The following is a 50904-nucleotide window of genomic DNA, read 5'->3' on the forward strand; positions in this document are numbered from 1 at the left end:
CCAGGAGGAGCTCCATCAAGCTTATGTGTTAAGATCAACTATTCAAGTCTTTTTTTTTTTTATTTCTTATAATCGCGACCTTGGTGGAATATGAGTGAGCCATCCATCAACTCGACCAGCTCAAGGACAATCAGCTGGCAGGTTATTGATCCGCAGGTATTACTTCCTCGTGCAGAGCTGCTCAAGTCCTGAGCCAGGGTGAGACCATTCAGCTGATGAGGAATGGATCGGCAGCTGGAGTGCACTCCTACAATCCCTCTGTGAGCAGCACGCCCTCTCCTGCTCCACCACTCCTCTCAGCTGTTTCCCTCCCCCCGGTGCCCCCTCTGCTCGGATAGATGCGTGCGCTCCAGGTGTCAGGTAGACCCTTCAGTCACTCAGGACGGTCAAGTCAGCCGCGTCATAGCGTTTGAAGCTCGGGGAGCGGGAGAGGAGCCGAGGGCGCGGAGAGGCGAGCTTTTGCGCGGACTTTTCCGTCCCCGTCCTTCATCTGTCTGCAGCAGACTGACGCTTGACTGACGCTTGCACTGAAGTGACATGCGAGCATTGATCGGGGCGCAGAAGTCGTAGATGAACTGCGCGCACACATCCTGCAGGTTCAGCCTAAAGCCGCGGCGCTCCGGTAAAGAAGTCTTTACCAAGGACCGAACATGAAATCCACGAGTCAGGATCAGAGTTTGTCAGACTCCAGAGAGCTGGACAGATCTTACGATCCGCTCACAGGTAAGTTTTTTTCTTCTTCATACCTCTCCATCATACCGGTTTAAAAACGCTCGGTTCAATTTGTGTTTGCTGGCTGCTTTAAATCTCAGGTCACAAGTGCGCGTTGACTGACAGCACGGATAAAGTTTGACCTCAGGGATGAGATACTGAATTTAATGCACACGCCTTAGTGACGCTTTCACTTCATATCATTTTGGCTGATTTAAGGTGAACGACATGAAATGCGTGCGTAAGGACGGTTCCTAAGCTAAAACAGTGGTGATGTTCGTCGATGTGAATGTTTCTTGGAGTCTCCTTGTCACTGCAGTGCTTCAGGGTGAGCACATCGTGTTGTGGATGTAAATGCATCATCACTCTAAAGGAGTCAGTGTTGGATACACAAGAAGAGCAAAGCCTTATGGGTCGTTAATTAACTGTCTGAGCAACAGGAGCAATTAAGGTTAATTATTTAAAGAAACGGGCAAGAACAACACAGACATTTGTGGTTTCTGCTTTTGAGTTGTGACTATTTTGGTCAGTTGGAAATAATTTCTGACGTTTTATCTGTAGCTTATAATCCTCCAGAACAGCTGAGGCATTTAAATGTCTCAGGGAGAACCAAAAAAGAGAGAGAACAGAAACATATTGAAAAAGCTGTCACCTTAAATTGTGCCTGTCGGTGTGTGTTTATAACCTAATTAGATCAGAGGCTCCTGTCTTTGGCAGATTTCTTTTTCATTCCTTCTTGAGTGCTTGCAAACTCCTCTTTAGAGATCAGACACGACTCTCCGTGCAGGTCTGTCGTTCCTTTGACAACTTCCCAAAAATAGTTTTCTCCTTTAAAAATAGCTCCATAAATGTGTAAAAATAACCTCGTTGATGTCACACACAACCAGCGCAGTTTGTTTTCAGGATGTTTCTATAGGAAGGTGGAAGAATGGCCGTCATGTGGCTGGTTTAAAGGCTGCCACACCACATCAGTGATTCAGCAGCAGGGTAACTAAACAGTGAACAGGTGCATGGACTGAGGATTTAGGGGCGTTCAAGAGACACAAACGCACCATTCAAAGCTCAGGCCCTGGTGTTCCTATAACTATTGTGTCTGGTACAGGTGACTGCATAGGAGCTTTTGGAAGTGGATTTAAAAAGATTTTCTCTGCTATATTAAAAAGAACAATCTTTCAGACTGAATGCAAAATTCTCTGGAAGTCCAGCTGCCCTGCTCAACAGCTGCCGGGAACATCGTGTTGTTTACCTCTGTGTGCATGCATTATAGATACACAGGATTTTTGTTAAGTCAACACTTTCTGCGGGGCAGTTGACATGTTGACTGGCTGACTGCTGCAACCAGGATGTCATGGAAAGATGCTTTTTATAGTTTTTTAAGGTAAAGCTGAAGCGGCATCCATGTAGTTTGGGATAAATAAAACAGAAAAACACACTGCTGACCGGCATCACTACAGATGACCACGCTTTGATTCATGAAACTGATTTGAAGGTGAACACAGTCACATCTCCTGCTGTCAGTCTCTATTTTGCTCATAATTAAAGATTCAGTGCAGACTATGGGGTCACATGTGCACGTTGTAGATTCACGTTCACATTATTTCCAGGCTGCTTTTACTTGTATTTGTGTTGTGTGTTTGAATTTTATTCCACCAAATGCAACAAAATGACAAGATTCAAGATAACTTTATTGATCCCTGCAGGGAAATTGTTTTGTCTCAAGATAACAGAGAACATGAATGTGACCAGACACAGACATAAGAATACGAGTCACGGAGAAAAAATAGAATGAGATAAAAATAAAAAAAATCTTAAAAATAGTGTAAGAATAAAGGAGTAAAGTTACAAGAAAATATTCTGAAAATATCCAGTCCAATCTACAATCACAGACATGAGATATATGTACATTTTAGTTGTGTCTCAGTGTTAGTTGAATAAATAAATAACAGAAACTCGCGTGCCTCTATTTTCACTGTGGATTTGTGAATATTTGATAGAAAAGAGTGTACCAGAAAAACACGAATAAAAAACATTTTTGCATAAAATACACTCACTTGCTAGTTTTAAATGTATTCTAATACAACAGTCGTGCATTTAATCTAAGCCTCGTGCAGGTTATGGTATTGAGCATTAGTCCTGAGAGATTCACTGACAGTGCTGTTGATTCAACTGTGTTTTAATTTTGTAGTCCTATTGTGTTGCACTGTGTCGTACCCATGCGTGTTTCTGTTAACCTCATCTCTGTCAGTGCGCTAGACTAACAGAAAACAACAGAAACAATGCAGTTTAACAGTGCCACAAACTACAGGTTCAGAGGAGAAGGGAGGAACAAAAGGACGCAGATGAATTACACGTCGGGTAAAACACACATGCAGCTTATGAACATGATACAAAGACGAACACATGATACTAGGTGATGCATATATAAATATCAGAGTCGGTGGCTGTAGTGTGGATTGATGGAGAGTGTGTTGTGTAACCAATAAGACTGTGTCGAGGTGACGTCTGTCTGCGTGTGAGGACACACGAGCTTTAAACCCCTGTAATAATGACTGGTGAAGGTCGTGGTGTCAGCAGCAGAGGGAGAGTGTGTAAATTTTAATATGTTTCTGAGAATGCGTCCATGTTTTTTTTTTTTTTTTTTTTTTTTTAAAATGAGATAGACGTATAATCTGAATCATGTCCTTCTTAGGGATTATTATAAGCACAGAGGCTGTTGCCCCGGCAACATTAGTTCATTTAGAGCTGCTTCTTTAAACTGACGTGACCTGAAGTAAACACGAAATCCAACTACAGAACCATGTTTGGCTTTACGTTTCTCGTTTAGATTTGTTTTTACATTAAAATTCAACTATGTTTGCACCTATGGGCAGTTTTCTTCTTTATTTATTCCCTGATTTGTTTTAGCTCAGAGTCAGGAAGAAATATTAACATTTAGGAGGCTGGTTTTGTCTTTTAGATCAGAGAACACTGACGTCTGAACTTTCTGTTTGGATTTGTGAGTTCTTCAGGAGAAAAAAAAAAACAAATAAGGTAAATGAATGAACCCACTGTATCCAAGAAAAACAAGAATAAAAACAATTTTTTTCCATGAAATAGGGTGAAGCCTACGCGATTAAATTGATTTCCAAAGAAAACATTTTCAATTGAACAGAAACTTTCTGGTTTCTCGAGCGAACTCATCAAAAGCAGAGCAACCACAGCAAAAATACGCTGGGGGGGGGCGTTCTAAGTAATGTTTGTCCTCTGAACCTTCTCTCGTGTTTCTCCCTCGTTCAGCTTGAGACGTTTGCAGCAGTGAATAAAAGACATTTTAACTGTGTTTGTAAAGGCGGGGTAGAGGGTATCGATCTCCCTCAGAGGGCTGCACTTCCTCAAATTGATTCACACGACCAAAGTCACCCAGAGGGTCTGTAGGACTGAGAGAGGGTCGCTGTGTAATCAGCTGAAGAAACTAAGTGTTGCTCATGAACTACTCGCTTGCAGATACAGTGTGCTCATTTATGTGCTATAAGACACTAAACAAGTGTATTATACGTAACAGAGCACTGTGACATTGCCCAGTTGTTGTTTTTTTAATAACTCATATGTATAAGGAAGGATTTCTGCTCTTTGGTTTGGTGGCTTTTGATAGTTTTAGTGTACTGCGTCACAGAGCTGAGGTGTTGTTGTGTCGCCTGTGCCTGTGTGGCATCATATGAAGCTCTGTTTGTTTTTCCATGGTCACACAGCTGCAGCATCCTATTGATTGATATATCCTCAGCATCCACTTCCACTGATGCTCCTGATAAGTTCACTTAAAGGTAACTGCCACCGTGGGAGCCATATACTGTGCATACTGATTTACTGTGGCATAAACTGTGATCGATAAATAAACACTGATGGGATGCTAAATATAACGCAGGAGTGAAGGAAGAATAATAGCTGGATTTCTCTAACAAATAAGACAGGATATGCCCTTATCCATCCCACAAATGGAGAAATGGTAATATTGACGATTTTACACTGATTTGCTGCTTTCTCATGACAGTGAGTGAATGTTTTAATGCACAGGTCTCCAGCAGGGGGTCCGTGGAGGTACTGCAGGGGCGCTGCAATTGGTTGATTAGACATTTTCTATATTTTTTAATATATTTTCACCTGTAATTTCCCCCCAAAAATGTATATGTCTTAAAAAACACATCAAGGTGAATCCTGTCAGTCTGTACCCAGTAGGCCCCGCCCCTATCGCTGCTGAGCCAATCAGAAGTTATAACTTGAATCTGTCAATGAGTTTCTTTATTTGCCACCCTACTGTTGCACATGTTTGAAATAAAAAAAAATGAACATTTGAACCTGTGTATTATTGAATAGCCTAATATTGAATGAAAAATAACAATAACAATGTAAATTTTGAATTAGCACTAGGCCGAGTTTAAAATAGAACACAGTTTGGGGACCTTGGCCTTAAAAACGTTAAAGACCCCTGGTGTAAAGCTTAACAATCCTTTCTATGCTCTCCCAACGTCATTCAAATATCTGACTGATTTTTCCTATTGCCGTCAGGTGTCTGTATGGATTAATACATCCAACAGGTTTCTGTTCGAGTCTTGTCCAAAGCTATGTGTTGCTGCCTGACTGTCTCTGCATTTACAGCCTTTTAGTCTAATGCTGCCCTCTGAAGGCAGGATTGAGAGGCTCCTATATGGTGGAAGTGATTACATGATTTTTGCAGCTACTATCAGATTCAACAATCGTGTTGTTCAGCAGGAGCTTTTGTAGACATGTACTCGAGTGTATGACTTTGAGGAAAATACAAAGTAAATCTGACAAAAAAAACAGAAGAGACAAGTTGAAAGGAAATATATGACACAAATTGACTGTGAGCAAAGAGTTGTAGTGAAGCAGAGAGAGCAATCTGTGAGAGAAGTAAATGTCAGAATCACTTCTTCCATTCAGTGCCTCCCATCTGCTGCTTGTTCATGCCGCTGTTTCTGATCAATATAAAGTTTGGATTAAAGAGGCTTCAAAACAAGATGTCTTCGCAGCCTGAGAGAAATCAAGCTTTAGATCCATTAACAAAGTGAAGTGAGGAGCTGGAGAAGCTTCACACATAAAGGAAAAGAGAAAGAGGAGGTCTGAGGTTTAGTCTAGCGGGGGGTGTTTCTCCTCAGCTGGAAGAGGACAGGAGGGAGGATGGCATGTGTCTCTTTACTTCAGCCATCGGTTCGATGAAGGCGCAGGTCGTTCTGTCAGGTCAGGATTACTGATTGATTCACATGTACTTTAGAGCGGGTTATCAGACAATGAGCCTTGGGTTGAAGGTCGCTCCTCTTTGAAGGGACACATAAAAAGCGTCAGCTCCATCAGGGGTGACAAACATACAGCACCTGAGACCCAGAACTAAACAGCAGAGCAATATCACTGTTCTTTTCATACATTTCAAACATTATCATAATGCACTTGTTCTTCTTTTCACTAAAACAAAGGGAAACATTTGGAGTTGTTGTTATATCTTCAAGTTCTTTTTATTTCTGAGATGTATTTCAAGAGCTTTTCTGATTAAATGAATGATTTAACATTTAGGCCACACTCCGCTGTACTTGACTGCTGTAGTGGATCTCAGAGCTCAGACCTCCTAAGTCCAATGCTGTGCAAGCAGCTTTGATCTGTTCGGTCACACTGGTCCAAAGCCAGGCCGGGAAACCAGCTTACTTGCGCCAAGTTGCCTGAACAAGCAATTCCAAGTACTTAGTTCCAGTTTCGCCAGTGTTTTAACCACTTCTTCGTCTGCCTCTAATCTCTGCTCTGTTTCCAGGCAATCCTCCATCCAGGCCCAGTAAGAAGACCATAAAGCAGCGCTTCCTCAAACTGCTGCCCTGCTGTCGCTCTGGCTCCAGCTCTTCAGTCAATCAAAGCAAGTGACAGGACTCACACTCACATGTGAATTCAGTATGCAACTGAGTAGATGAAACATATTTACGCTTTGAGTTTCCCCTTTAAGGATACAGCACTCCACGGACACTCAGGTGCGTCTCAAGGAGTAACACCTTCCCTTCTCCCTCTGTTCCTCTGTCCAGGAAGTATAATTGATGAGTCTGAGCTGGCCACGGTGTGGTATAGGCCGGAGGGACTCGACCGTCTTGTGCAGCAGACAAATTTCAGCAAGAAAGAGCTGCAAGTTCTCTACCGGGGATTTAAAAATGTCAGTGAAACACTCCCGAGTGCGTGATTATGTGCAGCGTCTGAAACCCTCATGGACAGCATCATTGACGCAAAGCAAGTGTTTATTACAGCCTTTTATTGACACAATGTATTTTTTCCGGTTTCTGCAGGAGTGTCCAAGCGGCTTGGTGAATGAGGAGACGTTTAAAAGCATCTACTCCCAGTTCTTCCCTCAGGGAGGTCAGTCACTCTCAGGTCACACTAACGTCTTCCTGTAATTTAGCTCCATCTCTGCCAAATGCTTTCCGGGTATTTTTCCAGACATATTAAAGGGTCTTATCTTCATTAGAGAAGCTTTAGCTTGGCATGAAAGTCTGTGAGTTTAAATAAAAACCCAGTAAGATTTCTTGAGACTTTCAGAGACTAAATTTCAAACTCCAGTGTGTGAGTTTGTAGAAAAGATTTGTGACTGAAACAGCACACGCACATTTTCAGATACTTACATGTGTACTGTACATCCAGTAAGGGATGAAAAATCCGGTCTTTGTGTAGCATGAATTTATTATGAACATATTCACAGGTTTACTCAGTGTGACGACAACCAGTTTAGAAAAGAATCATATGACGCTGTCTCGAATGCACAATTACAGTGAGATTTTGTTTGTTGGTTTGTGTTATCTTTGTTCCAGATTCAGGCATGTACGCACACTTCCTGTTTGAAGCCTTTGACACTCATAACAACGGGTCGATCAGCTTCGAGGTAGATACACGCACATTTTCTTTACACTCAATGCTGCGTGACAAACCTGCTTCCTTTTTCCTGTCCATCTCCTCAGCTGCTCCGTTTTCTTCATCTGTGTCGTACTGCCTTCTAGCATGAATGTCTTCTCTGTCTTAGCTTGTGACTGCTGCTCTCTGAAAACAGGAACATACATTGTGGATTAAGACTTAAGATGCCCTGAAGAAAACATGATTTTTGATATTGAGAGATTGTTAAATGCTGTCAACAAAGTAAAATATGGTTAAAATATGAAACCAATTCTGGTTTAACACCTATTTGTTTACTACATAATAATGTGCTCCTTCATAGTTTTGATGCCTTCAGAATAAATCTACTATGTGGAAAATAATGTAACATTGAATGAGGAGATGCGTCCGACATTTGACCGTTACTGTGTACCAGTAAAGCTGTATACTGAATATTCTCACGTTGTGACTCAGTGTGTATATCACACCCTGAGTACATCACCTTGTATGGATGTGTAGTACAGTGGTTAGTGATGCTGGCTACCTTTTTCTTCCTCCTGCTGCAGGACTTTGTCACAAGTCTGTCGATCATCTTGAGAGGCTCCATCACCGACAAACTCAACTGGGCCTTTAACATGTACGACCTCAACAAAGACGGCTGCATCAGCAGAGAGGTACGTGAGCCACTCGCTCTCAGAGTGCGCTGTTTCGTGTTATGTCAACTCATGGCTCGTGTTTATGTCCTCCTTTCTTTTTGTCCAGGAGATGACAGATATAATGCACTCCATCTATGACATGATGGGGAAGTACACCTACCCCTGCATGAAGGAGAGCGCTCCGAAGGAGCACGTCGACAGCTTCTTCCAGGTAAACCTCAAATCTCCAACAGCAAAGTCAAGAAACTGATGTTAAAAATTTATGCTTTTCTGCCTTGATGGAAGAATCACTGTTTTGTGTGGAGCTGCCATAAAAAGGCCTTGATGAGCCTATGGATGCCAGTGGAGGTTTAAAGTGGAGCTGTTAATTATGTTTATAACGAGGCCTCCGTTTGTGTTACTTCACTTGAAGTTCAATCCACACCAAGCTGTTACCCTGACACCTTTTATACCCGTCTCATATAATGTGATGCTTCACTTCAACCTTTTTCTTCTGTATGGGGGACCAAATGTGTCAAAAATTGTACAAATAAACGTAGGCATTTATGTCTCTTTATTTATTTGAATAGAGAGACATAAGTGGGAGAGCAGAATGGAAATTTATAGTTTAATCATAAGGAGGATGTAGGAAGATGGAGGGACAGGGCCCCCTGGAGTCGAGGCGCTGTAAATGACTGGTTGACGTAGCTGGTTTTTGAAGTATGAGGATAGGGATCAGGGTCCGGGGTCGAGTCCAGCCTCTCTGGGTGGAGTTTGCATGTTCTCCCTGTGTCTGCGTGGGTTTTCTCCGGGTACTCTGGTTTTCTCCCACCCTCCAAAGACATGTTCGTCAGGTTGAGCGGTGACTCTAAATTAGGTGTGAGTGTGAATGGTTGTCTGTGTTGGCCCTGTGATAGACTGGCGGCCTGTCCAGGGTGTTCCCCGCCTCTCGCTCAGATAGGCTCCAGCAACCCCCCGACCCTAGTGAGGCAGTATTAGATGAGGACAGGGATGGATTGGCTCAAAGAAGTCAGGCAAATAGATCATTACACAAGGATCATGTTGGTATTGAGAAAGCAGGGATTTTAACAACGTGGGAAAGAAATAGAGCTTATGTTACTGAAATGTTGCCTAAGCTCCTTAAATTCATATTTCACAGGTTATTACAGTTATTTTCCTTTGTTGTTATTGTCCTTTGTTTTCCTCTTTATTTCTTCATTCTTCTTCAACATTTCATTATCTATTTATGATTTGCTCTGCAAATAAGTGTGTCATGAGTTGGAGTTCAACATCTGAACCAGGATAACAAGAGAATGGCTTCCTCCTGTCAGGAGCATGCTTCAGTTCAAATATAATTTCCTAAATACTGATTACAACAATTTCAGGCTTTTGTGCCTTTGTTGATGTATTGCTGAGCTGAAACATGTGACAGTTAGGAGGACTTCTGTGTATGTATGTCTTTGTCAGAAACTCACATGTTTTCTGATGGACTGATGTTTGGGCTACTTAAAGAGACATATTAGTGTGTTTATCCCTGTAGAGCAGAACACTGATTTGTTTATATCTTCTGGTACAATGAGACACATGCATTGTGAGGTTCTTGATGCTCTCACTGTAAGAGTTAGGCTGTTTCCACTGTGGCTGAATTAATATCAAACAAAAGCTAGGGAAGAAGGACTTTCCAGCTAACAAGCATGACTTCAAACAATGTAGGTTGTGATGCACTTGTTTCATATTTTGCATATGCTTCAGCAAATGCCTTGACGACAATTCTAAGAAAACTTCTGTTATATGTTGGATTTTTACAGAAAATGGACAAGAACAAGGATGGAGTGGTCACCATTGAGGAGTTCCTGGAGATGTGCCAAAAGGTACGTTGGACTTATCTCAGCTCTCAACTACGCTGCAGCTCCAGAATAGTCAAAAATGTAAATATTTCCCTTTTTTTTTTCCATCGTGCAGGATGAGAACATCATGCAGTCCATGCAGCTGTTTGACAACGTCATCTAGACATTGATAGACACACATGGAAGAGATATTTCCCACCTGCCAGAGCTCTACTGCAGTCATACGGCTCCGAGCCACGTTGGGTGGTGTTTCTGGGCCTAAACCCAGCGGTGGAGGGTTCAAATGGCAAAGACCTGATGATATCTACCCTAAAAACACCCCCTCTAAACTTCTGTCAGTGGAGAGACTGGGCAGAGCGACTCAAGTCTGCAAAATGTGAAACTGAATTTTTAAATAGTTGTAGAAAATAATGTTTTAAAATGATGGTTAAATGGTTGTTTTATATACTGAAGAGAGACTGTACAGACACCTGGAACAAATGAGATACATGTTGTACAGTATCAAGCACTTTCTTTACTCAAACTTATCCTATAATGAGGGACAGGTCTAAGTTCGAAGCAATAATCCTAAAGTAACATGTTATAAGTTCTTCACTGAGCTCGTCTCTTCCTTTCATTCTTCTACATGGTGTGTATTGTGTCTGTATGGTGTATCTGTTTTGACTCAGAAATGTTGAATTAAAGTGTTAATATGTGGACATATTTACAATGGTGATGAGGAAACTCAATAAAACCGCTATGCACATGCTTTCATTTGTTTTTCTCACTGTGGATACTCACTTCAGTCGGATGAAGGAGAACATGAAGAGGCTGCCACCCTCAAGTTGGTATGAACATACATCCTGAGTAATCCCATCGCAACTGGCTGTTTATGAGCACGAAACTACCATTAAAAAACATCTGTGCATGCGGCTCAAGGTCCAATCACAGTTTTTATCTGTGTAAACAAACACAAACCGTAATTGTGGATCACTAGAACACTGTGTGATCTCGAAACACTTTGTGTGTTGCGTGCGCATCCTGACATGGAGACACATTGTGGAGCTTAACTGTTGAGTTTCTCACTGAGAGCACACCCACTGTTTATTATTTATTTATTTACCTCTGCCCTGATAGTTACTGAGCTGCACAAATGTCTCTGGGTGTCCCTGCGACAGTCATTATAGACGACATATGGAACTTAACTCCACTTTACATATGGCAACATGAACATACTGCAGTTCTGTTGTTATTTCAGTTGTCCAGACGATTGGACTAATTATCAAAAAACTCATACTTTCTGTTCAGATATATTCATTATTTAAGGTTAAGAGATAATATATGACAAGACCTGCTAATGAACGTCCCAGTGATCATTCCAAATAACGGTTTTCTGAATGAATGAGGCAAAACTTACACTGGTGACGTCAGCTGAGGAGGTGGTTCATCAGTGTGGCCAATGGTGCATTGTGCGTTCACACCACCAAGAATGTGTTGTGATGTGTTGTTTGTCATATCATTTCTGTATTTCTTTGTCTTTGCGGTGTGGTGTCCTTTCTGGTGAGCACAGTGAATGGTTGAGGTTTACAGCTAAAATGCCGCGGGTGGAGCTGGGTTTAGTATTTGCTCTTTGTCCAGGTTTGTTTCTCTTCACCTTTCTTTCAGGCTGATGAACGAAGTCCCCTTGTGTATCGTTGTGTTAGGTGAGTCTGCGCCTCATTTTGTTGATGTAATCAAGAACACATTTTCGTCTCTGGTTTAAATTGCATTTACATTTGATTCCCTTTGAGCCGCTGCAAAGATTTTAGCCTTTATTCAGCCATAATCATTACATCCAGATGTTTTTATCCTCCAGCTGTGAGCGCTCACTGCTATTTCAGTACAGTCACATGTCAGCCCTGAAACTGAACATATTACAGTAAATTTATAAATTTGCATGAGCGTTTCTTTAAATGTACCCATTTTAATGATCTGATCCACTGAAGACGAGCGTGCAGCCTGTGTTCTGTGTAATAACCTTGTTTGGTATTCTCATTCTGAGAAAAGTTGACATATGCTGGATGAGCAACATTAGCTTTGCTTGGCATCTGTCTGGGGAACATGGGACATGGGTAACAGCCTCCAGAGTCGTTATGACGGATGCGATGCAGCATAAGAGGGGGAACATTTCTCACCTCTGACGCAAAAAACACAAACGACAAAACACGTTTAATATATCCTTTATTTTTATTAAACAAAATTTCAGTAAAAACTCTTATTAAGTAGAAAGACAAATTTCCCTGTCAGTAGTTTGCTCCAGCTGTAGGGCCATCCCCGACGGTATTATCTCATGTGTCGACTTGTGAAATCAGATAAATGAAACCATATTAATTTGCTTTGCGCTGTTTTCTTGCTACAGACATAATATTCTCTTCAAAATCAAAGACATCTCTGTTGGTATTCTGGTAATGACATTTTACTTTTCCCAGTTAATAACTTATAAAAGATGAGAAACAAGTGATAAAAAAAAAACAAAAAAAAAAAACAAACCTCTGTCTTGATCATCCACACCACCTGTAATCAGCTGAGTACATTAGGAGCGGGGAACGGCCCTACACTGCCCTCTCTAAGACCTCCACACGTCCCTCTTACTCAATTAGTGCCACAAGACTGAAGTGTTACCTTCACTGACTCCTGTGTCACAGTGGGAGAAAGCCGACAGTATATAAAGTCAAAACTACAGCAAAGACAGTAGTGTCTGTTACAAAGGCATTAAGCGGAGCGGTGAGTAGGTGCACTGTGCACATTGAGACACCTGTGGCAGTGTTTTCAACCATTATTCTCTTTTTCTTTGTTTCTTTTTCTTAAAAAAAAAAAAAAAAGGAGGCTACACGATTATCATCACAAAATAAAATCTCTTTGGCATAGAACACCCACCCGAAAGCATTAACACACATACTCACATGCACACACTCGTAAAAGATACTCCAACAGAAACCTACAAGCAAAGTCACTGTCAGAGTTATAATCAGCAAAATTACGCTATAAAACAAAGCCCTGTTAAGATTAGGAGTCCCTTACTCTAAGATAATTGCATATATTATTTCAGGTGAAGAGCTGCTGATGACCGTGTCCTCTTGTTATCCTTTGTCTCATCATCGCATCCCACTTCAGCTCCTCTGCCTCCGCTTGTTTATTTCTCCTCTGGGATGATGGGAAGAAAAAAAGAGATTTTTTTTTTCAACAATCGTAAAAAAAAACAAAAAAAACAAACAAATGTCAATGGCACGTAGTCAAGCAAGAAAAACAGTGAGTTTAGGTTGAAAAGCAAGTGATTAATAAAATAAAAATGAAAATAATCCAATATCTACAACACTGATCCTACACATTTAATCATTAATCTCTAATCTGTGTATGTAGTTAAAAATAAATAAGTAAAAAACATTATTTTGTATTCACAGTATTTAGGACTTTGCCTCACTTCAGTTGAGCTTATGTTATGTTTTTCACGCGTTAAACTGTTACCGAACAGTAAATCATTTAAAAGGCGACTGGTTGACCCAGCGTCACCGAGCACTGACCTTTAATATTGGTCACCATATTGTTGCCTCTCGTAGGCCATGCTGCTGGGGTACTCGTCATGCATCATTTCCATGGGCTCTAGGGGCATGCCACTTGGATAGCCTCCGTAGTCCTCCAGCTCTGCAAGAGAAAACAACATTGGTTTAGTTTAGTAGCTGCACATCGCTGCATGAGTCGTCACTTTTTACTGCTCTGGTTACCACTGTGGCAGCACACAGCGCACGCAGTCAAAGATGCTGGAAATCCACATTTATTCTACAGTTCTAGCCACGCTGTGATAATAGAGAGAAGAGCAGCTGAACCTTTGAGCCGCTGGAGCCTCTCTGCTCGTGGTGGAAGAATGCCAAACCATAAAAGGAAAAGATGTCAAGTGGAGGAAAGGGTCAAAATTTAAAGAAAGACGCGAACACAGACAAAGGACAAAAACCGAAACACGACGGAATAACGGAAGATGCATTGATTCATTTATAGAGATATGAGAGCAAGAAATATAACAGAAGGACTGAGCTGCTTTGCGATATAAATGTATTTATGTGTCAACAACAGGTACTATGTATTAGCTTTGTTAATTAAAGATAATGTAAGCGCCACTGCAGGGAGGCAGCCTGCTAACTCAGTATCCACGCTTGTTGGAGTGACCCGCTTTGGAATGTGCTGCATGTGCACATTTCTGCCATCGCTACTCACCATCTGGATAGGCTCCTTCCATTTGCGTAGCGTTGTGAGCCTGAGGGGAGGTCACAAGAGGGCAAGGGTCAAAAAACATGTAACACAGACAGCTTATCAATACCCCTTTAAGTGTAAATTACATTCTTATAATCAATTGGCGTATTTTTTTTCAGCGGCGCAGAATGAGACAGACCTTCTGGGATTTAACTGATATAAAACCACAAGAGCTGATATAATAGTCATATACTAAAATGAGATGTTCAGTTGCAGGTGTTCTGGCAGCAGAGGGTGCCACACACACACACACACACACACTCACCATCTCCCAGGCGGCCGGGTCGTGTTTGAACAGAGAGTGTGTGAGCTCCACTGACACTCGCTTCTTGTAGTCTGAGGTCTTATCCTCGGAGATGCGGAAGAGCACAGCTGCAGCGTAAGTAGCTGAAGGAGAAAGAATCAGTAATTTAGTGGTGAATGAAAAAGTAAAAGTCACAGAAGCTGTTATAATGTGTCACATTTTAGGTGTTTTAAGTTAAATAAGTGATCGCATATAAACTTCAAAAGCATAATATTTGGAGTGGCATACAGACCACATTAAGAAAACGGACGATGTTGTAATTTAGACCCAATAAACTGGCAGATGCTACATTCATTTGAGTAGGTTCGCACAGATTTGCAGGCCTGGCCTTTCTGTTTTTAAGGCTGGTGATGAATCCTCCGAGGTTCTGGTCATTAAGTCCTTCTTTTTACTGCCGACAAGGAAGCGTGTGCACGGGTAACCTTTCCTTGACTTACTGTGCAGTGATAATCTAATTTTCTACATCTCACAGTTGCGTTTCCTCTCGTCCTCTCAGGGCTGTGCTCCTCTGTCTACCAGGTTGATGTTTTTTTATTTCTCCTCTGTGGAACTCTGTGGTTGTTTTTAATGGTGTACCCACTAACAGACAAGTCAATTAAATGTCCTAAAAGGCAGCTCTTAATGAACTTTGAGACACGTCTGGGCTGTTTTGTGCATGCATGACAAATTTTAAAAATATAAACTGAAGTATTTAAGCTAAAAGTAGCAAAAAAACGTAAGAAAAGACAGGGACCTCTCTCATTTCTAAACTAAAAATGAAGCAACAGTTAAGAGCTGGTAAGCGGAGCTCAACTTGAAAAACTAGTCTGATTCCAAAAGATAAGAAAGCGTGGCTTCAGCAACTCTAAAGCTCACATAATAACATGTTACATAATGTTTGTTTAATTGCTACATTGAACTAAAGACTAATCTGCGTCCCTGGAAGCTGCCTTCTCTCATGCACAACGATTTGTTTGTGTTTGTTTTGTGTTCGCTGGGCCTGGAGCCGCCCTGTTTGGAACTAATTGAGCCTTAGAGAAGATCAGACAGGCAATTGAATTATTTGGGCGTGTCTTGTGCGGTGTTTCAGAGTAACAGTGGCGTAGTGATGCAACTTTTGTTTGTTTATAACATAATGGGTAGAACTATTCAATTGTGCGCGGAGGTATTTTATTCTCCGCATCTCAGTGGAAACACTCACACACCCACAAAATGAAATCCAAGTTGCTCATTACCTATGCCAAGTTAGGCGTTGGCCTCATATCCTGGAAAGACGTTGCTTACAAGTAAGCAGTAACGCAAGTACTAGTTCTCTTTATTGAGATTAAAAAAAAAATACTGTAATGTAAATCATCAAGCTAAATTAGGTAATGTCTGCAATAGTGAGACACTAAACGTTGCTTTATGATCCCACCGTTGTTAGGTGTCGATATAAAAAGTATACTGTCTCAGAAAGAAGGCACAGTCATCGTGTTCAACGTGAGCACCTGGAAGCTGCACTTACAGTAAGTACAGCACTCGAGTAAATTGACTGTGCTGCTTCCCAGCTACAACTAAATGCTGCATTACGGTAAGCTTATCACACTGCATTATCCGGGTGTCCTACCGATGCCCTCATTGCTGGAGTGGAGAAGCTCCATCAGTGGAGCAGATGCTCCCTCGCCGTCGATGATCTCAGCGGATGATTTGTCCAGAGACAGCTCACACAGGGCGCCTGCTGCCACGCGCTTCACATTGTCCACTGGAGAGTAGAGCAGCTGCAAAGGTTGAGAAGGGAGTGGTTAAAAAAACGAAATGAACGTAAACGCAGCTGGTTATGAACAGAAGGAAATGCGACGGCTTGTGTTTCCTCCGTTTGGTACCTGGACAAGTAGAGGAATGAGCTGAAGGTTGGCGATCTCTTCTCTGTTGATAGGATCTCTGGCCAGGATGTGCAGAGCGCCTGTGCAGCCCTCCACGATCTCCTCCATCCTCACTCCATCCTGTGAACCACATTGAAGGGGTATATGTTGATCTACAGAAAAGCTACCAGTTTCCTGGATAAATGTTAGTTGACGCTCGCGGCTGACTGACCTGGTATGTCTGCTGGCTGGATGAGCCGTGCTTCTGGGCATCCTGGTAGGCTTTGATCAGCAGGTTGTTCAGGCGGGGAATCGCTCCTGCGTCCCTCAGAGGGGCTTGGTTCTCCCTGCACAAGGCCAGGTTACGGATCAGGCCAACTGCAGCCTTCAGGCAGGAAAAAGAGCGAAATAGATACAATCACGACACAGTTTTCTTAAATAGCTCAGCAAGAAAAACATCTGTTAAGAAAAAAAATCCAGTTTTTGTCTCCATTACAAATACAACCAACTGCTGTTGTTTATTCCTCTAAAAGCTGTTCTTGTGAAACATGCTGCTCTGGCTGTTGAAGGCATATCATGCTCTTTCAGGCTGATTGAAACTCTGGGTCCCTGCCCTAGCTGCCATCTCCTCCGTCCATCTGTCTCTGTCCATCTGTCCATCTATCTATCTAGGCTCTAGGACCCTTTCCGCCATTTTTCCTAAACAGCCACATTTCATTGAGATAACACGTTCCCAATAACTAGACTCTACCTTGATGACAGGCCAGTAGTAGGGCTGGTTGAGCATCTGGATTATGGCAGGGATGCCATAGCAGGTCCTCACTGCATTCTGGGCCACCTCAGCCTGGTGGTGGCGTGAAGTCAGGTGGCGCAGAGCGCAAACGGCCGGTTCAGTCACATCCTGCTTCTCGCGAGCACGCAGTATGGCTTGGATCAGTGCCTCGATGCCGTTGCTTTGGGTGACCAGCGATTTGTTGTGAGCGTTGTTGCATGTGAGGTTAGACAGGATGCCGGTGGCACAGGTGAGCATGCTGAGGTCTTCTGAACAGAGAAGGCCCACCAGGACCTGCAGCAGACTGTCCATACCCTCCTGGAAAATGACAATCAATTTCTCATGAGTTTTCCAGGTGCAGGTAGCGAACAAAAAGAGAAGGGAAACGGAAATAAACCTAAGACACAAACCTGCTTGGTGGCAGCATCAGACAGGTTCCTGAGAGTCCACAGGCAGTTCTGCATCAGGCGCTGGCTGGACCCCATGAGGTGTTGACCCAGAGCCTGCATCCCACCTGCAGCAAACATAGAAGTCCAATCACTCAGCAGCGTCACATAAATTGCGTTGTCGAGGAGACACTGGCTACAGTTCAGGCAACAAAAAGCTGACACACCTGTATGACTATCTTGTACACACAGGTGCGTGCACACAAGGAAGACATTTTACATACCAGCCTCGACAATGGCGGGTTTGTTGCTCGGACACACAGAAAGGACTTTGAGCACGCGGCTTGTGGTCCACAGCAGCTTCTCGTAGCTGTAGTTTCTCATGATGTGAACCAGACCCTCAGGACCTCCGTTGGCAAGAATGATGAGCTGTTAAATGCAGCATTTGTGAGTATGTTGCCATGTAAAGTGCTGATTCATTTTTTTTTTTTTTAATATTCAGGCTTCATTTGTGGAAATCGAAATCCCTTCATTTTACGATGCAACTCTAACAAAGCCCCAACCTGTCCAGGCACATCAACCCCTATTAACCCTCTCACATTTGACTCTTCTGAACAAGTAACCACACCCAAAGCCTCGCTGTTTAAGTACCTGAACGACTCGGTTCACATGCCACACCCGAAACAAGTCAAGCACGCACATGCAGGAAAACTTCAACAGCTTCACATTACAATGCTTGGCTGCTGTGAAACGCACCAACCATATTATTAGATGTGCTAGGACAATATGTAACCGTCAGTCTCACACACACACACACACACACACACACACACACACACACACACACACCTTGCTCTCCTGGTTGCCATAGGACAGCAGCTGCAGGCAGTCTGTGGTGATGGCCAGGAACTTGGGGTTGCTCTTTTTCAGCAGGGGAACCATCCTCTGCAGGCCGTCGGCCAGGCGCACGGCCATCTTAGCTCCCTCCTGGTGCAGCAGCAGGTTGTGGAGGGTGGTGATGGCGTAGAAGAGCACAGACTCCATGGGGGAGCTGAGGAAGGGAAACGGCTGTGCTTAGAGGGCATCACAATATCACGACAGGATTGTTCTTCACAGGAACATTCCACGACTGGGTGTGTTCATGCTCAGATACCATCACTCATGACGTTCTTAAATCGCTAAGGTCTGTCTCAATCTGATTTTCTACATTTCCCAGACTACCAGTCAACACTCTCCGGAGAATGTGCCTGAGCTAAACTAATGGTAGGAGCAACAACAAGGTTCTTCAGTGAGCCTCTGGCTGCTTTACAGTGTCGCCTTTCCAGGCTCTCTCCATTAAACATCAGAACAATGTGATTGTCTGTATTTAGGGGCCATGCCTCAGCAAAGATTTAATGCAATCTGGAAGTGCTTTTCCTTGGTGCGGATATGCTCCGTCATATGTGTAGACTACTATTATACATTATGAGTTCACAAGCAACTAAGAAAAAGATCAAACTGTGATGAATGAAGTGATTGGCCCAGAAGTACCTGAGCATTCGGACAAGAGCGGGGATTCCTCCGGACTTGAAGATGGAGAGCAGGCCCTCTCTCTGGTGGGAGAGGTTGTGCAGGATGCTGGCCGTGGCCCTTGCCGTCTCCATGTCGCTCGTGTTCTGCATGGCCCGCACCACCGCTGCCACCATCTGAGGGGACTGCATCAGCGCACGGCGGGACGCCTCCTTGCGCGTGAGCTGGTTGACAATCTGCGCCGCCTTGCTGACCACCACCTGATGATTGGAGACGAAGGGAAAAAGAGAAGAATTCATTTTTAGAATTCCTGTTTGACCAAGAATGAAAGTGAGGGCATTCTCTGACAATGAAATTTTATCTGTATAGACGGGATAAAAATGTGGGGCTGCAAATAAAAATGAATTTGATCTTAAACAGTCTTAGTTCTTGGTGATAGCTCTAAATTAAATTCAAATTTGGCTAACCAGATTTTAAAAATCATAAGAGAGATACAAGGATAAAACAGTTTAAGGACTTAAACTATTGATGAATAGATGTTGGTTTAATAAATGGTTTTCTAAAAGTGTTTTTTACTTTGCTGTTTTACGCCTGAGTTTTTGTATGTGTTAATGATTGAAATTCTGCCAGAGTGGTGGGCAGATTTTCACATGTAGGGACAAAACCATGTTTGTCTGCCAACATAAGCTAAGCTAACCAGCTCCTGGTGCTACCTCCATATTTAGCACCAGGTGTAAAGCGATGTCTCTGTTCAACTCAGTGAGCCACAACAATGGACCATTGTGCACAACAACCTTACAATTCACAATATCTACTCTAAATGGCATCTCTACAGAGAACACTTTAGCATTAAATGCATTTACTGTTTCTCTTGTTTTTCTCTCAGTCTACAGTAGTTTGACTACTTTCCAAACGATGTGTCCAGTTAAAGGCAAATTTCAACCAAATTCCACACTGACGTCTGATGTCTATGTACATGGGCACATCTTCATGATCATCACCTGGTCTTCATCGTTGAGCAGCTTGGTGAGCTCCGGCACGGCGCGCGTGGCCAGCTCGGCATCGTCCTGGTAATTAATCAGGTGGATGATGGCCGCCTTGAGCATCTGAGACGGCTCAGCCAGCCGCTGGACGTTAGTCATCTGGGACGGGTCGGTCTGAGTGGACAGAATGGTGGTGCCTCCCTCCATGGTCTCTGGGAACATGGCAGCCCGCACCCGCTGGGCTCTGGTCAGTGTGTACTGGGAATCCAAGTCTATCGAGACAAGAGACAATGATATCACAGCCTGCAGGTGATTAGAGGAACATATTAACCGGCTCGAGGCGCGCTCTGTCTTACCGGGCTCTGTCGTCATGGTGGTGGTGGTCATGGTGTACTGCTTGGTGGTGTACTCTCCGTCGTCATCTCTGACTGTGGTGGCTCCGGACTGGATGCCTGAATCTATGCCATACATGGTCTGCTGCCACTGTGCCACCTTCACAGAGCCGTCCATCTCACCCACTGCAGAGGACAGAGGAACAGGGCACGTCACATGTGTTAAGGAAGTCATTTAAAGCAAGAGATTAAATAAATACTGAAGTGAGAGGAATCAGATTGAATTATTCACAAATAATAATGATAATAATAATTTTTCCCTTGAGATGAGAGTTTTATTTCTATAGCAAGTAAAGGAACCTTTTTATAGAAGCAACCTTTAGCTATCTTTTGTTACAGGGAAGTGCAAAACGTATGAAAACAATAGCTGGAAGTATTCAAAGTTCATTGGCTTTCCAAAACAACGCAATGATATAGGCAAAATACATCAACATAAATTCACTACAGTACGAAAACACACTTGAAATCCACTAAAATGATCAAAAATAAAAACTGAAAGACTTACTTTGCATTGCCATTGTGGTCTGTTGTTACCAAAGCAATGATGGAGAAAACCTAAGACACAGAGAAAAAAACCAGAGTCAGGATTTCCAGCATTCCTTCCTCAACTCGCTACATATTCCCTTCATAGTCTCTCTAGACTGTCATACTTTTTTTTTCTCTATATATATTTATACACTCCTGCGGTGTGACGGCTCACAGGAGGGACCTGCCCTAATGATGACAACACAGAGGGGCGGACGTTGCTCGTGTGGGAGGGAAAGTGCAGTGAACTGAGAGACAGCTGTAAGCCAGAAATTCGAAGCAGTCAGAGTGACCTTCCACCTCCGGCCTCTGCTCCTGCAGCAGTGGGAGTAGCCTGCGGCTGACGTGCAGCATTCAGGAACCTGCTCGTCAGGTTTCGATTCCAGTGTATGAGAAAGGGTGTGAGTGTGTACACGAGACAGTGAGCACACTTCTCGTCACAAACACACACACACACACACATGTCCAGATCTTTAAAACAAATCCTACTACTCGGCTTTAACTTTTGTCCTTAAAACAATAAACTTCCTCCAGTATGCAAATTAGACAACACCACCGCGCAGGTTGTGTGGCTTCTTTCCGACAACGCTCGACATTGCTTAACCGCCTCCCTGTTTGCTACTTGCTGGTGCATGTTTGTTCCACGCCTCCTTCGTCATTACTTTTTCCAACAAAAATAATTTACCTCACCACATTTAGTTGGAATTTCGAACCAGGTAAACAACCGAAAAAAAAAAAGGTCTCAACATGTGTACATGTGAATCACAGACTTTTTGAAATACTAAAAGATTAAATGAATCCCCTTCCAGCACTTATAAATGAATTCTTTTGTTGAGGTCTCTTTTGTGTATAAAGAGAAGGAACAAATAATGCTTAGAAGAGAGTTGACGGATCCGACGTGAACTCTGAACAGCGGAAGCTGTTTTCTATCTCCCCTTGGCCACGGCCTGCAGGTCATCCACCGCCCAAATACTTCACATGAAAATCTGCATTTGTAACAGCTGCCCGCCGCTGCATGCAACATATGACCCACAGTACAATGCATTCACTGTGCTGCTTACAAGTGTTGTCAGACATCTGACTGTCCCACAGCACATAGCTGGGCCGGATTGCGTGCGTGTACATGTTTTGCAGGCACTGCAGCGGAGGCATGATGGATGAGGAGGGGTCTCTACGCACGGCAATGCCTAGAAGTAAACAGCTCAAACGGGAACGGGAAATAAACATCTCCATCACCGAGGTTGTTTTCTGTGACATCTGGTTGTTGCTTGTGGCGTAATAATCGACTATCTTCCCTCTTCACCACTCATAAAACAAGTCACAGCTCAAAGTCCTTTCAGCTTCACCTGTGCGTTCATTCATCTTCATGGAACAAACAACATAACAATGCGGTGAGTGCTGTAATGGAAACTGACCGATAAGTGCGTTATAATTCGTGAAAAACATGAATTGTTTTGTCTCCCTGACTGACGCTGGGGTTGTACACAGTGTACAAGCAAAAGAAACACCCCCGCATCTTCCCTTCCCTCTGAAATATGTGTTTCAGTCCCTCAGCCCGGCTTTTGTCCTACAGATGTGTACTGGCGTGTGTGTGCACATCACTGTAGCTCTTTGTCAGGGGTTTCTATTAAAAAAAATATATGAAACTGACGGCGACAAAATGTGTAAATCAGCTGTCGACTTCCTCTCTGCGTCACTTGTAGGGACAAGATCCCACTTCAGAGTCTGCGTGTTTGTTTTATTTACAAAATACCGATCTTCAGTTAAGATGCCCCCCCTTTTCACTTTTACAGGAAACTTCGGCTCAGCTTCGTCAGTAGCGCATCTGGCACGGAATCCTGCACGACCAGGCCCCACATGACTGTCTGAGCTTGCAGCTACATGTCACCTTTCAGATAAAGCACTGACTCATCAGACCACAGTCAACTATGCAGGCAAACAGTGCGCGGTCCCACCTTTCTCACTAAAAGGTGTGTCCACTTTTTAAAAGTGAGGGGTTATGTGTCGAAACGGTAAAAAAAATGACCACAGAATAATGTGTCACACGCACACGTCACCGGGAATAAACTGACAAACTAAATGCTCATCTGCTTTCTAAGTTAAACACATAGATCATGATCATCCACCGCTAAACGGGCGGAGTCACCGCCGGTGTAAAATCAGGTACATGTGACTTTTTGTTCACAGAGAACTTTCACGTTGTCTGTAAATCAGGGACGGTGTTTGTGCAGTCTTTGTTTCCCTGGGCGAGGCAGTGGGTTCAGCCAACTGTTGCAACGCTGCGACACGCCCCGCCTATCGCCTAGGTAGCTGAAAGTCCGTGGGGGCTTTATCTGCTGACCCATCTGATGTCTGGAGCTCCGGGCACTTGTTTTCAGATAACTGCGCTTCTCCCAAACCCTTTTTTTTCCGAGCCACTTCTACAAACGCACAACTGTGGTCCAAGTACAGAAAACCGCTTGACAGCTTGGATTTAAAATAATGTAAAGTCAATAAAAGCCAAAGCTGAGCAAACAATTCCAATAAAAAGGAACATTGTTTTGCATATTATGGCGAGAACAAAGCTTATCTACACGCCCCTCCCACAGCGTTCAGCGCAGAGAAGCAGCTCTCGGTTGAACTGTGCACTTCTGACTGGACTTTGCCCTCTTCCAGTTAATGAGTGATGCATCTTTTTTCACTCTAGCTGGACCTTGCTCCGTCACCGCCGCTGCCACCAGCAGTCACCCGCCCACGCGCTTACATGGAAGCCATGCTTCGGAATAACACGCATTTCACGCCCGTCACCTCCCACTATCCTGTTAAGCAACAGCCTCTGTCAAAGGGTTCAGGAGAGAAGAAGAAGAAGAAGAAAAAAAAACAAACTGCACAGTAAAAGTCAGGAATGCGTATCGGTGAAAGCTGCCAGCGAGCGAGTTGAAACAGAAAAGCAGAGACGGATACTGAAACACTGGCGTGACATTCCACACCGACACCATACATTCAAACTGTCCCGGAGTGCGTCTGAGCGTAAATCACGCACTGAGCAAAAAAAGTACACGATTTGGACATTTTCACCGTTCTCCTCTTCTACTTCTACATGAGTCATCGGCAGTTACTGTGAGGACACGGCTACAATGACAAATAATGAGTAACGTATAGTGAGGACACATGCACTGTCCTGCCCCCCCCCCCCCCCCCCCCTCAGGCATGTCAGACAGGGAGTGTCTCCACAGCGGTGACAGGCTCTCAGTAAGGGTGTGGCGGCGGAGCAGAGCGTTTGTTGCATGAGTGGGTGAGGACGAATACACCTAATAGCTGGAGGGACGCTTACATTTCGCTCATCACCTCCGCTTCCGCCCACTAATTAAAAAGTCGAAAAACTAAGCGTAGTGATGACAAAAACATTCCAGCAGGCCAGAGTTTTGACTTTGCTGGCCTAAGCTCTCCTTTGTATCACAGCAGGATTGAATCAGGTCAGGGAAGAGGCCCGGGCAGGGGGGGTGGTGTGGGTGGGGGGTGGGCTGGAGATGAACCCTGGTCATGTTCCAGTCTTATTCAAGTGGCTCCTAACACACTCTACAGAGTTTGCAGCGATTCGTTATTTAGCTGGCAGGCAGGGGTCTAAACAACATGCCTTTGGTATTTTGCTGTTGCCGCTGGTGGACTTTTGCGTATTAAGATGGCACAATTACACCCATGTTCAAAGGAATATTTTTAACATCCTGGAAAAAACGCTTGTTTGTTTTCTCGCCGGGGTCCTGATGAGACGCTGCTCTGCTTCTGTTACCGTTTTGCTTAGCACAAAGGCTCGGGATAATGCTTTTTTGATGAGTTCATGCAAAACCAAAAGGGAACAACAACAGGTTCCGCAAATAACACCCTATAAATACAAGCTGCTTTACTGCAAGCAACGCTCTGATAATCTAAACTCGGAGCAGCCTCGTTATTAATCGTCCGCGTTAAATGAATATTTTCTTGGCGACGAGAGCGTCACAGGCTTTGTTGCAGAAACGCGGCCTCGTCTGGTGCTTCTGTGGCTCCTAACAGGCTCGGCTAATGTTATGTTTAGGCTGACACGCAAATGAAGAAGATTATTTTAGCGCACATCTGTAAAGCTTCTTGCGCCATCTGGACAGATAAACTATTTGACATATAGGCCACCGCACCCACTCTCCCCCTTGTCCCCCACTCACGCCCTGACACATATATGTTCCCTGACATGTAACCGACACTCCTCTTACTATGAAGTGTTTCCCAGATGACCTTAACACACAGCCTGCGCTCACGCGGCCCAAACCTCCCCGACAGACAGAATGGCCGAGCCCGGCCAGCTGAGTCTCCAGACGGAAGCTGACATTGTGCTCTCTGCATCCTTTCTCCGCAGACTTGAGGCTCTGATGTCCCAGTGGGATACAGCTTAACACATCCACTAACCCTCCCGGTCCCCTCGGCCCACATGCCTCTCGTCCCCTACTTGTGTAACGATGGCCGTTATGGCACTGTAATGGCAGCAGCAGGGGCCAACTGGATAGCTGTTAGCTATGAATCAATACGGGAGGATGTGAAGTGGTGCACAGCTAATGGATTTATTGTGGTGGGTGACAGGAAGTGGTGGTCAACATTATCTGACTCACCAACGCTGCTTGGCCGTCTGGTCGGAGAGGGGAAGTCTATAAAGAGAAGCTGCACCTTCTGTTCCCGTAGACGGGAGAATACGGTGCGCCACCACCTTAACGTCACGTCGCGCAACTCAGATCGTGAAATTTTGTAAAGGCCCAAACTCTTGGAGAACGAGCATGCATCATCCGAATGTAACAGGCAGCTGATAAAATCCAGACCACGGCAACGTCACCACGCCAAGAGCCCACAGATGATAAAATGTTAGTGGTGCGCACTTGTGCAACACGCAAACTGAATTTGTCTAACTGTGGCAGATAGAGCGCAGACTGCTGCTCCCCCTTGCCTGATCTGGAAACATTCCCAGCAACACAGTCAACCACTGCCAATGAATAAAATAAGAAGCGGAATGGCTAATGGCTCCTTGATTTGTCAGATTTGCAGCTGCTTCAGCGAGTCAAATTAGGACGATGGGCGCAGTGGCTGTGAAAAGCAAAAACTTAATGGTGTATAGTTGTTGTTGTTTGCTTTCCGTGGGATCGCGCGGTGAATCAAAGGAAATGCGAGCAGTCTCGGAGGAGGTGCCCAAGTGCAGATGAGAATCAGATTACAGGGAACTGATAAAGGAGAGGGGAATGAGTAAAAAGGGGTGTATACCGTGTAGCAATAAACTCTCATTTGAAGGAAAAGGAACAAAGTGCACTAAATGGCTCACATCAGATACGGTGGGAGGAGCTGAAGTCTAGCATATCCAAAGATCGTCCTTTATATAAGAAACAACAAGGCAACACAAAAATGTGGAGGCCTAATGGATATATTTAGTTTTACATGAGCCTTAGATACACAGTTACTGAAGGTTTGGTTGAAGAAAGGGCACAGATTTAGTCTGTGGACCTGCAGGAAGAAGGATACACCCCCCCCCCCCTCAATGTTGTTTGGTTGCTGGTAGGAAGGAAAAGGATGAACTAAGTGTCTGATAGCACAGAGGGCGCCTGTGTTACTTTGGGGTAGAGAGGAAAAGAGTAGCCGCATTGTCCCATTGACTGCCGTCCCAGTGAAAAGGAAACCTCTCTCAAGTGTCCCCACTGAATGCCACCAAAAAGGCTGAAGCACATCAAGATGGCTCTGTGTGTTCACGGGCCAAGTTCGGTGGCCAACGCCGCATCCAAAGCCCCATTTTAAAGGCCCGACAGGGAGCCTTGAACCGCCACCGCTACGCATCAGCGTGCGCCAGAGCGCTGAGGCGATGTGACAGATGATTAATTTTTCAGGGAGATTAGAGGCACGAGGGAGCAGCGGCGGAGGGGTGCTGGAGAGAGCAGGGACCCCAAAGGGTACGGCAAGTTGACGGTTTGTTCATTTCATTTAGTTCGTTAAAAGAAAAAAACAAAACAACTAAATATGTAAAAGTTTGCAATATTAAAAACTGAGCGAATTCCTCCGGCAGCAGCACATCATTTGTTTCGTACGCGGATGTCGTCAGATCAGACCCACAAGAGCGTCAACTGACAAGGCGCAAAGGAAAAAAAATGAAAAACAGAATAACAGCCTTTATTGTCACAAACGCCCATGAGGAGTTTTTTTTTTTCAGTTTATCCAGTGTTTTGTAAATTATGCACAGGCACCAGGCTCGCACGGTTTTCACAACCCGTGCGCGCATGGAATCTTGCAAAGGCAGGGAAACAAAGAAAACAAGCAAGGCACGAGGCTTCGGCTCTCAACATATGCAGAACCAACTTCCTTGTGAGACCTCGCATCTCTAACGAGTCGAGCTTCCCTGTTGATTTGATTTTGGTTTCTACCACACCCTCGCTGCCCTCACTTCAGTCTCTCATAGAAGTGTAATTAAGGGACAGGGAGGAGGCGAAGAAAAACACACACCGCAGGAGTCATCAGTCAGGAGTCGCTGCAATGAGAAGCCAAATCATCCGACTGTGAAAACTTTGTCTTTTGAGTCAGTGCTGGAGTCTAGTTCACTCCCTCCTTGACAGTGATGAAAAAATTATCGATGGTAATGTATTCATGGAGAAAACAGTGGGATTCAGCTATTTCCTGCTCGCTGTCAGACTGATGTGTGGGTGTTTTGGACAGCTTTGATAAGAGCTGGCTTAAGATGACCAACCTGGCAGACATTCGTGATGGTTTTAAAGTGAAAGTGAAGGGAAGACGCAGCAGCAGCCATTAGGCCTGTGACATTTTAAGTGAGGGACGTTTTTTCGTGCTCTTGTCAGATCCAGCCATGAGAACAGCTGAAGGTAAATAATTAACTTCAGGGTTGAGCTGGGCGACGCCAGCTCCACTTGCTCAGCATTATATCACTGCACTCTGGCAGACAATTGCGATCTTGTGTTTTGTCTGTGACAGTTTGGTCACTGCTGCTGCTTTTGTTAGGGTATGTCTTAAATAAATGCTTTGACTGGAAATCGCCTACTCTGGCCGTCCTTGATTGGTTTACTTTTATGGTTTAAAATGAAATTATCCCCTATGAAAGCAGATTAGCGTTGGTTTCTTGCTCATTAGATGTAATATTACAGTAATGAAACGAGTTCTACATGTCTGGAGGCTGCGGGTTTGAATAAACCCGCTCTGTGTTTGTCTGGTGAAGACTTCCTTCCAGGCCTCTGGCCGTGAACCCCATGGAGATTTCAATGCCGTCACACGACTTCACTTTTGCTTCAACCCCTGTCGTCGCTGACGGGAAACTTTATCTCTCTGCATTTCCTTCTCCATGGGAACAGTAAAACAGAAAGGCAGGGCAACATGCAAACACAGAGCAGGTCACTTAACGTGCGCGCTGAGTGGCTGCAACCGAGCCCCTTGAAAGTACCCGGCCAGGCGTCACTGGACACAGACAAAGACGAGGTAAATAATAAAATAAACTAAGGTTAGGATGTATGCCACGCAGTAATCTCACTTGAAAAGTGTAGGCCTATTTATAACCCGAAGGATCCCCTGGCCTCTTGCTCTGTTAATGTAGGACAGTATCAGGGAATTAAGCGGGGTGGGGTGGGGTGGGGGGGGATTATCACCGTCCCACCACAGCTGTAGCTACAAATCCTACTGTAAGTCACCCCCATTGCCGTCCCACCATCCATCCACCCTCTTCCCTGAGGGCAGACAGCAGCAGCTTTCCGACCATGCTGCTGTCTGCCGCTGCACCACTTGATGAGGCCAGGCTGGCACAGGGTATTGGCACCGTGTCCTATTCAACCTGACACACATTCAACAACCTCAGCTGGACGCGCTGCTCTGGAAACAAGCCGGACGCTTGGCGCTTGCTTTCGGCGCTTTGTGATGCTTGCTAATAACTCAGACACGAGAACAATAGGTGATTAGGTTCCTTTTAAGGTCTAAGTCTGTCTCAAATGGACTCTGATGTTAACGGCGGTAATCCCAACTGGATCTCAGTCTTAAAATCAACTGAAAGATGTTTGTGCTCCTGCATCTGCGAAGATAATGACTTCATGGAAGAATTAGGCAACACCTGGAGGGATGAGTGGGTGTGGACGGAAGCTATAGTAACACACCATCACATCACTGTCATAAATCACAAAAGTACATGACGTTACATCCCCCCACCCCCACGCTCTCATTGCTTAGCTCATGGTATTTTCCTGTTGTTTGGCCTCAAATGTCCAAACTTGAGTTCATTGATCTATAAGAAGCCAGAAAAATGTGAATATTGTTTTTAAAGGCGGACAAAGTGTCAAAAACAAGTATGATCACCAAGGATATGAAGAGCTCACTGTAGCTTAACTTAGAGTATAAAATGATTAATAATTATTTCTGGTTGATTGTACGTAGCCAGGAGATAGTAAACTCGCTGTTGTTTTATTGCCTTGCCTGTTATGAGGTCCATAAAATTTTATATGAGACTTCATTGCGATATCAATCGTAAAACCTTCTTTCTTTCTTTCTTTCTTTCTTTCTTTCTTTCTTTCTTTCCTTCTCTTCTCTTCTCTTCCTTCCTGCCTTCCCCTCGTATGTGGACACAAACGGACCCAACAGAATAAACTTGGACCTCCAGCAATGACACTGTGGGGCCCCTATTGACAAGTGACGTCCAGCTTTATGATCAATACATGTCGCGATGAATCTGTCACAATAGCTCTGTGGCACTTCGGACAGTTAAGAAGCAAACAAAAGACGTCGGTTAACAAAAAAAAAAAAAAAAAAAAAAAAAAAAAGACATCAAACTTTTAGAGGCTGCAGCTCGCCAAGAACTCACACACTCACTCAACACAACAGCAGCAGGAGACAGTTTGAGGCATGCGGAAATGAATTTCTGATACAAAGCAGAATTAGCACCCAGATAAGAAAAAGATTGACCAAAACCAGCGAACACTTCCTGCGTAAACGCCTTCTGCGAGAAATCACAATTTAAGTGCGCAAAAAGCAGACAAATAACCGCAAGTAACAAAAACACAAAGAGCAGTTTAAGAGCTGGTAAAAAAACTGTCGGGAAATCGAGTGAATCCTACCTCTGAAAAACACACGAAGCCTTTGAGGATTATTCCAGAGCAGTGTTTTTTTTCCCTCTTCGGTACGGATCACTATTTCTCCTTACTTCTCTCCACCACTGCTGCTGGCCGACAGTCCTCTGGACAACAAAAAAAGAAAAAGCCCTGTAAAAGGAGCGTCACCTCAGCCCAGACTCCGCCTTCCTCAGCCCGACCCCACCCTGCACACAGTCTGCACACACTGGGAGAGGCGTTGTAGCCGAGCATTGTGTTTGAAGTGTACTGGGGAGAGATGTAGGCAGCGGAATGAAACATACAAAGTTTCTTTCATTGCTACTGCAACAATGAAAATTGCTCCATTCATTAACTGTCTGTAGGTCTGTGGGGAAAAAAAGAGTGTTTTGCAGGAAATAATTATAGGCGACGACATCAGGTGTGAATTGTTTTGGTATTCGGTTTGTGTCTTTTCACAGAGACTACAACGACGCCTCGCGCTCGCGTCCATTCCCTGCACCTGCATGACGCCCGACCACACCTTGATTACAAGAGAAACCAGACGGCCCAGGATGAGTCACAGCAGCCGGGAACAGAGAGAGATAAAGATATGACCAGTTTCGTGTGTGTTGTGTCATGAGTGTTTGACTCAATGAGGCCTTTGAAAGAAAAACAAGAGGTTTTGAATACTTAATTCAGAGCTCATCCTCTGAAATGATCCTCACGTTGAGGCGTTGTCTGGTGTACTTCACAAATCAGCAAAGCTAAGCTGTTATAGGATTACTTGTGATTATTTGTTTACATATTACTTGTTTGGTATAAAAACACACGGGTAAATTCTGAAAAGAACTCTTTAGCCCATTGAGAATATTTGTTTTGTTAGACCAACAAAGTCCAAAACCTAAACCCTCTAGTATATAGTCACGTGTAAAATGATAGAATCATAAAACTATTGTAAACCTTAACATAAAATCAACTCAGTTATTAAAGTTATTGCAGACACATTTGGGACTGAAGTACAACTTCATTCAGCCACCCTTGCGTGCACGTACACAAATACATGCAATCTGACTCCACTTACACATTGTTCTTTGTGCGCTTGAATAGGTTGAATAGGTTCATTCAGGAAGAAACCTATTTAAAAGAAACAACAAGGGGTATATACACAGATCATCAACAACATTAAAACAAATGACGGGTGAAGGGAATAACAATAATGTTGTTGCAATGCAACGTTCTGCTGAGAAACCCGGTTATGGTGTTCACGTAGATGTTATTTAGACATGTACCACCCACCTAAACATTGCTGCTGACCAGACACCACAACCCCTTAGCAACGACACTCCCTAATGGCAGCAAAACAATGAGACCCTCCACACGCTGGAGAACAACAAAACATGGGATGCTCTGGAACAAGCCTGATCCGCAGAGGGCCCTCCCCTAAAGACTCTCCTGCCAGCCTCGTGGTGGGCCTGTGTTCACTTCCCAATGAACCCGAACTGTGTGGGAGGCAAAAGGGAGAACTGAACAATGTTTGGCAGTTTTAATGTTGTGGCTGACAAGTGTGTACAGGTGATGTGGATCAGACCGCACAGTGTCAATGTTGAGTGTAAATGTGCATAGGTTAAATAGGTAGATATCTACACACACGAGGAGAACAGCCCCACCTACCTGATACAGTCAGACTGACTGACAGAGGAGCTTCACTTTATTATGTCTGTGCAGGGTGAGGACTGCCATTATTCATACATGGGTGGTTCATTCAGTCCTAAATGACTGGTGTGAAGTTTAGGGATGTTCAGAGAGGAGTCTATCAGTCTTATGCAGATGTTGTCCTGTATTCCCCTTTCGAACCAAAAGCTAAAATGTCTCTTGTCCTTCAGGTGTAATGTGGTCTGCTGAGTCCTGACCTGAAGAACTTGTTCAACTCCTGTGTTGCATTTATGTTGTTTGGTTTCTGCATTGTACAAGTCTGTACCTTCTCCACTGCACTGAACTGTATGAACGTCTTCCTCAGTGCGTTACTGGGCTTGAAGTGCACTGGGATTTGGAGGTTATTGAAAATTCTCTTGACTTTTTCTGGCACTCCAGCCACAAAACGCCATTAATGGGCTGTGAGAGTACCATTCACTGGGGGAATAAACCGGGATTAAAACTAATTCCTCCAATTACAGGTGAGTATCTGGTTGCAATTTACCCTAGTCATGTGAGTTTAATGTGAACGCCACCCACAGATGTACCAAATAAGAACCTAAACTCCCCACCAGGCATCTGTAACTCCAGAAGCCACTTCAATACACAGATGTACAAATGTCCACCACAACATTAAAACCACTAACCAGGTGAAGTGAATAGCATCTTGTGGCATTTCATTGTTCTGGTGGAAAATTCTTGTGGATGTTACTTTGACATGTACCACCCACCCCAGACCAGACCACACACCCCCACCCATACCAATGACACTCCCTGATGGCAGCAGACATCCCCAGCAGGATGCAGCCTGACACAGATACACTATAGGAACAATCAAAAAAAGAAAAGACAGCACAAGGTGTCCCTCTCCTCAACTCAAAGGCCCCCACTAAGAGAAGAACACCCAGAAAGATACCCACAGAAGGCCCATGCCCATTCTCTGATGAGTCAGAACAGTTTTGGAGGAACAAGAAAGACCTTCACAATGTGTTTCAGAAAAACAGAGACTAAACAGACTTTTAAAATTAACACCAGACTGGAACAACGACAGCCCTCCACTCTGCATAGAAAAAACTGTGACTGAATCATGTTAAAACTATTGCAGTGTAATCACAGTGAAGCTCCTCCATCTGCTTCTCTGACAGACTCAGACAGGTCAGGCTGAACTCCATGTCATGACTCAGACTGTATTGTCACGGGTCTCTCGTAGGCGACCGTTGTGACAGTAATCATCTCTGCCTCAGGCAATGAATGAGGCAGAGGAGAAGACAAGGCGTGCTGGACCACTGCTGGTTATACAGGCCATTATATTTGTCACACTGAATGTGTGAACTGACAACCCTCTCTTTAAAAATAGCCACAGACCCAACTGACACTCAGGTCTTCATGTGCTGCTTGAGGGGCATGATGATTATTAGACTGTTCATCGAATGCAACAGCACATTCATATTGCTAGACCTGACCATATGAACATACATTTTGCTGTGAGAGTAAATGACTTTTTGTGTGTTTTTCTGACTTTGGTTTCTCGGATATCCCTGGATAGTGGACACAGGGGGCGCAGGGACATGAATGGCACCATTGTTTTCAACACAGCAGGCTCTTTATTTTGAAAATTAGCCAAGAATTAAAAGAGTAGGATTCATGTGGAACTGGAGCTCTGGCTGACACGACCAAAACACCTCTCTTTTAGTCCAAGATTCAGCTTATGAAGTGTACGTCGTTGATAAAACTTTCTTTGGAAGCATTTGAAAGGCTCATGAATCCTTTCTCTTGAGCTTAAGTGTTGATAGTGTTATGCGATACATCCCATGTACATAATGCCTTACGCGACGGCAGGCATATTTCCAAATACATTTTATTTCCATCCTGTAGGCAGGGTTCAAAAAGATGTCTGGGTTTCTGTGCTCCGGTCTCGGCCTGCGACCTCCCAGTGAACAGACCATCAATCTCGATGCACAGCCGAGCCTGTCTTTCATCCCAAGGACAGGACACAGAGATATGATGTCTCTGCTTTACAATACTCGCCTGTTTCACTTCGTGTCTCTGGTGGACTCGACTTTGCGCCCTGCAGGAAATGGCCCCATTGTCCTTGGGAAAGGAAGTGGCCTGAGGCAGACCACTAGCTCACCACTAGCCTTGATGGAGATGGTGGTAAATTATTAATCATCAGTAACAAATGGAAGATACACGTATACTGTAGCGCTGGCTGTCCACTTAGGAATGTTTTTGGAACAATGGACAGTGGAGTTGCAGCTGACCACCTGGGGAGAGAGTGCTTTGAGTATAAAAACCTGTTTTATGTGTTGTCAACGCATGAGAAGAGTCGAGATATAGAAAGAAAAAAAGCTGAACAAAAGTCTTGTTTTTAATTTTAAAAATGTAGTCACATAACCTGCAATGAAGCTGAGCACGTATGTTCATATTTAACATTTGAAAGAGCCCAAACAAAATCTTCTCCTATCCAGGGCCACTCGCTTTTCCTGCTGCTTTTACCATCACATAGTCTTCGTTGTGTTTGCTCCCATGTCATTCAAATGTTTTTTGGCATTAAATGCTGAGCTGGCCAAACAATCTCTACTTAAAACCCACTTAATTTATGAGCATTGTTTTGTGAGCTCTTGCTGCCAGTTCAGTGCAGTTGTATTTGCTATATTAAGGATCACAATTATATGATGCCTTGTAATTTATGAATTGATCAAAATATCAGCACTGCGTGGGTTGCATGACCACGTTGGCTAAAATCTTTCTGTTCTACCAGTGCGTTACCACTAGAGGTAGACAGAGACTCGTATAATCAGTTGACACTCTGAATGGCCTCCAGCATCTGCTCTGCGGTCAGATCCACTAGTTGGCTCTCAGGGTTAAAATAGATCAACATTTGCTCCAGTCACATGTGGGAGTCCTTGCTAGTTTGGGAGGATCCAGATAAAATAAGAGAGGCTGCTAAAATTAACATCTATGACAGATGTTCTTTAATGGCGCATGTCAACATCAGATAGCTGTAACCGTTGTAGAGTTTGTTGTGGGCAGTGGAAAGAAGGGAGGTTTTTGTCTATTTCTTTATAAGCAGAGGTATCTGTGTACATCTACTGGTCTGCGTGTACACCTGCTTCTTATCTTTAGCTAATTTAAGCTGCAAGTTTATCACCTGTCAAATACTCTCAGAAAAGGAGACCAAAAATATCCACAGGGTGTGATGTGATTTCTCTGGCTTGACATATTTTGGTTGTGAACGAGTCTTCCTACAAAGCATCTTATACGGGATATATAAACTCACTTTACAAAACATTAATGTCAGGCAGGAGAATGCTTCACAAAGTGAAAGCCATCTTGGACAATGAGTCGAACCCGCTCCATGACGTGCTGGTCAGACACAGGAGTTCTTTCAGCATCAGACTGATCACACTATGATGCACTACAGAAGTTATTCCTCCCTGTGGCCATCAACCTGTACAACTCCTCACTCTGAGTGTACAATAACTCATGTTCACTTTATTTTCAAATACTTGTACATATTTCCTCATATACTATTGGACTCTGGACTCACCATGTGCATAACCCATATTTATAACCATATTTATATTGATATTGCGCAATATCTCATGTTCACTTTATTTTCATATACTTGTACATATTTCCTCATATACCATTGGACTCTGGACTCACCGTGTGCATAACCCATATTTATAACCATATTTATACTGATATTGTGCAATAACTCATGTTCACTTTATTTTCATATACTTGTACTGTGCAATAATTTCCCGCTGTGCAATACCCCATATTCAATGTTATTATAGACCAACAACTCGGAACACAGGTTCACTTATTCTTGTACATATTGTTATATATATTTCTAATATTTTTTTTTACATTGACGCGTGTATTCTTACTACAGTTGTCTAGATGTATCACTCTAACCTATTGCCTACATTGCTCTTTGTTGTTAACACTGGAGCACCTTGAGTAGAAGCTGCTGTAAGGAAAAGTAATTTCCCCCTGGGATCAATAAAGTAATTCTGATTCTGATTAGAGTCAACGGATTTAACCGTTGCTGCGTGACCGGAAAAAACGCATTTCATTTGAACACTACATGTCCCGTGATGCCTCGCTTTCAAGATGACCAAATGATACTCCCGAGCAGACCAGCCGCGGTGACAGCTGAGCTTCCAGTTTACCGAGGGGGAGACTTCTGCGCCGACCTTCAGCACACACGAACGAAACAAACATGTAAGTTTACCTCGTCTCCCCATGTTTTACCTTCTTTTAACATGTCACAGACACTCGTGTCGTGTACCTGTCGCTTCGCTCTTGTTTCTAAACTGTCCAAACTCGGTGAGGGGAAATTTCCATAACGCCTCAGGAGGGTGGGATTTAGCCCTCCGTGGTTGGAGGTGTTGATGTTATTGTTAACATCTTCTAAGCTAACTAGCAACCTAACTTGGGTCTTAAATTCTGTGTCTGTTTAGTTAAATATAAAAGTTTTTATCCTTTTTTTTTTTTTTTAGTTTGCTTTTAGGTTTATCTGCAGCTAGTTATTTAATTGTGTTGTTCATAATAACAAGTGAAAAGTCGCCGGTAAAATGACACACCCTGGTACTGAAGTAATGTTCTTTCAGTTCTAGTCTATGTTAATTAATTTTGCAAAAAATAGGGAATAATTTCAGTATTTTTCAGTGTTTAGAAGCCCCCCTTTCTTTCTTCGTGTGTGGTGTCTTCTGTACTACTATTTTACTGTACACGTGCAAAAGGTGTGCACTTTGTACACACTCACGCACTGCTTGGACTTGAATGGCACCTTTGTGTGTAAAGCTCACTTAATTCGTTGTGTATTAACATTGTCAATTGAGATGTTAATTCCTGGCTTTAGTATAGGTAGATTGGAAAAGGTTGTTAACCCAAATGTGAAGTCTGGGTATTAGGTACAATAAATGAAGACAGAAGCACGTGATTACATTAGGCTCACTTCTTTTTGTTTCTCTAACTGTCACACAATTACTCGTGTGTATGGGGAAAGAATCAATTTAAATATTCACAACACTGGCAAATGGAAATGTGCTACAAGAAGCCACAGCGTAAACGTTTTGAGGGGATCCCAAAAAGCAAGAATGAACCTGGAGGAATGCACTTGCTGCATGGGATTGTTGACATCTGCTGCCTGCAGTTGTGCTAGAATAATGACCTATTTTTCCAGTGTTATTGTTTTTGATTTTAACATCCTGATTACATGGTTTCTCATAAGCTTTCTATTAGCTTGCCAGTTCAAATAACACAAAGGATTGATCGGCAGATTGACGGTGTTAACATTGTTTTAAAAAGTATTCAGACCCTTTTAGTCACAGAGAATTTACTACTACTAATACAATGACTACGACAGATGTTGTAGTGAATGTTTTTCTTTCTGTTGTTTCCTGTTTTCTTGTTTGCTTTGTCTCAACTAGTGTCCTGTAGCTTTGTTCCTAGAATTAAGTTAAGTTTTAATTGACAAACACCGGCCTCTGTGAGTAGTATGTTAAGCTAGTTACTGAGCTGTTATCGTAGGATATGACCAGTACACAGTAGCAAAATAAGTCTTCCCCAGCCAACCCTGGAAGATACGTTTATAAGATCAAAGTATACATATAGGGGATTAGACATAGATGAGATTGATTTGTTAGTAAAGTAGTGTAGGTCAAGTAATTCATGGCTGATTACTGTTTGTAAATCAGTGACAGTCCTGGCTGTGTTGTTTTGAACTACAGCAGGAAATATCCAGACAATACAGTTGAGATCAGAGTCTGACCCTGTTTGCCGATGCAAATCACCGTGTACAAGAGGAAGAGGGAAGTCCTGACCTCATCATCAAAATGAACCAGTGCTGACTCTCAGATTTCAGTTTTGTTCTTCTGTCAAGTCACTTGGGTCCGTGGCGCCTGCACGCCTCTTCTCCGACGTCCCTGCTCCTCCTCCCGCCTCACTGCCCCCCTCAGCTCCAGCTCCACCCTCCCTCACCGTTGCTCTCGCTCTTTCTGACAGGACACGCTCAGGACAGGACACGAGCTGGCCGGTAAAGCAGCACTAGCAGCGGAGCCTTTCGTTTGATGGGGATACGCTGCAGGAGCCATTCTACGCAACACGTCAAATTCGGAGAGAACAGCCTCAGCAGCAATGTGAGTTCGTTTCACAGCTTTGTGACCAGTACTTGACTTGTGAGCCAGTCCAGTGTTATTAGCATTTTAGCACTGAGTCTCTGTTAATTAGTCCTGATCCAGCTCAGAAGCTTTTTGTTTTCCTGACACACGTCTGAACTAAATGAAAGGAGGTTTTGTTTGTCAAGTTGTGCTATGGAAAGAAGACTAGAAAGAGGTGCCACGTGCTATTTACGTGGGTTGAGTATTTTATCTGTGTTTTATCAGTCATGGTCATTCTTAAATATTGCTTCGGGCTTTTCTCTTTGTACTTTGAAGCCAACCCATTAGATGATTAGTTTCATTTTGCATCAGGTGTGACTTCTTTTATTTCTGCACGGTGGTTCATGTTCAGCCGTTTATGACTTAGCATTACGTCAATCAGCTAAGGGACGGGATCATAACATCAGACTGGCCAACTGACAATTAAATCTTAAAATAGCTTTTAATTCATCCGCAGTGTTTGTGTCTGCGTTCATGTTTAAATTCATGCAAGACCTTAAGATGAGTGCAGGCATCTGCCAGCTTCTGTGTATCCAAACCTTCACAGACACATTAGTGTTTGTGTGTAGCATTTAGAGACACAAGAACCTGTAACACAACGAATGCAATACAGCTCAGCAAATTTAATGTGGTGTGCCCTTTGGTTTGTGTCTCGGTTACTCATTCAGAGGTTTGTCTTCCAGTGTGTGTCACACATCAACTGTGGGCTGTGTCCTCTAAAGGAAAACACTCCTGGAACCTGAGGTCATATTATGACCTTTATGAAACTTAAATTAGAGAACTGAGAATGATAATTAAACGTAGTGTAATTCAAATCTCTGCAACATAACAACTCCCTTTAAAACCTCAGCCCAGCTTTGTGTGACTTAGGACTTTGGAATGTACTGATGAAAATGTACAGTCTGAATGAATTATTTCAGCCGTATCTTTTGGTCTGCGTTTCTTATTTTGAAGTCACAGTCTCTCTGTTGTAGCCAGCTCTTTAACTTCAAGCCTCACAAGTTTCTTTCCGACTCAAAAATCTTTAAGTGGTTTAAGTTGGAATGGGCGTCTGATGTTTTAAAAGTGTCCCTCATAGCTGCTGTAACCAATTGAAAGGACGACATGTTGAGTGAACATTAGAGAGTGAATGATGGATATTTGGGCTTTTGAGACCACTTTCTTTTCACGTGGAGCTGCTGTCCAGATTTAGCTCTCCCAGTTGTCAGGGTGACATTCTTGCACTCTGAAACTCCTCTGTTCCTCCTTTTCTCCGGTTATTTCTGTTTCTACCACTGGCTAGCGGTTTACTGTTAACTGTGATGAGCATGTGATCTTAGGCACTAGCTCATTCATTTAGAAACACTAACAGATTCAGTTATTGTCTAAAAATGATTATTAGCTGCATTCCTGCTCTTTCCTCCTGTTCTCCAGGTTTTTATCTGAGGGCGTATTCACACCAGGAAAGTCCGATAGTTCACTTGCTTTGATCCGGACTTGTTTCGGTTTGAATTCACGTTGTATTTTTTGACCTGTGGAGCAACGTTGTAAACAAACCCACGTGTGTCCTGTAGCTGCTCAGTCACCGGATAAAAATGATTGGTGGGATCTTTGGGGAAGTTTTTTCACTTTAAGCCGACACTGCGTCTGAGTCCAGGTAAAGCCTGCTTCGCACATTCTCTCTGCGATTTGGGATTTTTGACATTGGGAGACATTGGGATTTTTGTGCGTCGAACAGCTGATATATGCTCTCCTCTGGCCATATATCGAGGAGGCAGTGCTCTCTTCTGTGCCCCACGTTGACCCACAGCTCAGTCTTGGTATTAAATAGAAACGAATGAATGAATGAATGAAACGACGATGACCGATCACAACATTTTTTGTAGCTTTTTGTTCCTGGTATACCAGTTAGCGATCGATCGCAAATTTTTATTTTTTTTTCTTGTCTTTGTGGACAAAACTGTCGCTTATTTTTCCTTTGGACACCTGCGGTGAATGGATTATATTAAGTTTGTTTAACTTCACGGCATAAGTGGCCATGAAGTTAAACGAAATTAATATAATCCATTCGAAATGAACTTAATGTAATTTAAACATTAAACCTTTAAGAGTGGGTTGAATGGGGCAAATTTAAGTTTTTTCGTTAGATATGGAATTATTCTGAATTTACATAATGTAAAAAAGGACAATATTTGTGCCTACACTCATGTGTGTGTTATATTGGTGGTTTTTCCGTAAGATATTAATTACATTAATAGGTATTGTTGTCCTGACAAGATCCCCTTTGTGTGTATGATGAATTGTTTCAAACGGAAGCCCGTTAAATCCAAAAAGGATCTCAGATTTTGCATTTGGTTTGGAAAAGGTTCGGATTGCATCCACAGGACAAACAAAGCGTACCAGGGTTTGTTACGGACTCTGGTGCGGACCAAACAAGTGAACCGAGTCCCAGCTGCAGAGGTGGTCACGGTTCGCACCAGAGTCTACGAGTTTGTACTCACACCTACAGAAAAGGTCTGCACCAGAGGAACAAGTCAGTTTCAAGTGGACTAAAGGAGCCTGGTGTGAATACGCCCTGAGGCTTTTGATTGGAATCAGTCCGTTTCCCGAACACTTCCAACTCTCTTTAATGTGGCCAACCTCTATGTTTGTTTTGTGTCTTGCATCATAACCTGTCTTTTGTCATGATGTCGGCTTTGTGTTTGCATTAAGCTGATGTGTGCTTGATATTTTTAAATAAAGAAGGTATTAATTGTGTGTCAGATATCAGTGTAGATATTGTTGTACAACATCTGTCTTGTATGTTGGTCCTCGTCAGGATGACAGAGCAGCCGTGACCCACTATCCTTGTGTGATCTCAAGTCACAAGGTTCTCAACTTTTATCTTGAATGTGCTTTATGACTGATATCACAAAATGTCTAATAAATGTGCCCTTTTATGGGAACTTGGTCAAGGAAGTATGGGTTGGTAATGTTTTTCCGTAGTATTTTCCTCATTCTGTGTTGTCGTTGTTGTTGTTTATAGTAAGTCTGTTTCTGTGGCTTTTAGGAATATGCACAGTTATTACTGTTATTTGCTGGGATGTGTGATCTGTGAGGATCACTGCTAAAGCGTCTCAGTAATTCATAAACGTCTTCAGTTGGCAGGTTAGCATAAGGTCTTTATTTGATCTGGAATTGAAGAACGGCTAAATGTGATTTTCAGTTTATGTGTGTGTTACTAAATTGTAACAGGATGTTCAACGAATATTCTGAGAAACAGAATATTGCGGTTAACGGTGACACAGATCCATCTCTTGTCAAACATAATATTGCAGCTTGATTGGGCCATAAATGTCTTGTGATGTGTGTTTGTAAGGAGGTTGCAGGTATTATGAATTGTTTGCAGACTTAATGGTGCGTTAAACCGTGATCTCATGCACGTCCACCTGTCTCTGTACTGTAACGTGCTATTTGGGTCATCTTATTCTTTTAGCTGATAATGTTGGATGTTTATGTTTGTTGATGTTTTAAATTTTTGAATTTCCCCATTGGAGATCAATAAACCTTATCTTAACAGGAAGTTAATGTCAGGATGACATAGTCAACTGAAGAGTTGGAGCTTTTAAACAACTCTTAATTTTTCTTTTCTGTTAAACTAACCTTGTAATATCACACAGATTCCAGGTTTTAAGACGTCAGCTGCACAGCAGAATACATCAAAGCCTCTTAGCCCTCTAGTGAGTCTTAATCATTAGTTGCCTGTAATGGTCCGGACATGTGTACGTTCTTCTCTACTGTTCTTGAGGCCTGTAGTTTGAAGTGTGCCGCATGCTGAGTTTATTTAATCTCCAGGGGGTAAGAGTTAGTCATTTTTAATCTTACAGATGTTTGTCAACATTCAAAGAAAAAATCAGGCAGGGAAATTTTCCTGTTGTATTAATGACATTGTCATTGACATTGTAAGTTGTGTAAGCAGGAAAGTACTTGTCTTGCTTCTCTGTTGAGGGAGGACAGAAAATATTTTTTCTTCCCTTTTCTTATATTTTAACCACCTTTATTCAATTATAACTATATCTTCACTTAAGGCCAGTAAACAGTAATTGAAATCAAAGCAACATTTGTCTTTAAATTAGCATCAGTGGTGTACACTAACAAAGTGGAGACCAGACATATTGTTTTTTTTTTGGAGTTGTTGTCACAATTGCAAAATAAGAAAGATCAGGAACAACATCAAGTCGTCTTGGGAATTTGAAATAAAGTAGCATTTTAAGTTACGTTGAAGAAGAAGATCAGCACTAAACTCAAGTGTAAGATACAAGGACATCTGACATCATTTTACTCATAATGTCTTGGTGCATGTGTCAGGGATACTTCAGTCATATTTCTGTGGAGGGAAATGACATTTAAGTTTTCATAAAGACACAACAGTGTCACATTGCATGGGCACAACACTGTACAGTGCATGTTTACTGTGCTTTGTCAGAATTCTTCTCACATTTCTTGAATGTGTCAAACAGGCCTAAAACAATCCTGCAGGAGTAAACAAAACAATAACGAAACCTCCTCAATAAAAAAGCTTTTTCTGTGAAACCTACTGTATGTCTCACGAAACACTAGAAGCCTCAAATTTAAGTCTTAAATTATACTTCATACTATATTTGTTAACTTTAATAAGAGAGATGAAGGACACTGCAGTCGTCTCCTGATCACAGTCGACAGTTTGTGCTTGGGGTCTGAGTGTTGCAGATTTCAGGTCAGAGTAGTCGACAGAAGACGCTGATAAAAAAGTCTTTCAGTGTTCAAAGTGTGGTTTATTAAATCTGCTGGTGACAGCGTGAATAGAAAGTGTTGACAGTTCAAGGCTCCTCTTCTGCCCTCCCGTCTCGTCTCCGTGTCTCAAATGCAGCCCTCCTTGAATTCGATGAGCGCAGGCGTCCTCTGTCCCTCCCCCTCTCCCGGCCGTATCTCCGGGCTGAGTCCTGTGTGACTCGGCTCACGTACACACCCTCCTGGAAGGGCATTGTTTGCACAGAGCGCCCGTGTAAAGCTTTGCCCTTTACCTCCGTTGAGTTCAGCTCAGCTGCAGTCCAGACTCTAAGGTCATAGGAAGGATCGGCTGCCGCGCTGTTTCAGTTCAGACGTCAGCTCATGAAAAACAGACGGCCTTTCTTAATATAGTTCATTTGTTGTTATTTCACGAGATTGAATGTTTTACCAAACATGGTTCTGGGTGCACACACTCAAAAATCCCCAAAGGCATTTTAAGTCTGTTTTCTGTTGCTGTGTTTGAGGTAATCTTCTCTGCAGCTTCATTACGTTCTGTTTGAATGATGTCCTAGCTGATTACTCAGCTTGCTGGAGTTTCTCCCTCTGGCATCCTGCCTAGAAAAAAAAAATCAGGAATAAAAGGCGGGGTATACGGCTAATAACCGTGTCCTCTGGTGTCACCTCTAAGTGGCTGACAGGGTCTCGCTTGGCTGCACGGTTAAACAACCAACGGCGTTTTTCGGCTACTGCTAAATTGGAACTGACATTGTGTTCAAAAGCTTGGATAAGCCTGCTTTGTTGCTCTGTGAATTCACAGCTTTTATTTTGTGTGCCGAAGAAACTCTGATAATTTGCTCTCACAGTGTCTTCATCAGGTCAGTGTTTTTCCATCATGCATAAGCGCAAGTGAGAACCAGTAATATAACCACATGTCACAGGTGGATTTATGACTGGAAGCGGTTTGTCTGCTGGGGGTGGATATAGACGCTGAGGTCTGTGAGTGTGATGTAACTCCTGCAACATGGCTCAGAGAGAGAGAGAGAGAGAGGATTGATGTTGAGTTGGCCAGAAACCAAAACACTCAGCTGATTGGATAGTCTGTGCAGTGGGGAGCAGGGGAGAGGAAATGAACAAGGAGAAAGGGGCTCTGCTGGGGGTAGTGACACTGATACTCTTGGGGCCTCTGGTGTTGGGGGTTAATTCATGTGTAATCAGGTAGGTGTATTCAATAGGGTGTGTACACAACTATAGTATTCAGTGTTCTCTTGCCATGATAGACTGTTATCTACTGCTTTAAATGGTTGAACCCGTTGCCTCCTGACAGCCATGTTTTATTGACTGCAATAACTGGGCAGAGGTATCAAATGTCCTTTTGTTAGTTTTACCAGCCTGGTTAAAACATGGAGCCTTGTGGGCTCCAATTAATAAGAAATGTGTTCATATAAGAAATAGTGCAGCTAAATGCACTGCTGTCTGAAATGTGTGGGATTATTTTCATCATGTCTGAAGAAAATCTGGACTTAATGGTTTAAAGTCATGCATCAGCCAGCGGAAGTTCAAACATGTGCTTCAGCAGAGAGAGTGAAGGAGGATCTGGAAAAATGGGATCTGTCACAAACCCTAATATTAATTAATATTTTAAAACCGTGCAAAGAAAGGAGACATGCTTCTTTTGTTGAAAGTCAGGCTTAAATTTAACAGTCTTTGTCATAAATATGCCTCTGTACATTTTGGCGTAAACAATTGATACATATGCACATCATTATATATTTATGCTTGCAGTCTATTGCCATCTAGTGCCACATGTATATTTTCTTGTCTAAAAAACATGATAGTAAAGTTTATTAAGTCTTTATTTAACCTTCTGTTACCTATGAAAACATGATATATAAATTCAAATACAAAGATGGTGAAATCCATGTCCTAACACCTTCCTCTACACTATAGAATATGGTATAATGTGACATGAATATCATTTGTTGTGTTGTGTTAAAATTTTGCAGATGTATTTAGAGCTTCTGTAGGTTATGGTCCGGTGTGCACCTCCTCCTGCTGTACAGTGTGTTTATAAGAGTGTGATGTTACGGTGATGAACCTGATCTGTGTGGAGCTGCAGGCAGCGGGAACTTGATCTGTGTGACCCCTAAAACTCAGGGCGGAGGCGAGACCCTGCTTTGTTAATAGTGAAAACAATTGCAGAGCTATCGAGTTTCCCATGGTTAAAAACCATAAAGCTGTCATTGTATTTCTAATGAGTTAATGTTGGCCAACTGTGTATCAGTTTTCTGCACCATACTGCAGTCTAGGCACGTACAATAACAATACAACATTCAGAAAATAACGTGGCCTTACATCAGAGACGGTCTTTATAGTTTAATGTTTCTCTCTTTTCTTTTCTCTCCTGTTTTCTCTCTTTAGTCATAACCTTCAGCACAAGTCAGAGTCGATGCCCTGGATACCTGCGTTTTCTCCCTGAGCCACCAGGGGGCCTCAGTGTCACAGCGGAACACACAACCCTGACTTAGTCTTCACCCTGAACTCTCCCTCCCAAGTCAAGCTGTCCCATCCTGCCTCAACGCCCCTCTCTTCTCCTCGAGCATCTCTTTCTCCTCCCTCCTGGCCCCCACAGGCCCATCTGGACTCCCAGTCATCCTACTCCCTCAATGAGGGGCTGGGGGAGGCGCCGGGGGCCCTGGATGTGGACCCCCCGCCTCTTCAGTTCACTTCATCAGGGAACCTCAGCGACTTCAGACCACGGTCTCGCCACGATGTGTCCACTCTTACAGGTAAATTGTCTTTTTTGCGGATCATAAACAGTTGGCATATGTGTTGAGAAGGAGGTCATTGTAGGTTCGTGCTTTTAACAACAGAGGGCAGTGTGTCATAACACATGACATGTCGGTCTAGTCGTGGCTGTTGATATGCTCCTCTCTTTCTCCTTATTTTTCTTTTTCTCACAAACAAACCACACATATTCCCCGCACTCAGACCTTTGTTCAGACCTGCCAGAGCTGGAGATAGTCAGCCTCCTGTCAGAAAGTCAGCCCAACTACACACTTCGAGCGGACAGTGTGTTTGGATACGACAATGACGACTGGCTGCACACCCCTCTGCTGCCACCAACGGTCGTTCTGGGACTCACACGTGAGCAGATTGAAGAGACGCTCAAATATTTCTGTGAGTACTGTTTTATTTCCACTGAGCATGTGCTTCACTGTGTCTCCTGGATTAAAGGCAAGAGAACACATATGGCTTATCAGCATTAAAAAAACACCACCTGTGATGAAATGCATGAGTGCACATGCCATAGGTGACCTGGACGTCTGTGAAGGCAACATTAAAGCAGAAGGTTATATATACGATATTTGTAGCAACATATGCTGCCATCCAGATTAAGGAAGGCCTTTCTTATTTCAATAAGGCAATGACATACCATCATCTGCAGGGAATGCAAACATTCTGACTTCAAGCTGTTAACTGGAGCATGTATGTGATATACATGCTCCAGTCTTGTTTTTTTCCCATATAGGCTGTTGGCATCAAATTTAAAATGAGCACACGTTTTTCATATAGTTTTAATATTTGTAGTATTTTCAGTTAAGTACAGGGTGCAAATGATTTGCAAGACGTTGCACTGCATTGCAAGTTTTTGGTAAACATTCTTTTCTTTGTGGTTACAATGGTGTGAAAAGTGTTTGCACCTTCCTGCTTATCTTATTTAGGCCTGATTACTGCCACACCTGTTCTCAAACAAGAAATAATGTAAATAGGACCTGTTGACAAAGTGAAGCAGACCAAAAGATCATCAAAAGCTAGACATGCTGAGGTTCTAAAGCCATTTCTAACACATCTCGATGACCCCCAAGACTTTTGGGAAAATACTCCGTGGACTGACGAGACGAAAGTTGAACTGGTGTAAAAGTAACACAGCATTTCAGAAAAAGAACATCACAGCAGTAAAATCTGGTGGTGGTAGTGTGATGGTCTGGGGCTGATTTTTGCGTGACCTCAAGCTAAATGAAGACTCTGGAGTGGCCTAGTCAAAGTCCTGACCTGGATCCTACTGAGATGCTGTGGCATGACCTTAAAAAAGTTGTAGGTACATGTTGGAAAACCCCCAGTGTGGCTGAATTACAACTATTCTGTAGAAATGAGTGGGCCAGAATTTCTCCACAGTGCTACAGAAGACTCATTGCAAGTTAACGCAAGCACTTGCTACTACGTGTAGCCCAACCAGTTATTAGTTTCAGGAGGCATTCACTTCTTGACGCAGGGCCGTGTAGGTTTGGATTTAATTTTCTATTACTAAGAACAACCTTCATTTAAAAACTGTCTTTACTTGTGTTGTCCTTGACTATTATTTTAGTTTGATGATCCGAAACATTTAATTGTGACAAACATACAAAAGCATAAGAAATCAGGACAGGAACCAACATTTTTTCACACCACTGTTTATTTATCAGTAAAATCTATTGAGTGTAAAAACACAGGTTTCTTCACAGTGAAGGAAATTTTACAATATAGGGGGTGTCCCAGCATTAATACCAAACTGTTCCAGTGTTTACTTTTAGCCTTTCTTTCTCTGCACGTATAAGTTTGTTAAAGGTTAATGTGTCACTTTTTATTGTTAACTAAGAAATTGATTACAGCCACTTTGTATTGTGCAGGAGGGATGTATGAAGATAAATGAGGGTGTGTCATCAAAGTTAGGTAACAGTTTCTGCTGTTGTAGGACATTCAAAACAATGTTTTCCTGTGATAAGGATTCAAGATCACAGTGCATGTAGGACTAAATGTGACCAAGAGGATCTCTTGTTAACAGTGAGCTGCAGACAACTTTGTGTTTCTTTAACTATGGACTTTAAATAGTTTGTCAACTATCTGCACATAAAACAAGTTTATATTCTGAACTATTGAACTAAGTGAAACCTTTCTAACAATAACTCTTACCAGTTTCTTTAACTTCTTTCATTAAGGCTTTATTGAGATGAAGCTCCTCTGGAAAATTTTATAATGACAAAATCAAGCAGTTCTTAAACTGCAGAACAACTCAAATAGTGGGATCCTGATTAGTTATTAGTGGCATTACAGTGTCCTCAGTCATGATATATGACATATAACTTTTATGAACAGACTCTTTCAGTATGACTTGAATCAAAAATATCCTTTAGATAATCTACAACTAAAGCATCTGGACTTGAAAACATCTCACCACTCATCCCAGTGACTTCTTTAGTTGAAAATGGCCAGTGGAGAGTATAGGTTTAATTGGTACCATCTGTGGGTGGTACCCACCTCATACGTGCACGATTTCATCTGCCATACATTCATGGCAGATTCATTCATTGATTTTCTGTAACCGCTCTAGAGGGTCGCAGGGCCCTGGAACCTCTGTGTTATTGGGTGAGAGGTGGAGTACACCCTGGACAGGTCTATCACAGGACTAACACAGAGAGACAGAGAACCTTTCACACTCACACCAATGAACCTAACGAGCATGTCTTACTCAGTGAGAACCCACACAGACACAGGGAGAACTTGCAAACTCCACACAGAAAGGCCCCAGTCAGCTGATGGACTCAGCTGAAGTTGTGGCTGAGATGACTTGAGAATATTCACGTTGGATAAGATCAAAAAGCACAATCTGTGCCACTCACAATCTTGTTGGGGGAAGTAGTAGTCTGGCTTTGTCCAAAGGGAAGAAAACATGCAGACCTGTAAAGCCGAGTACCAGTTCAACATGATCGTCACCAATGTAACTACTGCTTAGCACCTCAAATAACTTGTTTCTTGTATTTTACTGTTTTTAACAAAGAAATGTTTGGTGAAGCCTGTTTTATCCAGTAAAGTCCATAACCACCTATAGAGACCTAGAGAGCAGACTTCTCTCTAGATAGATAGATAGATAGATAGATAGATAGATAGATAGATAGATAGATAGATAGATGGACGGATAGATAGATGGACGGATAGACAGATACTTTATTTATTATATATTATTATTTATGCTGGAAATCACTTGAGAAAACTCATGCAGACACAAGCAGAACAAGTAAACCCCACACAGTCGATCAGTAAGTTCAAACCCAAAACCTTCTTGCTTCGGGGCATATTTCCATAGAAGTGACATTGTAATTCTCAGCTTGTAATGTGATGCCTAATCTCCCGTCTTTTCACCGCACCCTCCTTGGTTAAGTTCCATACTTGTGAGTCACAGATGTCAAATGTCACCAAGCCGATTAACCTCCCGTCTCTTGGCTTCCTAAGCATTTTCCAAAGGAGCTCTGCAGGTAGAATATCCTGGTGACCACTCTGACATCATGATGACAAAGTTGGCATGCCAGTTGCTGTAGCAACACAGAAAGAGTTTGTAATTAGATACATAGGTTGTCTAGACGTGAGGCCAGGTGAGGTTGTATTAACAACTGGTCTTTTTCATTGTCTTTTCTTATTGTCCTAAAACACGTCTGCTCTCAGATATAAAATAGTGTTGAGTGAGTTTGAGAGACTCTGCTTTGTTGTCATAGTGGTCAAGTATTCATGTACAGTACGGAATACAGAATACAAGTATTAGTACTAATAACATGCTTATAAAAAGTCAGATGTGTAAATAACCAAACTTGTTGAGAAATTTGCCAAGGGTTAAGGAACAGCCTTGTAGTCTTCAGAGCGTAAACATTTGTTCAGAATGTCTGATTCACATACATCTTGGACTGGACTGTCACTTATAAAGTTTTTAGAGTCTGCTGTGCAATATTCACCAAATGATAATTCATCACTATGTGTATCAAATATTTACCTCTGAAGACTTTGTTTTGTAGCAGAAGTGCTTGATCAGCTTGCACGGTTGAGCCCTCATAAAACTAAATGGGCTCTATGAAGCTGCTGCCAAGCCACATGTTGCTGTCCGGAACAGGACAGACTAACTTGAACCACGCAGATTGTGCCATGTGGTGCCCTGCTAAGGAGTTTGACTCTGTTTGGAAGGCGACATATGGTGTTGTTAATTAGTGTTCTTTATTCTGCTTACTCCGCTGTTTCATTTCATGCATGAGTTTTATTAATATTATTTAAATACCTGTTCTTTCTATGTTTGAGATAGAATATCCTGGTGACAATCTTTAAAAAAAAGACTTCCTATACCCCACTGCTAACTTTTTCCATACCTTAAATTCATCCAGATCACAATATGAAAAATACTATATAAAAAAGATGTTACTTTCACCACAATGGTAACAATGTTTCTCATCCAATGGGCAATCCTGCGTTATTTCATTTAAACTAATTTTGTAAACCTGACTTTGAAACCTGACCACACAAAAAACAGAGCGCCATGGAAATAATGATCAGTGTTATGTTGCAATTGTTGCATATTTCTCACCCATAAAATAATCAATATTTGGATATTAACAATGGATTAAATGATCACATTCAGTGAGAGTCATTTGCCAGTAGTGCCAGTAGAAGTCACCCATCTCTGCTGGGGTATTTATGTATTTGTGTATTTATAGTTTATTATCCCTCCTGCTTCACTACTTTCTTTGTTTTTCATCACACAACCCTAATTTCAGTGATCTAAAAAACTATCCTCAACACAGGTGTACATGCAGTAGGAAACACCTTTAAAGCTCAGCTCATGCATCCATTGCAAGCTCACTCCTTTGGTTAAAGGAGTTGCCGCATTCAGTTCAATGTAATGTGTAATTAACAATCTTTGGTTTCATATTTACTCAGGAATGTTAGCGCTGCATGATTGATCTGCTGAACTCCAAAGAATAGAAAAACACTGTTGCTCTGTTCCAAAGAATAGAAAATGACCTTCCCCCATGTCAGTGATATCAGCTCTCAGTTTGCAGTGAAACGCTGCTTAGTGACCATGTTAGAGGCTCACATCCAGTTATATGTATGTTGAGTTGATTTAATCGATGTGTTACTCAAAATCTATGGAATTGTGTAATTTTATTTTGTAATCGGGTTTAATAAGTGTTTAGTTTGAACAGCAAATTCCTTTGAATATTCTCTGTTGACACATGATGTGATTTTCTAAGGAAGTCCGATATAAAGCACTAGACTCCACCTTTGATTTTGTTATTGGGACCTGAGGACAAAGCATTTGGCACGTCTCTGTTCGCTCTTGTTGCCAAAGTCCTCCAAACATTACTTCCTTATGGCCGGCAATTTTGCTTACAGCATTTTAGTTTTTGTTGTGACTGACGTGCTCAG

The 50904-nt window shown here is 42.8% G+C and overlaps 2 protein-coding genes and 1 long non-coding RNA gene across 3 annotated transcripts; 2 read left to right on the forward strand and 1 right to left on the reverse strand.

Moving 5' to 3' along the window:
- The first annotated feature begins 217 nt into the window (after positions 1-217).
- Positions 218-10829, forward strand: LOC125000918 (Kv channel-interacting protein 2-like). The gene is made up of 9 exons (XM_047576679.1): positions 218-723; positions 6506-6604; positions 6768-6892; positions 7023-7092; positions 7542-7612; positions 8166-8273; positions 8362-8466; positions 10043-10105; positions 10197-10829. Exons 1-9 carry the CDS (start codon positions 651-653, stop codon positions 10242-10244), a joined length of 762 nt encoding a protein of 253 aa, XP_047432635.1. The 5' UTR covers positions 218-650; the 3' UTR covers positions 10245-10829.
- Positions 10830-12263: 1434 nt separating this feature from the next.
- jupa (junction plakoglobin a) lies at positions 12264-30269 on the reverse strand. The gene is made up of 16 exons (XM_047579316.1): positions 30116-30269; positions 21016-21065; positions 20475-20636; positions 20137-20390; positions 19157-19395; positions 18476-18677; positions 17911-18055; positions 17651-17754; positions 17220-17558; positions 16701-16853; positions 16490-16609; positions 16234-16384; positions 14610-14731; positions 14309-14348; positions 13621-13741; positions 12264-13243 (listed from the first exon to the last, which is right to left on the reverse strand). Exons 2-15 carry the CDS (start codon positions 21026-21028, stop codon positions 13623-13625), a joined length of 2163 nt encoding a protein of 720 aa, XP_047435272.1. The 5' UTR covers positions 21029-21065; positions 30116-30269; the 3' UTR covers positions 12264-13243; positions 13621-13622.
- Positions 30270-35884: 5615 nt separating this feature from the next.
- Positions 35885-45314, forward strand: LOC125004596. Its single transcript, XR_007112363.1, has 3 exons — positions 35885-36013; positions 37799-37932; positions 45100-45314. It is a non-coding gene; the product is annotated as an uncharacterized LOC125004596 (long non-coding RNA).
- The last annotated feature ends 5590 nt before the right edge of the window (positions 45315-50904 follow it).

Source organism: Mugil cephalus, chromosome 2 (genome assembly GCF_022458985.1).
Source record: "Mugil cephalus isolate CIBA_MC_2020 chromosome 2, CIBA_Mcephalus_1.1, whole genome shotgun sequence".
NCBI lineage: Eukaryota > Metazoa > Chordata > Actinopteri > Mugiliformes > Mugilidae > Mugil > Mugil cephalus.

Bases quoted from the DNA above. Each gene is read 5' to 3' on its own strand.
- LOC125000918 (XM_047576679.1), top strand. From the start codon at position 651: ATGAAATCCACGAGTCAGGATCAGAGTTTGTCAGACTCCAGAGAGCTG. The intron at 724-6,505 runs GTAAGTTTTTTT...CTCTGTTTCCAG, and splicing joins ATCTTACGATCCGCTCACAG to GCAATCCTCCATCCAGGCCC. The intron at 8,274-8,361 runs GTACGTGAGCCA...CTTTTTGTCCAG, and splicing joins ACGGCTGCATCAGCAGAGAG to GAGATGACAGATATAATGCA.
- jupa (XM_047579316.1), bottom strand. The intron at 17,755-17,910 runs GTATGTAAAATG...TGTTTGCTGCAG, and splicing joins ACCCGCCATTGTCGAGGCTG to GTGGGATGCAGGCTCTGGGT. The intron at 16,610-16,700 runs GTCAGTCAGCCG...TGTGGTTCACAG, and splicing joins CCAGCCAGCAGACATACCAG to GATGGAGTGAGGATGGAGGA.